Consider the following 58919-nt stretch of genomic DNA (forward strand, 5'->3'; position numbering starts at 1 on the left):
ATCTATCTATCTATCTAATGGAAATAACAATCTTCAGGCTGAACAGTTTCCTCAGTACTTCGTACTTCTGCCTGTGCACTTTAGATGATGTCAGCTGCTTTCAAAGTTGATGAGCTGCAGTTTCAGTGTTGACTATTCATTGAGTGTGATGGAGGCAAATCTGTCATTCCCAGCTGTATTGTTGTTTCTAATCTCTTGTGACAATTAAGTGGATCTTAGTGCTTCAAAACACGCCTTAAAAACAGTCACAGTGGCTCTCTGACAAAAGTGTCATTGAAAGCTGTGGGTGATGCGGCACACGCTGACATCATTTTGACATCAGTATGAGTTTTTTTTTCAGTTGCATGTGATGTTGGCAACTTACCTAAAGCTAATCTCTTCCATTCTATAAGCAGCAATGTAAGGGTCTTCTTAAAGCGTAGCTTCAGTACATCATACGAAGCTTTGCAAACAGTCCAAAATGTTACACTGACTATTTTCGGTGGGACACAGTTGAACACAAAGAGGTTGAATGAGGGCCCATGCATTAAAATGATCTGTCAAAGAATGGTCTTTCTTGAGATATGTGGGATGTTTTTTTTTTTTTATCTGAATATTTCAGTGAATCATGGAGGGATCAAAAAAAGTTTCACAGCGGCTGAGCTTTTTGTTGGGCTGTGTGCTATCTGGTCCATTTGTCAGATGGCGACATGAAAGAGAGCCATCAGAAGACGGTTACAATCGGAAAATTCTGTCTCCTCTTTCAGTTCCCCGCCAACGTATCCCCATGAGAGAGCGTTGATTTACACAATGAACCCATTATCATCTATTTACTTCAGTTTTCTGAAATCTGAGGGGGATATAAACCAGTGGTTGTCATACACACACAGACTTACAACGCAGTGACTGCTGCCTCATGATGTATGAGGGCTGTTGGCTGGCCTGGAGTTTTATCTCTTGCACCACGTGATTTATACCCCACTCCTGACCTCCAATGCATGTCTGTATATCCTTGAAAATAATAATAATAATAATAAAAAAGAAGAAATTCTTTGAATTAATCAAGCCACCAATCCTGAAATAACAGAGTCCGGGTTTTTTTGGCTACTGTCCCATCCTGTCTGCTTGATTCATCGTGAGCAATACCACCACTGCACACTTGTCCATTGCTGAGTCATCATGAAGAAGAGTGTAATTACAGGTGACAGGGCTACAGAAAACAACCTACCACTGAATTGATGCTGCTGAAATATGCAGAGTCATCTCTGTTGTGTCAGCACACCATCCCTTAAGGACAGACTAGCGTTAAAATTGCAGTAAGTGGTTCGCCCAAACAGCAGGTGTTGGAGCTACACAGGGACTACACAGTCTTTAACTAACCTCACAGATGAGACAAACCCACAGTAGTCATTCATTTAACTCTTAATCCCTCAGTTTGACACTCGTCTTTATTTCAGAAACAGGTAGACTGGAGACTTTAAAAATCCCTGTATATCTTCTATGTTATACCCCATGTGGTCTCTGCATGTGGATATTTGTGTTCATACCCCTAAGGATCTGTGTAATGCACTTGCTTTAAGCCATTGATTTAACAGCAGCGACTGTCAGGGACAGAACAATAAAAGTGATTGAAGAGTGCAGTTTACACACAAAGAGATTTGTGGTTAAGCAGAATGGATGATCACCCCGATCGGACTTGAAATCCTACGTGGAGCAGGAACAGCTGAACATCTGGATGTGTGTTTGTGAAGGCCGATGCAGGAAGGATTAAAATCAGCATGCAAAGCAGGCAGACAACCCCCCGCCCACTCACACACACAAACACACCACCACCACTGTTACTGATGTTATTACCAGCTATATCTGTTTTTATTATTATTTTTCATGCTTCCAGTTGCTCTGATGAGCAGCAGGGAGTTATATACACTGCACTGAATTTATGTTATTTTTATTCTATTAGAGTTTCAAAAAACAAACAAACAAGAAAACAAAAGTCTTGAGCTCTCATGTCAGAAGTTAACTTCCCCTCTGAAGTTAAAGGCTTCTGGTTGTGTGACTTTTTGAGGCTTTCCTGTATGAACTTCAAAGGTTTGACCACAGATTTTCAGTAAATGTTGGGTCGGTTGGGTGAACTGAACACAAGACAAAAACTTCAGTTTTTTCCTCTAGAAGAAACCGATTGTGAGTTTTTGACGTGTGCTTAGGACTATGATCCTGTTTTAAAAGCTGTCCTGTTTTCATATTCAGCTTATCATTATTATTATTTTTTCACATAGTGTGGCGTTTGCTTCTACATTTTTCTGGCATTAGTTGAATCAATTTTTATCCCATGCTGCTGGCTCCAAAACATGACCAACTTTCCTTGTGCTTAGCAGCTGACGCTGTGCTCTTTTCATTAAAATCTACATCCTACTCACAGCCAAAATTCAGTTTTATCTTCATCAGTTAACAGGATTTTTTCTTCTTCTTAAAATGCATAAGACTTTTTTTTTAGCCTGGATAACTCATCCATAAAGGTCTTATTGTGCAGACGTGGCTGCACAGTTGCCTTACTTGCCACCCTGATTCCTTGGTGTTCATACTTCAACATAACCTCAAAGGTTCATGCTATTTCTTGAGCTGAGGAAACATCTACCTGAAATCGTTTGTGTTTTGTGAGCATTTTGAGCGTCTAACAAACTGCTCAGGCTGCTAGGCAACATGTTGGAAGTTTATCAAGCTTTGGAAAGTGTTTGCTTTCCAAAACTTTGCTTTTCCAAGTTATGAAAATGTGCAAAGCAAAACAAAACGAGGCCTTATTATTGCCTTTTGGAGAATCCTAAATAAGGATACCCAAACTTTTGGACGGTCGATCCATCGCAGAACATATAACCCACGCAGACCACTTGCATGTGCAAACACTGCACCCCGTCCTGAATGAAAATCGCATTTTTTATCAGCTTATCCGCAGGGGAGCGCATCGTCGCCGCGCTGAGTGGTCACCTGTGTGGCCCGGAAAGCTTGAGCGTCGGGAGGAGTGCGGGGACTGCTGCGCCTCTGTGTGCTCTGCTGTGTCTCTTTAAGTACAGCAGGCAGTGCTGTTGGTCCGCGTGGGAGTGCAGGGCACACGGTGCGGCGGCACTGCCTCTTCGCCGCGTCAAACAGCCCTCTTCTAATCGGACGGGCGACAGAAACGACAAGTCGACGCACCGCATGCGTTCGCTGTTTGACCCAAACAGATGACTGGAGCCACCGGGGCGAAGACCGGACTGTTTCAGAGGGGCTCGTCCATTGGTGAGGCCATTAACATTACTCCCTCCTTCTCCTCGGACTGAGAGCTGGAAGCGCGTAGCGGTTCATCTGCACTACAGCAGATTATTGAGCAGCACAGAGAGACTGTACGGGCTAATGGGATTGACAAACTAACATTAGCGCTACAGGGCTTTTCTGAGAGTATGGTGCTCTTCATTTTTGGCCGAGTTATCGTGGATATGAATCATGTCTGAGCCCGAGGGGTGACCATCCTGAGCTGAGTTGCGTCCTGTGAACTGCAACAACACCAAAGCTTGTGTTGAGAGCCTTATTCTGACTCATGTTCAAGGTAAGCCCGAAGACCACACACACACACACACACACACACACAGAGGACACATATATATGTTTTTTCCCCTTTTCACTGCAGCAGCTCGAAATATGTCCTGCAAAAGCAGCGCTTGCTTGCTTGCTTAGTGTTGGTGTTGCAGGAGTCCTGATGTTCTCGCAGTGCAGCTGCTCTGGAATAGTGATTCAGACCAAAAACCACAGCTCAGAAATGGTTTTTGCAGAATTTGACTGTCACTTGTTGAAAAGACTGGCCATATGTTTTGCTTATACTGAACCGCCGGTACTAAAAATATCCATTTGAACTAGATTTTCGAAGCTATTCTGCTCTTAACATAGTTGCAGACTAACCCAGTGCGGAAGTGAATGTTTTATATTTTTAATGCAACGTATTCTGCTGTCTCCTCAGAGCAGTGGTCGCTAAAAATGCGTCAGTCTAACCAGGTGCCCGTCTGGTGGCCACAGTCAGAACCCCTTCAGCATTTGTGTGAAGATCCTGGCGTTTCATTAAAGCCCACCTGCTATTTTTTTTTTTGAAGAGCTGCAAACTGAGACTCTGAAAAGAGGCCTGTATTCATAGCCTTTTTTAAATTTGGTTTGGGAAACCATTTTAGTATTTTCAAGGATGTTTGTCTCTGTACCTGAGGTTATGTGGTTCTCTTAAAGTGCTTCTCTCAAGTGTTTTGCAGTGTACTGAATATTTTTTAGGTTTACCTCGGCTTGAAAAGATTTCCACTGTCTTTTATAAAGTGTACAAGTGAGATTTTGCATCAAGAAACAATAAAATAATACAGTGTAAATGTGTAATTTATATTTAATCATTCATCCTCAGCATTACCAGAATATTATGCACATTGAGCGACCTCCAGTAACCCTTCTTGTTTCTGATGACCTTGGTGTTCACTGTATTGAGAAACTGCTCATTGTGGAGCGTGGAGGTGGGAGAAGAAGAGCGTAGTGGCTGTTAAGATGGATCACAATGCTCAAAAATCAATTGATGAATGGGACTAATTGGTCATGCTGGTGTTTCAGCACTTGTCATGGCAATAAATAAAAAGCATAGAGCCTGATAGACCGCTTGTTATGGCACTCAGTTCATAGCTCCTGAATCTAGTCCAAGCTGAATTGATCAATAGTGTGAACATCACTGTAAAATATTACCTAACCGTTTTCGATTTCACTTTATTTGAGCGGAAACCACTGGAAATCTGCGTTTCTGCTGCATTTGAATATTGTTGTGGTTTCATTTGTGCCAGGCAGGAACCTGCTGATGCTCGTTTAAAAATAAAATCGCATAGATTTTATTGTTGCTAACATTAGCTGTGCTCTCCCACAAGCTCAGTCCTCCCTCAGGCAGAAGTGAACAGACGTCAGGGAAACATGCTGATGGCTGAAATTCATATTTGTACAGAAGTCAAATAGATTCTGCTGCCGATGCAGTGAATCATCAGGGTCAAAGTCACCGCATTTTGTATCTCCAGGATCCTCTTGGTGACCATGAAGATGAAATCCTGAAAGAAAAAATGTTTTCTTTTTAACTTGATGCTGAATGTGAATGATTTTCACACACAGGATTAACTGTGAGAAACCTGAATGTGCTTACATATGAAGTCCTTTGTGTAGTGACTGGGTGACTGGCGGCAGAGGGAGAAGGCTTTGAATTCCTCCAGCGCTTATTCCATGGATCGCATCCAGTGGACGCAAGCTTTGAAGATCGCCAGAGGAATCACAGTTTGCGTGGTTGTGAAAGCCATTACAGTGACGTGAGGGTGGTGCAGCACCACTAGACTGGATGGTGCGCTCCTTCCTGATATATTACCGTCAAGAAAGGATGTCAAGATCCTCATTACAGCGTCTACAAAAATAGCTTAGCATTAAATACTTGGCTGGTTTTCGACTGTTTATAGTGTCTGACGTTCAAACACACAGTAGTAGTTTCACAGTGAGTGGCATGGATGTGAATACCAAACACAACTAGCGCTGTCCCTTCATGTTTGTCAGTAACTGATTTTTTTCAGTTTCCTTGAAGAAAGAGTTGATTTTAGAAAGAGGATAATCTTTAAAACTGTGTTACGGCTGCACAGGCCGAAGGAGTGGGTCACCCTCGCCGTGTGCACATTTCAGCCAGATTTTCAGCTTATACCAGGATTATTCACAACGGCAGACTTCCTCTGTGAGACGTAGCCAGATAATGACAGCCTAGACAGGTGGTGAGGAAATACTGCGAGGCAGACATCAGACAAAGCTGGGAAACCCCGAAAGACTAATCTGTAAGTCAAGTGTGGGGGATTTTGTCCAAAGATATTAAATTTGCAGATGCACTTATCAGGCTCAAATAAACTGAGGAAGAAGAAGACAAGCAACCTCGATGTTAAAAAGGAAACATCTAGACGATATAGTCTACCACCTTCAAGTCGATCTGTTTTGTCTCTGTTCTGATGATCAGGTGAAAAAACCTTTCACAGTGCTCGCAGTCAGTTTGCAGTGAGTGAATATAATGTAAAAGCCAATTATATTTTTGAACTCAGAGACCTGCTGTTCAGGCTTTTCTCTCAGACAGACACAGGCACCCTACTGAGGACATGTTTAATCCAACCGAGGCTAATATGAGGCCTCTGTTTGTATCTGTCTGAGTCACAGTGCAAGGTTATGTGCTTGCATGTCGTCGATCTCCTTACATCCTGGCAGACCGAGTGTGTTTTTAAACAGAGGCAAAGACATTCAGTAGGTAATTATTGCATACTTTTTATATCTTAATCAAGTGCACGGTGCATAATTATTCGAGCGCAGCTAAATATCAGTTGCTCTTTCAGTGTCATACAAACCTTTCTTTGGTTTCTGGAACACGAACCATATTTCATTTTTTTGCATGTTACTCTTAAGTTATTGTGGAAATTTAAAGTTCAAAGTTGAAATGCGACCGCCAACCTCTCGTGCAATCCAAAAGCAACACCTGCCGTCAAATTGCATTCACCCCGCGCTTAACCGTGCAATCAGGTCCTTTAGTTTTCTGAACACAGGGTGTATTTTCTCAGCAGATAATTGTAATTAAACAGATTTTTCTGTTGGCTACATAGATTGGTACTCACCCAATGTGGAAAACATGCTCTTCTCTTCTAAAGCTTTGTCCTTGAACTGGAACTATCAAAACATTTACTGTTGTGTCAGGGTCTCGAGCTCCTTGTTTGTTCTCTGTGCCATCAGGCTGCCTCGCAGTTCTCTGATTGCTAACGTCTAGTCAGACGGCGTGATGTTGTAGGTGTTTGAGAGGGAGGGTAAATAGAGTGTAAATTGGGTAAAATGGAAAAAGATAAGGAGCAGACGATAAGGAGAAAAAGGTGACTTTAAAAGACACATTTTCTGTGGTCTACAGCTGACCTTGAGACTCTGCCTGTCGGCGGGATTAGTACATCACTACTGTAATTGTTCACCTTGAGTAGCAGACCTCCTTGTTCTTTCTTCAACTCGATCCCTGCTTCACAAGAAGCCTTTTGTTGGTGTTAAACTGCTGGGCTCTGTGTTTTATACCTGCTGCCCCAACAGAAGTCCAATCTGGCAACAGGAGAGGCTTTAAATGGGGGAAAAAAATGTAGTTTACTAACTCCGCTTTTAGGAACCGGAGACCAAGACTGTCTGACCGCATGCCTGCGTGCAAGTCTCTGGGTAATGTTCTTGACCTTAACCAAAAAGCTGCCTTTTATAGTCCTAAATGAGTTTTTCCACATAAAAGTTATTTATAGTCCGATTAAGGAAGCTGAGTAATGTGGGAGTTGCGATAACGAGACGTAATTTGTTTACAGTGTCGTTAAAGATATTGGCTACAAAGTATAATTTAATGACAGCAAAACACTGGGATTCTTTGATTAGTTTTATTAGGTCAATAAAGAAGATGTTCCTTCCATGTTCCAGCCCTGTGGTGCTCTCTCAGCATTGGGAACATAACTCCAAGCAGTGTTAGTCAGTCTGTAAAAACACATCCATCAACTTCCAGACTGCACCGTAAAGAATTAGACATGCTTTTGCTTTAAAGAGGATGTCAGAAGATTTTGATAAACCCTGTCCCAACAATACTGCAGCACAGCAGCAGGAGCTGTGATAAAGAATCTGAAGGAGTGGAGCCCCCTCCAGGTCTGTCAACTTGTGCAGTCAGTGTCAGCGCTGGCTTCAGATCTCCTTTCAGCATGCTGCTCCCTAATTGGGCCGTCACACTTGCTAGAGAAATTTGTCAGGTTGCTGTAAAATGAACTACTTGGGCAAATCAAAATGTGCATCATTTTGTTCCTCCCCAAACCACTCATCTGCCCGTGAAATAACAGGATACTCAGGTTTTTAAATGGATAAACTACTTTCACTCATTTCCTGTTGGGAGTGTGTCATTAAAGGGTAAATACTTGCACTTTTTTTTACCACAGTTGTTTGCTCAGTAATTGCATCTCCTGGGATTTCATCTGAAAGATGTGCATCGGTAACCAAGCTGCGCCTATTTATACACGGCACGCCTAAAGTAGGGGCTTATTATTCTTACACTCAGCCTTACATGTTGTTCCATTAATTTCCAGCAGCAAGCAGGATAAGCGGCTAAGTCTATCCCCTTATCGGCTACTTTTCTGAATCTGGCAGTGAGCAGAGCGCGCACACATGAACTCCTCCTCTGTGCTAATGTTCTCCATCTGTCAGTAATGCTGCTCAGGTTGGATGAGATGTTGGGAGCTATCACACGCAGTGACTGCACCACGCCTGGTCAAGCACGAGCCCATCGCCACGCCATGTCAACCCTCATCACCTCCCCTCTCTCGGTGATGGTGCAGATGTTTCCCAGGTTGCTCGGGGGTGGTAGGATGACTCAGCTCGAGTTTTCACTCGGTGCCTCACCGACTCCCAGTTCAGCCCCTCTCCTCAGTCAACTGGCAACTTAAACGCGATCTGGCTGCACTCAGACTCGGCTCAAAACACATTATTTTCAGTGTCAGGCTCTCGACTCTAGTGGTTCCCGGCCTCTTGAAGAAATTACTTTATGCAGTTATTCTGTGTTATTTCGTTAAGAAAACACTTGCCCTCGTGAATCCACACAAAACATCCTGGAATTGTTCAAGAAGCTCTCCTTTCATACTGTGACACTTCAGCTATTTATCCACAACTTTCAGCTGTTTATTTAGACTTCTCTGCTTGCATGCTAAGTAGTTTGCAGCATATGGGAATTCTGTTGTGTCATCTGAACAATTACTACTTAAATATGCTACAGATCAGGCTCTAATCAGTTCCTGCAGTCTCTTGTTTATTTGTTTTTGACCTAACACAGTATGAATGCATTATCACGTCTATTCTTTTAGAGATATCATCTCCACAACATTTCCCACATGCAGAGCAGTAAATGCAGAAACCATGAGAAGTAACCCAGCCTGGAAATGACTGCTCGAATGTTCAGCACTCTCCTGGATTAACTACAGGGCCTTTTAGAGGGGCTAATCGCTCTCTGTTTATTCCAGACCTTAAAGAATTCATAATCCAAAGTACTCCATGATAAATCTTCGCCTCTGTGTTTTTTGTGTTTGTTTTGTTTTTGCTGTGTTCACAGCTTAGTCCGCAGACTTCAGTGGGTTTATTTCTTCTAATGCACAGTCCCTTAGGGAGGTGGAGATAAAAACCAAAGCTCTTTGCACCACAAGAAGAAGAAGGAAGTGAGTAAATGTGTATTTGGGGCCCAGGTGAACGGAGAATTTAAATAAATGCAACTGCATGTTTGAAATGTGAGAATTTCCTTGGGAAAATTACTGAGCACCTCACTGTCGTCACGCAGTTGCTTCATAGACTTCCGTTTCTGTATCTCACATACTCAGTTGTAAACACAGGCAGCTCTCTTCTCTCTTCCTTTGCTTTAGAGATGTTGTTCCATGTTGCATCAGAGCAACAGTGAAGCACTACTCTATGTGCACATCATATTTTATTCATACAGGCTGCAGCACTGAGGCACGCTCCTTTCTGCGAGCCCAAAGCAAGCAGCTGTCAGAAATCCCCAGATACTGTAGCCATTTCTACGTCTACTGTAGCATAAGCCATTGGGAAAAACAAGAATCTCTAAGATATACTGGTCAGAGTGAAATTCATGAGACAGCGGGAGAAGATGGGTCTGACGAGCCCCTACCAACCTCATTTTAAATGAACCTGCTTCTGTTTCAACCCTCGAAGCAGAAGGGCTGTGTGCATGGGAGATACCAGCTTCTATCTTTTTTATTAGTCTCAAACAACACTTACATAACAATGCAATAGGAAACCACTGCCCTGAAATGCTCTGTCACTTTCAATAATACACAGTGCATCTTGTTATCAGAACAATAAAACCCTGCACCACTGCGTCAGCAGCATTTCTCAAACTTCCAAAGGTGCCATACAAGCGTCCTTTTATTTTTTCCTCTGTTTGTCCAGTATTATCATGCATAACTTGCTTACTTTGAATCTATTTATTTGAAACACATACATCTTTTATCATTATATTTTGGTTTTTTATGGGCGATCGTGGCTCAAGAGTTGGGAGTTCGCCTTGTAATCGGAAGGTTGCCGGTTCGAGCCCCAGCTTGGACAGCCTCGGTCGTTGTGTCCTTGGGCAAGACACTTCACCCGTTGCCTACTGGTGGTGGTCAGAGGGCCTGGTGGCGCCAGTGTCCGGCAGCCTCGCCTCTGTCAGTGCGCCCCAGGGTGGCTGTGGCTACAATGTAGCTTACCATCACCAGTGTGTGAATGTGTGCGTGAATGGGTGGATGACTGGATATGTAAAGCGCTTTGGGGTCCTTAGGGACTAGAAAAGCGCTATATAAATACAGGCCATTTACCATACCATTTACCATTTTATAAACATTTTTTTCCATATTTTTGTTTGAGGGATATGTGAAGATTCATAATTACAGTATCCACAGGAAGTGGTCTTCTTTTTATTTCCCAGGCCACTCCTTTCCGGCCAAACAGTGTTTGGCATTTTGTCAGTATGCAGCAAAACCAAGATATCTGCAGATTTAAGTCAGATGGATTCTTTTTCAGCTTTACTTAGTTTGGTTTCCATTGTGTTAGTTTCTGTTTCTGTTATTTAGAAACCAGGAGACCTGATTTTGACTTGGTTTGTTTTCACTTTTGCACTTTGTACTTATTTATTTTCTTCATGGTTTTCTAAAGACAAATCCCGTTATTGCATTACATATATTCTTTGGGTTAATGCTGAAGTAAGATGTGAAAACTCAAAGTGGGACAAAGCATCAACAACGCTTTTTCTTGCCAAAAATCAGTTTTGCAAGCATGCAAAACAAATTCCTGCATAATTTATTTTTGGTTCCTTGGAGTTATTTCTCGTGGCTTATACCAGATATGCACTGTAGAAGAATCACCGTATTTTGATTATCGTGAGCAGATTATTGTGAAAGCATTGTTTTGTGACTTACATTAACATTCTTAGCTGAAGCAAAGATTTATAATTGGAAATATAAAAATATGCGTGTTGGGGAGACAGCAGACTCTTAAATCCCTGCTGCCAATTTAGCAAAACGAATAAACCTCAACTCCTGTGAACCTGACCTCAACCTAAATCTTCACATAATTACCAAGTTGTCACCTTAAAATTTAAATAATTTATGTTATGGTAATTTTGTTGCACATCACAATAGTGTGGCACAACACTGCATTACCACACACAGACACAGACATGCACACACAAAGTTTAAGCTTTCTCTTTCTCTTCCTTTTCTTCAAAGGATTTGATTTTCAAAACAAAGCAGAATTTAGAGAAGGCAGATAGTCCTTGTCCTAAATTCTGTTCGATATTCTGCCAAATTACATTAAAGAAAAAGAAACTAATGAAAAGTTCTTAAGTAAAGGAAGTGCATATCTTAACATACTCCTACACAAAACCCACTTAGTTCCCCCCAGTCTTAAAATACGTGTGAATTTGACATGCACATTATCGCTGTGGTTATTATCAGTGTTCAGTCATGGGAATATTGAACTGACGGGACCAACAGCGAGGACATCAGAACATCAGCAACTTATCAACAACACCATCATTTGAATAAAAATAGAACGTAAAAGCAGCGAGGCCTCTAACAATCTTCATATCTAATTGGAAAAGATATGTTGACAGTAGGCCTCTGGTGCTGCTCGACCTTTTGCACGGAGATTTGCGCGATGCTGATGAGGCGCGCGGTTCACTACACATTTTGCGAGGCGTGCTTACAGAGCATCCTATTATATGTACGCGCTTCATGTTCCTCCAATGAATGCATCCAGACCACTGCCCTGCATAATTGTTCACACCGAACAGCTCATCAAAAACTGCTAAACAGCTTGTGTACAACAGCGCTCCACGACAGATGAGCAGACTGTTGTCATGCTATCCTTTCATTATCTTTTTTGTAAAGTAAAATAAAGTCAGTCGGTACGAGGCTGCTGTTATGTTCAGTGCAGATAAGTTGCTGTTTTGACACTCCACCAGTATGGGTGTCAGTTACTTGAGATTCTGCTGTGGGTTGTTTGTGTAGGTGGTAAATGCAATATAGACTTCTGCAATACTAGCGGCAGGAGAACATTTCTCCAGTGAAGTGAGAAAATAATTTTCAGTCATGATTCAAAACATATGCTTTGGCTGCATAAGCTTCTGCTCTGCTGGGGCGGCGGTCTGTGCAAACACTGTAAATTGAAAACATTGATGTTTTTTTCGTGGTTTATTTCAACATATATAACTACTCAACTGTCACTGCAATCTCATAAGGAACTTAGCTCAAGATGTTTGCTGTTTAACTTTTTAGAATTGCAAAACGGATCATTTCATCTGCTTTCTGGGAAAACGTATGCTTTTATGTAGTGGACTCCAGCTGAGTGCTTACAAAAGATTTTGAGGTACGTTTTGCATTTATTTGCTTCTCCTCCGCCATATATTTCCCAGAAAATGTCACACTTTTTACTTTACTAACTGGCACTTATTTAGGTTCAGATGTCATAGATAAAGTATATTATTAACAAATGCAATATAATGTATTTCTGCAGACACTGCAGATTAGCTTCTACATTAATCAGATGGAAGGGTGAAATGTAGCAAATAACAATGCAATAATATCACATTCATCATATATAATTTGTGTAATGATACTTGGAGAAATAGGAATGAGGGACGTTTTACATGCATTGAAATGTTAGGCAACAGACATGCTGGTGTAGTTTTTGCTCGCGCCGAAGAGAATGAGAATTTTCTTTAAATCTAAAAAGCACATAAAGTGACAGAATGAAGTGGAAAAATACCACATACCCGAGTCTTTTACAGAATCCTGTTGTTTGTTGAGCTTCATGCTGAGACAGCAGCTTGTAGTTTCAAGATTTTATATCTGCTGAAGTCATCCCAGCATGTGGTGCCATGGACAGGATCACCTTTTATAGTCCACACAGCTTGCTGAGTAACCTCTTTAATCATGTTGGGAGTGTTCCAGACATATGTAGTACTCAAACGTCAAAGTCTTAATTTATTTAAAAAAAAAATCTAATCAATAAATTTGAAATGATTTCTTTAGGTGACAACAGTTTCAGCTGCGTAGGGTTTAGACCACTGTGATTCCTCACAGGAACCAGAAAAGACTTCAGAATACAGGAAGTGAGATTTTGTTAATACCTATGGCGTAAAAACAAAAGTGTCTTCAGAGCGTTTGAAACCCACGTTAATGATTGTTTCGTTTAACGAGTATTTCCTGTCTGCTCTATTGTTCATTGTATTTGCGTAACAATAACAACAGTGTTCCTTTCATTTTCCCCTTGCTGTGGGAGGTGAGAGTGAAGAGCTGCAGAACAACAGTGCTGGAGGATCCAGCTCTTTGCTTAAAGACACTTCAGCAGAGTGGCTGCTCGTTGACATGGGAGCTTGAATGCGTGTCATACAGTGGAGGGTCTGTCTCCCCTCCTGCTGCACCACCAAGCACTCGACTGTTTTTCTGTTCTTACTCTGCCTAGCGGTCCAGAAGGAGCTGTGTGATACACAAGGACAGTTGTGTCAACATCTTCCTCAGGGAATAAGTTAAGCCGTACTCCATGAGTACGAGAGGATGCAGTTCGGATCATTACAAACGAAAGATGCTTCCTTTTGGTGTTTTTAGCACGAAAAGCGGTCAAACCTCTGATCTGCAGTAGTGATTCTGCTAAAAAAAAAAAAATAGAATTATGCATATTTGCACTTGTAAAGGGATAATTCAGCTTTTTTTCCTCATCTGTCAAATCTCTTTCATTTTTTTGTGGTCACTCGTGGGCAATAACATGTAAAAACATCTCCTGGCCAACCCAAGCCGGCACGGAAAACACGATGGCGAGCATATGCTTAGATGCACACGAGCTTAGATAACCACAAGCTTGCGTTGGCAGTTGTTTTATTCTGTCCGCTTGGTGAATGCAAATCCAATAGTCACTGTTCTTCCAGCTCTGTTTTTGGTAGTCCATTTATATGCTATAACTAATTGCTGCCAAAAACATGTGGGACTGAGGATCCAGAGCTCTCATCTCTTCTGAAACCCCGCATTTTATACACCCTCCACTCTTTCTGACCTCCTCCCAATGACTTATGTAGAGGTCTTTTTTTGCGAGATACAACTAAACTGCTAAGCCGATTCTAAGTAAGTCCCCTTTGTTGTTTCTACATTAAGTGGTCTTTAAATCAGAGATGAGCTCTAGCACTGCCGTTTCACTCAGCAAGAGGGAATAGCAGAAAACCGAATTGTGTTTGATCAACTGTCTTGGCAAAGACGGTGGATTATGTGCATCATGGACGAGTGCAGTGCTAACACTAACACAACATTTTATTTTGATAAATAAGTAACGAAGGCCTCTAAACCTTTTATGTTAGAACTCAGTGGACCACATAAACCCCACTTTGACCTTAAGTGGGCCGAACCAGTAAAACCCACATTTCTGTCAGTGTGTCACATGTTTAATTACATATTTAATCCCATTTAATATAAGACAAAGAAGAATAAAAAATAAAATAAAAAATGGTTATGTAGTAAATGCAGCACAAATAAATAAATTTGTAAAATTACAGAAAAAGTTCTGGCAGCTCATTGCCCAGAAAATCTCCTTTTTTCCCCTTTGTGGGCCCACTTTATTTCTATAATTTCTATGGTAGATAGTGAAAATAACAGGAACTTTCATGCTTTTTAATTGTAATTGTTTAGCAGGAAATGATGCCCTTCATCACATTTTCCAAAGGTTACCAGTGGGCCGGATTGGGGTCTTTGCCAGGCTTATTCTGGTCTCCTGGCCTTGTTTTTCACACTCCTGAGTGATGCTAGTGTTGTTGTCTGGCACTAAGCAGAGAATACAATTTAGCAGATTATTTATGCTCATTTCCCCTCAAAGTATAATTTTCCCAAACAAAAAAGAATTAAAGCTTTGAGCAGAGATGACGTGGTCCTCACTCTTTTATCCATATCGATGGCGCATTTCATGCTTTCAAGTGGAAGTCGGAATCTTGATTAAGGACATCAACAGTATAGCCATGTGTCCTGGAATCTAACTGGCTGTTGCGTAAACTTGTTACTTATCACTTCCTGTGCCCACTAGGCGGCATTACTGAGCATTCAGTAGTTACACTGTATGTCTTGCTGTATGTCATGTGTTGATCCCACAGTGGAAATCTAATGTGCAACAAATTTCATTCATGTAGGCCAGAGTATGTGCCGAGGGTGCTGAGATCCTTAAAATATTGAATCCTTATTTGTGATGCGCGTGCAAAACCCGTGAGTTTTCAAACATGTTTAGGCCCTCAAAAAAGTGATTTATTGTCATAAATAATAACAATAAATGGAGCAGATCCAATAAGTGGAGCAGAGCTTCAGCCATGCTAATATGTTTCCCACAAACAATGATGGTAACAGTGGGCACTAAATGAAGAGTACTCAAAAATCCAGCTCACAAATAGTAAACAGCTTCCCATAAATATTAATATGTTTGATAATGAGTGATACCAAATACAGATCAGGCAAATGCACGTTCATGAGTGCTGCAGCACTGCACTTTTCTAAAGTCTAAGCTCTTGCCTTGTTCTCTCTTAATAAATGACTACATTTTCTCTAGTGAATGAGTCTTGTGCTTTTAGATTAATTGTTGACTGTTGAAACTTTCCATTTTTCCACACGACTTTTCCCCTCCTTACCTCCAACACTCCTCCTCCTCCTCTTCTTCCTCCTCACCAACTAAACATTTACTGAAAACCCTCCGCAATCCCCTCCTTAAGCGTATTGAAGCAGAGAGCGCTGAGATTCACAGCAGAGCTGAGCTTTGAGAATTCACTTTTAATTAAAGCAGAGATCCTGTGTGCTTAGAGAAGGTGCGAGAAGAGAAGTGGGGCAAAAAAACAAAAAACCAAGCTCTTTTCCTTTTTTGAGAAAAAGCTGCAGATACCCTGTAAGGTCCTGAATGAGGAGCTTTGTTAAGGTTGGATAGTGGAAGACATCATTTGATCTCCCATTGACAGCGCCTTCCCGCTGCAGAATAATTACTTCTTTTATGAAGCCATTAAAGAGAACCAATTCAAGTGATTGTTTCTCAAATGCCCGTCTATGTGGCCAACTGGGATCTGGGTGCTGCAGCTAGCGAGGGTGAGTCAGAAAGTCACACAGCAGGCATCTGGGATGTTTATCTCTGTTAGGAGCTTGCTGACACATTAATACCAGAACTGTCATTCGGTTGGCATCAAAAACATTTCCAGCTGTTCTCTCCCGAAATAGAGTCAAACAACTTACTTTTTCTTATTTCATTATTTTCTCCATTCTTTTAAATATACAGAAAATTTTGTGCTAATCCGGATTTTGGCTTTTTGCTCGTTCCTAATTGAACTCTGCTGCTTCGTGTCCGCAGTCACAATAGAGCTATTATTCTATCACTTCCACTTTGCTTTCACTGTATAAGTTGCTTATCACTCTGCTCTGGTGGAAATGTTCATGATCATCAGTGACTCTATTAAAGCTCTGCAGCTTAATGCTACTGTGGGCTAGTCAAAGGAGAGGATTACATTATTTTTAGACCCTTTAATTTACCTCTTCTTTTTCTGAGTAAAAGTCACCACTGAGCTTAATGGACCTGGAGTTTTATCAGGATTACAATGATGCCTTTTCCCTGCCATCCTGGGCTTAATTTTTAAGCTTTTGGGGGGGTTGTTCTTAAAATGTTTTCCTCTCATTGGTGCATTCAGCTCTCTCCAATAACAAATGTAATGCTGTTCATAATTACCACTGGCTTTTGGGGGAGGTTAACTAACCGGGCCAGGTAACAACACGAAGGAATACAGCGACTGCTTGTTTCAACATTGGCAAAGAAAAAGAAATGTCACGTACATGTTGAAATATCAAGCAGACGCTCTTTTCCTGAATTGAATAATTAACTTCTCAGTGTTGTTTTGGGGAAGATGAATGATTGTTGTCGTAGTGTCTCTCCGTAAACTTATGCTGATAAACTAATAATTAAGCAGTTAGATGATTCATAGTGATGCAGTGGTCGGGACTGAGTTTTCTCCAGGGCAGGATGTGATTTGACAAAGGTCGTATTTTACAATTATTATCTCTGATGAGAAAAAAAAGATGTGAGTGTGTGTGTGTCGTGTTTGTTAGCAGGCTTACCGTTTCCTTTCTTTTCTTCAGTGCTAAGATTAGTGCCCCAAATGTTTACGTGCTTGCAGTTGTGGGTTTAAGATGTAGTGATATATATTCTGTACATTCAGGTGGCTAACTCTGATCCAAATCCACAATTTGGTTGGATTATGAATGGAAAAATGGTCAGGAGTTTCACTTTAAAAACTGCTGAAAATGGCACATTTTCACCAATTCTTTTAATACTAGTTAATACTAATGCATCGATTTTTTGCTGGGAATGTGCAGGACAATGTGCAGAAAATGCCTTCATACTTTTATATGTGTCAGAACACCAACAATACCTGTTGAATCAATAAAATTAATTTCACTATAGGACGTAAGCTTTAATGTTTCAGCGTTAGAATAAATATATTAACTCAAAATAAACTTATTTTACGCTTTCTGCAGCATTCCTGTCCTGCCTTCCTTCAACATGGTTGCTGTTATATTTTTTGTAGTCTTCGTAGATTCTTTTTACCATTTAGTAGGCGGCACTCATTTTGTGTGGAAGATGAGTCATATGAGGTGTGAAATACCCCTTTTTAAGCGAGCACACAGAAACAGTTGATAACCACAGATGTGACACTGGTTATTGCCAACTGGATTTTTTTTTTAAGCCAGCTAACCCTGAGAAAGCATGGCAGTGTTGAACTTCCGTCGTAATGTACCTCTCTGAATAAACAACATGCAGAAGCACAAGAGAAAGCACAAACCTCCCCCAAGGCAGCTCTCTGTCTGGGCAATATTTACATTTAAAGGACTTGCATTGTATTTTACATGTGTTCATTTTTTTATTTGTTCTCATTGAACTTACTTTAAGAGGTTTGTGGTGCAGTAAAAACAAGTGCACAGTGCAGGATTTTGTTAATTTGTCCTGTTCAAACCCATTTTCATGTACTTGAGATACTGAGTATAATTATTTTTTGTTTATGTGGCTATAGATATACATGTGTAGCCTTCATGTTTGGTAAAGGTTTTTGGTCACGTTTATCTTGTTTTCCAAAGATATTATACTTATTCAGGAACTTTGTACATGTATTCATATATATTATAACAAAATCACAAGAAAGTAACATGATATTTAACATCCTCATGTATGATTCCCTACATGCCTGTGTATTGTCAATACAAACAGTGGCAGTAAGAAACAAAGGCTATCTAAAAAGCTCTGCAGAGCATTATCATCAGTTTGATGTTTTAAATCCATCCATCCATCCTCTTCCGCTTTATCCGGGGCCGAGTCGTGGGCCCTGAAGTTGGAACACACCCTCCGGTCCCCCTTCTTAAAAATGGGGACCACCACCCTGGTCTGCCAGTCCACGTGTACTGCTCCTGATCTCCACGCAACATTGTAGAGGCGTGTCAGCCAGGACAGCCCTACAACGTCCAGAGCCTTCAGGAACTTGGGGCGGACCTCATCCACACCAGGGGCTCCCCGGTGCCTCTGTTTAACTGCCTCAGTGACCTCGCCCCCGGAAATTTGCTGGTCATCCCTCTCATTCCCAGCCTCTGCTTCCTCCTCGGAAGACGTGTCAGTGGGATTAAGGAAGTCCTCGAAGTATTCCTTCCACTGCTCGACAGTTTTCTCAGTCGAAGTGAGCAGCGCTCCGCCAGCACTATACACAGTGCAGGTAGAGCACCGCTTTCCTCTCCTGAGACGCCTGACGGTTTGCCAGAATCTCTTCGAGGCAGTCCAAAAGTCTTTTTCCATGGCCTCTCCGAACTCCTACCACACCCGAGTTTTTGCTTCTGCCCGAGCCGCATTCCACTTGGCCTGTCAGTACCTGTCAGCTCTTTCCGAAGTCCCACAGGCTAACCAAGCCCGATAAGCCCCCCTCACCTCTGGTGTCCACCATTTGGTTCGGGGTTACCACCACAACAGGCACCAACCATCTTGCAGCCGCAGCTCAATACAGCAGCGTCACACACCATTACTATGCGTTTAGGTGCACCGGGTCTGTCCAGCATCCTCCCCCGCCACCTGATCCAACTCACAACCAGGTGGTGATCAGTTGACAGCTCAGCCCCTCTCTTTACCCGAGTGTCCAGAACATATGGTCGCACGTCTGGTGATATGATTACAAAATCGATCATCGACCTGCGGCCTAGAGCGTCCTGGTGCCACGTGCACTTATGGACACTCTTATGTTCGAACAAGGTGTTTGTTATGGCCAAACTGTGATTTGCACAGAAGTCCAATAACAAAACACCGCTCAGGTTCAGATCAGGGAGGCCGTTCCTCCTAATTATGCCCCTCCAGGTCTTGCTGTCGTTACCCACGTGAGCATTGACGTCTCCCAGCAGGACAACAGAGTCTCCAGGTGGAGCACCTTCCAGCACCCCACCCAGGGACTCTAAGAAGGCTGGGTACTCTGAACTGCCACTCGGCGCATAAGCGCAGGTGACAGTCAGGACCCGTTCCCCGAACCTAAGGCCCAGGGAACAAACCCTCTTGTCCACCGGGAAGAACCCCAACGTACAGGCAGCAAGCCGAGGGGATATTAGAATACCCACCCCAGCCCGCCGCCTCTCACCAGGGGCAACTCCTGACTGAGACAGAGTCCAGCCCCTCTCCAGGAGACTGGTTCCAGAGCCCAAGCCATGCGTAGAGGTGAGCCCGACTATATCTAGCCGGTACCTCTCAACGTCACGCACTAACTCAGGCTCCTTCCCCACCAGAGAGGTGACATTCCATGTCACAATTGCCAGTCTTGGTAGCCGGGAATCAGTCCGCCAGGGCCTCCACTCCTGGCCGCCGCCCGGCACACAATGCACCCGAACCCCTACGGCACCTCCTGCGGGAGGATGGGCCCATGTCCCCTTTTCTGGCTGTGCCCGGCCGGGCCCCATGGACCAAGGCCCAAGACGCTCGCCCTCGGGCCTTGGGCCCAAGACGCTCGCCCTCGGGCCTTGGGCCTGGCTCCAGGGCGGGGCATAAGGGTCTTCTGAATCACTGTTTGTCTGGTCCCTCACCCAGGACCTATTTGCCATGGGAGACCCTACCAAGGGGCAAAAGCCCCCAGACAACATAGCCCCTGGGATCCCTGGGAAACACAAACCCCTCCACCACGATAAGGTAGCGCTTCACGGAGTTTTAAATCCTATATGGTGCTATTCCATATGTTGACAATATTTGTAAATATTTAACAAATAAATCATTGAGTTGACCTTGAACTTTGGTGGATGAAAGCCAAATATTTGTGGATTATTAATCTGCTATCATCATTTATTTACACACATGCTGATTATGTCAGCCTGAAATATGCTCTCAATAATAAAAATGGTAGTGCTGGTCCTCTTGTAAACTTTGTATCCTCTTAAAACTTGGCTAACATATGCGTCGTGTCATCATTATTTCTGTCACGTAAACCTCTGCTGAACCTTACGGTCTGTGTTTACATTCATACACTGATCGGCTGCACATCATGGAACTTCTATAACTCAGAGCTTCAGAGCTTTTATCACAATGTTTAAGTTACATGTTACAGCGTGTCCGAAGGTTTGTTGCTCAAACCTAAAATGAAGTTAAACAGATAATTCTGAAAAAGTCTAAACACACGAAATCTAACAGCTTACATTATTCGCTTTTAAGCACGCCATCATCCCAAGTCAGTTTTAACACACTTTTAATCACACGTACTCAAATTCTGTCATACTTTTATCAGATAGTTCACATTTTTAAAAATATCCAGACATACAGAGGTTCTAGACAGACGAGCCAATAATAAACAGCATGCATTACAAGGCAGCGCTGATAGTGGAGCATTATATTTAGAAACTTTATCACAGGATATGTTAAGTGATACTTTGAGGTGTCAGGAGCCTGCTGGATGTGATGGTTCCTAGTTATGTTGTTGGATTTGGGAGAAAGTTTAAAATTGAACCATTCGTAATAAAATGTTTGTGAGCAGAGTGCTTTACTTCATGGGATTTGTCGCCGTGCGGTGATTCTTGCATCTTTGCTGATGAGTTTCCTTGTGAGTGGCCACCACTAATGAAGTGTATTGGGCATTAAGCCAATCACTAATGTGAACACACAGTGAGATAAACACAGTTTTAATTAAAATGGCTTACAACAAGATGGGAAGCCAAAACTGTAGCACATACCACAGCAGCTTTTGCCAAACGCTAAAGGAAGAAAACTGCTTTGGCAGTATAATCCTGTTGTTACTCGACACAGTCATGTTCACACTCCAGTTTTCAGGGGTCATGCGCTCCTAAGAGTTGCCATCTGTGCTGAGCGAGCCACTTGAATCTCTTCTGCAGATCAGCAAAACTTTGGCAGTGGTTTATTTGAGCTTTCTCAGTTTTTACATGAGATGGATCTTTTTCTAGACTGCAGATGTCTTCCATAAAGTTTTCATTGAAAAACACCTAAAACCAATGTTGAAATAAACACATTTACACACTTTATGCTAAAGAGGAGCTCTCAATAACTCCTCTGCTTTGACATTTCATTCAGACCTGCAATAAGGCAACTTTGCAGCCGGATGAATGAGGAATCTGCGTGTAAAAACAAACATGCTTAGTAATGTCACCGGGGGAGGAATGCGATCTTTAGTTTGATGTGATTTGACAGTCATAGCTAATGTGCACTGGCAGGCCAAACACACCAGGAGAGCGGAAGGACGGGCCCCAGGGTGAGGGGAGGGTCAGGGCTGCTGCCGCTATCATTGTTAACCCCCTCTGCTGCTAAAGGAAAGAAGACATCCCACAGAACGGCTCTTTTACAGGATGGGACTCGAAGTTGTACAAACAGGGACAAAGAGGGCATTAGAAGAAACCTCAAATGATTTCCCCTCCCAGTAATGCTGGCACCAGAGTCCTGATAACCTTTTCTTCCTGCCACTGTTGATATTGCTAGTTTCCATCACAGCAGTGTGTGTTTCCCTCGTGTGCAAACGCATTGTTAATGACTGTCCTTGCTTTTTATTTCCCCCCACTGCGGACTAAACACAACCTCGCTTTACCAAACACTTGTTTTCCGGTATTTTTCCCATTTAAAAACTGTGGGAGGATATCATAGCTGATTCCGTACAGCTGATTTGCACTTCACGAACTGGTGAAAAGAACGAAAGCAAAGAAAATTGGCGACCTGGAAAGGATCTGCAGAGTCATGTAACATAACTGGATGTTTTTTCTGCCTCTGTCATGACTAAATATAACACGTCTAAAAACCAAATCTACTAAAGATCACATCTTGTTGGGTGTGAAATAACTTTTCTCTTGCTGTCCTGAATCAGAACCGTTATGCAAAATCAAGTATTGCATAACCACTCTAATAGAGCCTTTTTCCTGCTGGTGTCATCTCTGTCGCAGCATGGTTGTTTTTACGAGTCTTTAACTGCATAAAGTATTCTAACAATGTGGAGAGGCGGTTGCTCAGCTTATGGTCAGTTTAGCATGTGGGCGGTGTTTTGTTTATAGCTGTGAATGTGCATTTATTCAGTACATTTTACAGCAATAAAGTGTTTATGGACAATATTTGAATCTTTCATTGGGAACATGAAAATTGATGCTGAGCTGAGAGGATGAAAAGACTCTCAAACCCGATCTGTGCACTTCAGGTGATCAGCATCAACATTTAACAACCTGCAAACAAAGGCAGAGTAGAGCACAGATATTTTATTGCTGATTTCTTCCCATCGCTCCTTGTTTGAAGCCACCACTTGTCCGTGCTAGTTGACAGTTGTCTGTTTCTTGACTGTAGAGGTGAAACACTCATTCCTCTCCTTGCCCAACGAGTCCCATAGGAAGAATATTTATGGATTGACTTGTGGCGGCGTTTGCCTGCACCAAAAGCAAAGCTGGCCGTCCGCCTGCTTGCCAAAGATTAACTTTGACGTTTCCGTCCTGAAATCCTCTCTGATTAAATATTTGCTGGCTCATTTAATATGAATGTGAATTAATGGTCAGTCAGTGAGTTTGTGCCCACTCCACTGGAGTAATATCGGTGATCTGGCAAAAAAAAAAAGACCTCCACAGCTCCTCCTGTCTCTTTTCTGTCTGCATTTCCTTTTTCTTCGTGTGTCTGTTTTATTCAATTCTGTTCTCGTATTTTCTCCCAGAAGAAAGGATGCGATTAACCAGAGGTGTGGACTCGAGTCACATGACTTGGACTCGAGTCAGACTCGAGTCATTAATTTTATGACTTTAGACTTGACTTGAAAAAATGTTCTAAGACTTGTGACTTGACTTGGACTTTTACACCAATGACTTGGGACTTGAATTGGACTTGAACCGGTTTACTTGAAAAGACTTGATATTTTACCCCAAATATAAAATTTAGCATGCATATTATATAGAGATTGAAAATGTGACGTCATTCACGGGTAGAACCGCAAAGGATTCTGGGAACTCGTGGCAAGCGGTACTAGCGCACGCAGGCTTTCAATTAAAATCAGTTATACAGCGATAAAAAGAAACACAAAAATGTCAAGAAGCTGTTGTATTATTAACTGCAATAGCCGGTCGCATGACAGCCACGGGAAGCCGACGGGTAAAGAGATCGGTTGTTATCGGATTACGTCGTTGAAGAGAAATTGTTCATGTTTCCGAAGTAACAAAGACACGACGGATGGCCTGGATTGCAGCCATTCAAAGATCAAATATAACGTCCCAGAACACTCCAGCTCACATGTTAGTCTGCTCCAAGCATTTACACGAAGGTCAGTGTTTTGTAGTAGTTAATACGTCATTTTCATAACATAATTGGTGATATAGGTTACAAGCAAGTCTGGCGCTGAACAGAAATTGTGCTCCTTTATTTATTGTGCATAAATAGTGAATTGTCCTGACACAATATTGCGTTTCGCTTCTGTTATTATGGTACATTGACAAAAATATATACTTTTATTCACAGGATAAAACAGGTTTTTTGTATCACTAATTGCCCAGTACGATTACAGCATCCAATATTATTGTCACTGCTACATTTCTGTGATGGGTACCAGAAATTATTTCCACTACTAATTAATTACCGTTGAGCTCAAAGGTCCTATTAATAAACGGTTAACGAATGTGTATTTATGACAACAATTTGTGAGACTGGTAAACTTATGATACGTACGATGGTCTTTCGTTCTACACGGTGCATTTCAAGGTCCTGTACCCATCCGTCGGTAAACTGTACCTGGGCTTGTTGCAGTGACCTGAAGTTACTAAACTTCATGAGTGTGTGCACTCACTCCAAGAACCGTATGATTATAAATATGCATATAAATATGCTACGATGAGATAGCTGACTTCATCTAACTAGCAAATGTTGTCCAGGCTACGTTGGTGATACAGTTTTTTTTAATGTGTATGATATTTTTGTCATGCGATTTTAAAGCTGGTCCTACAACCACATCCAAGAATAACATGCAGCTTATCTCAGAACTGTCGGTGAAAATTATTCTTGGAGCTAGGTTTAATTGAGCTGCATTTTAAAGAGGTGCAATTTCACAATTTGTGTATATTTTCTAAGTTCACTATTTTGTCATGTGTTGAGAAAAACACAGATTTAAAAATTACATGGTCTAATATTTACATTTAGCATAACTGCAACATTATTTTTTCGTTTGTTTTTTTTAAAGACTCGAAAGGACTTGAAATTCAAAGTTTCAGACTTGTGACTTGACTCGGACTTTTACACCAGTGACTTGAGACTCGACTCTGACTTGCCTGACATTACTTGAGACTTGACTTGAGACTTGAGGATAAAGACTTGAGACTTACTTGAGACTTGCAAAACAATGACTTGGTCCCACCTCTGCGATTAACTAAGCTGCAAAGTACGGTGGGATCATACTTGGGGTCAGGGAGGTTAGCCAGTGTTATTTGGTCAGTCAGACCTTCACTTTTGTCTGAAATATCTCAGCAAATATTTATAATCTGACTCATTTTGTAAAGATTTTGCATCTAAATAGTGATCCTCTGACTTTTCCTGTGAAAAATTGAATATTTTACCATAAAAAAATCCACACAGACATATATTATATTAACATTAACTTGTGCTGGAACTGGCAGAGTTAGAGGCACAGTAAAGTGTGTACTTGCCTGTTTTTTAAACATGGGACTCATGTACCTGCAGCATGCATCCACACTTTTGTTACTGCAAATTAACCACAAGTAGAGCTCAGTTTCACTTTGGTAACTGGGGAGGGGGGACCATGAATTATTAACAGCAGTAATTATCCTTTGTGTGTGGTCCTGTCGTGTTCATGAGAGGGAGAGTGATTAGATGTCACACGTGTCCGTTTGCTCTCATAAATCCATTTACTATACGATTCAGTAGAGAACGCTGATTTTAAGCTGTGGCAAACGTAACAGCCCCACTCAAAACCCCCGTGGCCTTCAAGCAGCCTGATCTCAGGAAGGACCGGTGCAAATTATTAGACTTGTGTTTTTGTCTTCGGTGAGGTAGGGGTCGTAAGCATGATGTAATACGCAGTTTGATTTTCAACCGCATAACCCTGGCTTCGACATGATTCAGCGTCTCCTGGGCAAACAGTTTTTGGTTTGAAACAAACACCAGCTTGTTTAGCAGTCGCCGAGTCGTCCAGGAATATCTTTTCTCCATCGACCGGGAGCGAAACACTGACGCAGGAATGATAAATTATTGTGGCTACAATGTGGAGTTGGAGTGCAGGAGTCACTTTTCAACAGTGTTTATACAGCTGTTGAGGAATTATCTTACTGTGTAACTGCGTTATTGTGGAAAAGAGGTTGTTTCATGGGAATGAAAGGATGACATTTCAGGCACGTTTAAAGGAAGAGTTTATTATCGTACTTGTTTTCTTAGGGGATGGAAAAATTAACAGGCAGAAGCAGGCGTTTTTGTTTGTGTACAGATCAAACAATAAAGATGTTAATTAGGTTACAGACAAAGGAAATTAATGCATTTCCCCCAAATGTCAAACAGTTACTTAAATCTCTTGTGAATTTGTTTGTTCATACTCAGCGACTTGGCGCCATCAGAGATTTACTTCTAAGATGTTATTTTTCGGACATTTTTTGAAGCTCCATTGTTTGTTTTTGTGTCCTCGTAAAGCTGACGTGAACATGGCTGCAACATCTCAGAACGTCTCGTGTTTTTATCTGTGGAAGAGAGATCTGATCCTAAAAATGAACAAAATACACAATAATCAAGATGCGGAGAGACATCGGTAATGGAAGCCATCCTTACATCCAGGCAAAGTTTTGAGAGACGTCAAACAGGATGAGGGCCGTCTTTGTGTCAGGCTGAAGCACATGAATGTAATCTTTTTCTCCTTGAGGGTCCCAGAGTCCTCATAGACTACCGAGGGGAAAAGAAGAAGGGGAAGTGGGGGGGGACTGCGGTGCCATTTAGGTTTCAGGTGACAAGTCTTCTGCAGATTTGTCCTGAGGCAGACAGACAGAAAAGTCACATGGGTGAGTGTCCCCTCAAATGTTCTGGAAAATTCCCTGACCTTGAGGAGTGTTGCGTTACACCATCCGACTGTAGCCTCTGGGGCTCGTCCCAGAACAGAGACTCCTTTGAGAGAATCTGCAGAGAGTTTGGAAAGTCGGGATACAGCCATCCCGAAACACACACAACCAAAATGGAGCAATCAGTAAATCTTGAACAGAATCATGAAAGCATGTGTTTTATGGATGACCACCCTTAATCTTCCAGATTTTTAACCTCTGCATTCTTTAAAAGATGCTTTTTGCTCTTTTTCTGTCATCTACACAAATGTCTTTAATTCCCACAAACTCCCACAGACAATAGATCTTAAAGAAAATGCTGCGGGGTAGAGCTTTGTTTTATTTTTTCCTGTCCTTTCTGCTTAGCTTAATTTATTAAAGATAATAAAGCACTCTGAGGCTTGTAGAGTTAATTTTTTATGACTGTTTGGCGCAACGGTTAAAAACAGAGTCGTTTCCAAGATACGTAATTGCTTTGAATCCTGTTATTTAATTTTCTGTGCTTGTCTTTGTTCCATCTGGTATTTCTGTTTGCTGTGAGTTTGACAGAAGAATGAAGATCGCTTGCATTGCATAACAAAGTTGAACTGCATGGACCAACAGTATTGTAAAGGAAATGCTTCAGTGTTCGGCTTCTGTGTCTTTTCTCGGATTGATTTGTAGCTTTTCAAGACGTTTTAGATCTGCCTTCTTTATCCTTTTGTAACCTGCACATGTTTTTCTTCCACTCCACATGTGATGAAACTGACTCAGGTGTATGTTTATTCTCCCTGTGTGTGTGTGTGTGTGTGTGTGTGTGTGTGTGTGTGTGTGTGTGTGTGTGTGTGTGTGTGTGTGTGTGTGTCTTCACTGCAGATGGTGAGGCACGCCCTTTCTCTCCCGGATCATCTCAGTGAATAGCCGGCCGCACAGAGCTGAAAGGATCTCAGCTCAGCTGATAAATAAAACCCTCTTCCCTCCGCACAGTGTGGGAGAAAGTGCCACTGCGGTGCTGGTGTGGCATCTTTGTAGGCTGATAACTGAAGTGAAAGCAGCGTTTGAGCGATCATCTTTCACCTGGAGCCACTCACCTTTCAGGACGTGGCCCCAGAGCCGGCTGTCAGGGCAGGTCTGTCAGTGGGAGCAGAAAGAGATTCTCACAACCGGCAGAGCAGCACAGATGCAAGCAGCCTTCCTTACGAGACTGGAGATTTATCCACAAGGGAAAAGACATGTTATTTTTTGGGTGACCTTCATGCAGGTCTAAGACTTTTTCATTGACTTTTATCTTTGCTTTAGCTGGTGCCCAGTGGGGCTGTGTGTGGTGTTGACTCTTCATCTTTATGATTTTTCATCACTGGGCGAGTGTGTCTGAGTGGCTGGGAGAGCCAGCATGGCCAAGCCTCTGCTGAAGATACAGCGCTACTTCCGCAGGAAACCTGTGCGATTCTTCTCCCTCATCCTCCTCTACCTGACCGCCGGGAGCCTCGTCTTTTTGCACGCTGGCTTCGTCGGGGACAACGGTCCCGGAGCCCGAGGAGGCCGAGACTCTCTTATAGCTTCGGAGATGGGCAGCTGGGCTTCATCGGACACTCGGGGACTTGGCCTCATGAGTAGGGTGTTTAAGGAAAAACGGAGAAGTGGACGGAGGTTCGGTCCCCCTTGGATGAAGAAAACTAGACAGGAGGGCCTTGGGATGGTGGGCAGGGGGCGAGACTACACCAGCAACTGGAACCGCGCGCTGAAAGGACGCAATGCCAAAGACCTGGATGATGGAAGAGGTGGGTGAAAACCGCTGTTGCAGTTGTGCACTTTTTTTAGCTGGGGAGTTTTCCAAATAAACCATCTGAGCCACAACCTTTAGTTTCTTTTACATCTCAAAGCAAGTTAGCAAATGTCTCTTTTAAGCAGTTTTAAACAATATGGTTCAGTGGTTAGTCCTGTTCAGGGTGAACGCCGAGTCATGCATTATGTCAGCTGGGAGAGGCTCCATTTGTCATATATGGTACGCTGTTATCGCACTTTTCATTTAACTGCTTCATTTTTAACTCTTTTCAATATGTTGCATGAGAAAAATGCTAAATTGGCAACATAGCAGCAGCAGTGGTGCAAATGCTGAACTTTTTATTGCAGGCCCATTCATAATGGAAGCTCACTGGCATACTCACAAGCTGCTTTTGTCCCACTTTGTGCTAAAATGAAAGAGATCCCAAAAATTACAAACTGCTGCATCTTAATGACTCGACGCTACTAGCTGTAATTGGTCATGTGGGAGATCTCCTCAGAGTGGAGTGAGATGATAATTATAATTATGTCTTTTCTCCGGAATAAATCCTTTAAGGATCTCCCCGTCTCTGTGCTTCAGCTGTAGCTCCTTCACATGTTCTGCACATGCTCACATTTTGACTGATATGACAACAACCAGACGATTAGACGATTGTGGGATTAACCCCTTTATCTGGCTCATGTGCACAATCCCGTCTTAAAAGGTTTACATGTAAACTCAGTGCCAGCTTATTAAATCATAATGTGTTATGGAAACACTGGTGTAAGGCTGGGATGTGTCTACCTGCAGCTGACATCTCTGAGCTTGAACAGGACAAAGATCTTTTAAAATGAAACATGGACAAATTTGCTCCTGGCTCTGTTTTCTCTTCCTCCTCTCTGATTTTCGTATCGTGTCTATCACTTTCTTTGCTCTTGGATGAAGCACAAACATTTGAAAACGAAGTCAACAGTTCACATTTCTGCCATATGCATTTATTAAGTAAAAAACGACCCCTGTGTTGCTCCTATCTTTATGGCGAAACACAAGAGAAAACTATAAACTAGTTAAGTCCTTAAGAAAAAAGTAGTAACACCATTTTTTCCCCTCTTATGTTAACATGTAACATTTTACCCACAGTCGTTAGATAAGTGCAAGAAACTCAAAGAGCAACAGCGCCACGGAGGAAGAATACAAAACAGCATGAGTTCGAAACACTCGGGTGCCACTACTGAAAGCTAGAAACATTTTGCTCATCAATGGGAGTCCAGACACAGAAATATCACAATTTCACTGGTGAAATGTGAAGAGGCTTTACTCTCTCTGTGGCATGTTTTCAGCATCCGTGCCTCAATTACACTTCACAGCTCATCTCGTGTTACTACACTTTTGAACTCTTATTTAAATAAAAGGAATCTATATGGCAGTGAGAAGGTTTGTTAATGGGGAAAAAAGCACCTTTATGATGGAAATGCACGGTAGACTTGGAAATTAGAAGGTTAAGTCTCCTCAGAGTCGAGTGGAATTAAAGTTCAACTACCTGCTGTACAGGTAGGAACTTTTTTTACCTTTTATTTTGTATTTCAAAATATTATTCCGTTCGTGTTAAACCTGTAAAGCAGATTAATTGTCAGGTGACTTTTTGAGTGGTGCTTAAAAAAGAAATAATATTCCCGTATCGTTCAGCCAGCGAGAAATCCTCAGTCCGGCTGTGATAATCATCTGCTTCACGCACTGGCAGGGAGATAACTTCACTGGGAATGAGCACATGCTATCTGGCTGTTTCTATTTAATCATCTATAAAATCCTAAAATAGACACTTGAAAAAAAGCGTAAATAAACAGACAGATTTTGTTTAAACTACCTTTTAGTGATGTTGGTTCCTGTTTTTTTTTTCTCCAGAGAAGCTTTACAGCCAGGTGGGAGAGCTAAACTGCCATAAAGATGAAACATAAGTGTGAGGGACTGCTGCTCCATCTGTGCTATGTGTGCTATGACAACAGCAGAGTTCCCTCCTGATTTTTAACTCTGAGAAAGACTCCCAACATCTGTAAGCGTGAAGCGGGTCATAATCCCTGAGTCACAGCACAGTAACCTGCTGTGAATTCAAATTTAGACTATAAAACAATGCACAAGCGGTAATAACCTTTTTTTTTTAGCTCCCTCTGCATTCAGAGGGAGCAAAGCAAACATGTTTACAATGTACACTCAGCCACCCCACGCCTCCACCCCCACGCCGCCCTTTTCTGAAACTCTAACCTCACGGGATTGCAGCCGAACGTGATGATAGAGTAATTAATAACCTCAAAGCTATCTTTTGCGCTCGTGCATCCAGCGCCACTCATTAATATGTAGTGTTTAAGAGCCTTTTGTCTTCCAAAGGTGGCTGTGTTTGGGTTAAGAGTTTTTCTCCCCTTCTCTTTTTACTCCAAATGTACTAATTCACCTTGGCTCTAAATTTAATTTGAAGGGAATATTGCGATAAGATGCAGACCACGGCGCATAAGCACATTTTTGCTGTGTGGGCCAATTGCACAGATGTATGCTGCACAAATAGACAACAGGAGTAGGCTGGAGAAAGGATATACTCAGAGCACTATGGAAAATGTGATTCACCAGCTGCAATGAGGTCATTTCGGAAGATGCTAAAATGATTGAAAACAATAATTGTATCAGTTGCATCTGCCATTTCATCCTTTACCTTCGTGTAATGCGAAGCAGAAGTGTGCTATTCAAAACAAGAGATGCTGTTTCATCAAATCTGCATTTGCCTCCATCAAAAAGCAGATTATTTTCCAGCTCAACAATAGGTAGATTACCATCCGCTGCAGTGCACAACATGCTGCTCAAATGCAGGCCTGTAGACCAGCACAATTAAGATAATGCAGGGGACTCTATGCTTTTCCCCCATTTAGTTATTAACAGAGGTTTAAAGGGGTGATAGCAGAGCACAGATGGTGAGAGGTTTGCTGGTAGGGTCTGTGTAGCCCGGTTAAACACGAGAACGTTGTTCTAATGAGAGGCAAGAAGCTGTTAGAGGGTCATTGTATGCCTCTGCAGAGGTTCACTAGAGCCCAGCCCCCACACACTTCTGAAAAATGCAGAGAGATGACTGCCACTACAGTTACAGGCCACTAGAAGGGGATATCTGTCTTTATAAATAAATAAAGCTTCTGCCCCAGTTTGGACTCCCATGTGCGATGTCACCACAGCGTGACGCTGTGTGTGAGGACTCTAATGTGGATAAAATTCACCTCTGACACTTCTGACAAAGGGTTTTGATTGCTCTGTATGAGCTGTTACGTTAGAAATGTAATCTTATGTACATATAAGTTATGTTTTCTCTGCACACACGACCAACTGTGTTTTCTTTCCTTTTTCAGCAAAGTACATCGGCTGCTACATTGATGACACTCAGAAAAGAGCTCTGAGAGGAGTTTCCTTTTTTGACTACAAAAAAATGACTGTATTTCGTTGCCAGGACAACTGTGCAGAAAGGTATGACAGTAGCAAACAACAAAAAAAAATCATCCATTAGGCAAGTTAACCTTCTTTTTTTTGCTGTCTTTTGATTCCTACTGAGAAATAAAAAAAAAACCCTCCACTACAAAAGAGCTGAAGGGGAGATAAAAAAAAACCTGCAGGAGATCAAAAGGTACTTTCCCATCGTAACTGAGCTAAAAAAGCAAAAAATAAATAAATGAAAGAGAGAGAAAAGCTCACGAGGAAAGATGCACAGCAGACCAAGCAAGATGACCTCCAGGCCCATTTGTGGCTGCACACAGGCTCCCAATCGTATCACATTTTTATATCACATATAACAAATCCTTCACAGTTTTTGAGTTCCAGAGTTCATTCTTGACTCAACGTGACAGAATACATTTGCTTATGGTGTGAAAATGTTTGAAAATGCTCTTGGAATAGGCTAAAGTATGAGCCAGTGCTCCACCACAGACCACATGATATTTTAGGCATCCAAGTCCTCCCAACTTTGGATCTGCAGTTTCAAAAATACCCTTTTTCTATTTAATTGTGGTCATGGCACACAAACAACTTGCTGGAAGAACTTAACTGGGCTGCCCCTTCCTCGGCCTCCGTTCAGCTATGGCCACATTAATCTGTTACTGCGGCCCAGGGCAAAATGAGCTAACCGGACCATTAACCTCCCTGTTTGTGTACGTGAATAGTTTTCCTGTGCTTGAGTAGAACATTGAACACAACGTACAAAACGAAATGACACAAGCGACGTGATAAAGACTTTAAAACTAGATTTTGACCCGGCCTCTTCAGGCCTCTAAGATTATGCAGTGCTCAGCTTTTACTGTGTTTTAGTTCTGCATATTATAAAGAAATGTGATTGTTTTGTTGAAACACTGAACTGTGGTTTTGAGTCATGCTGGTGTTGGTTTATATTTAAAGCCCATTCATTAAAAAACAAACAAAACAAAAAGCCTCAGGCCGTTTATTAAATTACATTTGCATTTATATCATGTTTTATAAGGTAAAAAAACATCAGTCGGTTTGTTATAATGCAAGTATTCTTTCACTGATTGCCAAAAAAATTCTGTTTTGTTTTAAGGTTTTTTTGCACTGCCACAGTTTTCATGTAGTAAAAATACGCGCTCCAGTTTTCAAGCCATTCATCTCCCCCACTCCTCCTCCATTTGTTTCCCATTATCCTCTCATCCCGTCTCACTCTCCGCGATACCTCACCATCCTTCTCTCACCTCTTTTTTTTCCCTCCTCCCTCCCTGTGGAGTACCAGGGACGGCTCTATCGAATGCACTGAATTACACCCATGACTGATTCACAGAGCAGAGAATAGGAGCAGAGAGAGATGCCTGTTTTCAGCTCTTTCTCCTATTAGTTCTTGCCTCTTGCAGCCACGTTTGCTAGAGTAGCGGGTTAATAAAAGCAGACAAACAAATGTGGGGCAACACATCGTAGGGGGGGAAAGGGGTTTGGGTTTGATTGACAGCCTGGGGATTTCTCCTGTGTGAGGTATGCATATTCGATGTCTAATTGCACCTGAAAAGCCTTCTGGGAGTCAGATCCTTCATCAGGCAACAGTACGGAGAGGAGAAGCCCTGTGTGATAAATTCTAGTATACTGCACACATTTATAATTGGCTTTGCTTAAGACGCCTGCAAAGCACATAAGTTTTCTCGTTTTCACAGCGATGCATTATTCTTGAATAATATTTTCATGCACAAACCACATCAGTGGTTTGTTTCCATTGATTACAGCTCTCCCAGCTGCTCCAGAGGATGAACTGTTTTTGCCTGTGGAGGATTAAGGAACATAATGAAGGCTCAAAACGATCACTTAAACCCCTCTGTCTCCCTACGCTAACAATGCTAATCCTTTTTTTCCTCTTCCCTCCAGGGGATATATGTTTGCAGGCCTGGAGTTTGGCGCAGAGTGCTATTGTGGTCATAAGATCCAGGCGCCCAATGCTTCAGACAGCGAATGCAACATGGAGTGCAAAGGAGAGAAGAGCAACGTGTGCGGAGGGCCCAACAGACTGTCCATCTATAGGCTGGAGCTGAGTCAGGAGTCTGCGCGCCGCTGTAAGTCTGGCATCAGCATATCCAATAACACAACACGTCAAGTGTTTACTACTGCTGATATAAATACTCTATATCAACACTGACAGGTTCACAGTCTAAAATAAATGTGAAATGAATCCTTTAAATGGAACCTTCAAAAAGTTTAATTTCATTATAGATTTGCCATAAAAATTGAATTTGATATTTGAAAATAAAATATTAAACTTGGGTCCCTTTTCTAAGATGGATCTGATTAGATATGAGTGTCCTGAGAGTCTGTACTTAGGCACAAAGATGTAATTTTGATTCAGGAGTGTAACACCCGCGGCTACTTTGAGGGAAAAGATTTGTTTTATTGCCACAGTCGGGAGCAGGCTGCTCTGTTGTGTTTACCTCTTTCCCCGGGGAGCTGCTCTACCTACACAGCCCAGCCGCCTGTGGTCTTCATCCTAAACACCGACTGCCTGCCAGTGGAAAACTTCAGTCTTGGGAGAAAGAGCTGATTATCAGGAGTTGTAATGATCTTATAGTACAGAATATGCTTAATTTTTTTGATTCCCTGCTGGATCACTTACAAACTAATGAACAGTCTTTATTTCGTATGCTAGCTGAATTTTAATTGAGAGAGACAGAATATGAACCAAACATCCAGAAAAATCTTTCCTTTGTAACAAATTCAGCAGGGTGTCTAAAAATTATTTCTCCTGCTATACCTGTTATAAAACTGTGGCTTGCTTTGTTGCTTTGTTGTGGGAACTTTTTTCTTTATAATCTAAAAAAGTCCCAAACACATGGTGGGGTGACTCTACCCACCCTTTCCTTTTTGCATTCACTCTTCCTTTTTCTCTTTCTTGGCTCCTGCTTCTTGGAAATACTGTGAGATCAGAGAGAGTTACCATGCAGATATGTGGTGAATATTTTCATAGCTCAACTGCTCTCTCCAGAGGTGTGCACTACAAAGCAAGATTATTGGGTTAGGGTGGTATTTCAAGCTTAAAGTCAAGGTTCTCATTGTGACGAAGGTGGCTGTACCTTGGTACATTCAGCTTTATGCTGAACAGATAACCTGGTGCACAGCAGGTTATAATCACAACATGCTCCAAGTCCTGAAGGAAAACATTTTATAGATGCAACCTAATAAAAATGTTGGCACAGCTGAAGGAACCTGCTAAAAGACTGCAGTACAAAAATCACCATATATGGTCACAGTTCAGTAGATCATGCATAAAATGAATACTTTTATACTCGATCCTAGACCTGATTTTACTCTGCTGAAACCATGGCTGCTAAACAAAGATTAGGACTTTGACCAGTCTGTGATAAATCAGTTGAAATAATTGGACACACTCTAATGTAATTTCCACATTCCTGTTTTGGGGTATGGGCCACTGTAAAACCTGAATGCCCCCAGGCCTTCCTTTTGCTGTTTCATTGTTACAGCCCGTTCTTTTTCAATCTCTATCACCTGCTCTCCTCATAATGTCTCTGACTGAAGCAGGCGGCACTCAAATGATCAATTCTGAGCGGACGAAAAGTCTAATAATGCGTCCGAATCCTTCTTTTATGTGAGAAGCGGGAAGCCTGGATTAACAGAGACTGTTGATAGCAACCGTAGCGATATCCGTTATCTCTGACTGGGGGTTTGAGAAATTGTTGAGCCAGCTGACACAAAGAAAGTTTGGCTATGCTGAACCTGCTTCACAGTGCACCCCTCTGTTCCTCTGCTGTTTGTTTGTTATTATTCTCATTTCTGCTTTTAATCCTTCTATCTAACTGCTGCGCAAGCATTTCAGGTCGGCATTTTCACCTCTAACCCCGATCTCATGTCATGTGAGGGCTGCTCAGAACATCAAAGAGGAAATGGAGGAAATGTGATGTGTTAGCTGTTTTGCAAGCTTTGCCGAGTAAATCCCAGCTCTTAAAAGCTATAATAACTGAGCACAGATGCATCGTTGATGCACTCTTTGTTATTGAGACCTCATTTTCTGTGATAGCTGGATGGATTTATAGCTGCAGCATGTTAAAACACAGAAAGGTAACACAAACAGGATCCGTGGAGAGAACGTGGCATTAAAAATGCAACTTTAAGTCAGAGAACAAGGTCGAAAATAAATAAAACATTTAACACACACACACACACAGCACTAGAACTAATTTATAAAGGGGATATTCTCTTTTTTTTTTAAAGTCTGACACCACTGATCACTAATACTTCCTGTAAAGGAAAGGAGAGAGTGCTCAATAGTCTTGTTTACTGGTAGTGACACTATAAACTTTGAGAGGAAGGAATACCAAAGAGACGAAGCTCCATTTGCATATTTTACTTGGCTATGTCTGAGCAAGCAAGGTGTCTTCATCACACTGTCTGTCACAGTGAAAAGCAGCGCTTGTTTGGTTTCTCTCCTCTGTCATTAATTCTTAACAGTTTGTTGACAACAGAGACATTTTCGTAAGTACTCTATACTGGCGCTGCTGACAGGTTGACAGCCTGCAATAAATGTGAAATGGATGTTTAGATTTCCTTTAGCAGTGACTTAAATCTGGGTGTCACCCTTTAAAGTTGTGGTGCAGTGCGAGAAACATTTCCATCGTGAATAAAAACTAATTTATCTTTTCAGTTAGGTTCAGCAGGCTGGCAAAAAAAGGTCAATAACAAATTAAAATAAGGTTAAAAAAAAGACCTGCACATGAAGGAGAAGAGCAGCTTTTGTGATGTGTTGTCTTCACCAACATCAGACCACAGAGAGGATTGGAGGTTGCAAGTCATCCCAGGGACACGAGTGCTGCTGTTAGTTTAGGGTCTCTGTGTTCTTTCGTGTTGGTAAGTGACAGTCTGGCTTGTTTTGTCTGTTTCAGATGGCAGTGCCATTTTCAAAGGGTGTTTCCACCGGCCAGACAATGTCACACTGGCTCTCCCCTTCAGCGCGGTCATCCAGAACATGTCTGTGGATAAGTGTGTGGACATGTGCACAGAGAGGGTGAGTGGATGTTGGGGATTTGTACGCTGCACGAGTGTGTCTTCAGTGTATAATGGCTGTTGTGTTCCAGGAGAAATCGCTGGCTGTGCTCGCTGGAGATCGATGCTACTGCGGATTCCCAACGCCCCTCTTCTCCCTGCATGAGCTGGAGGACGAGGGTATGTGTCTCAATCGGTGCCAAGGGGAAGAGTTTGAAAGCTGTGGAAACGACAAGTACTTTGTCGTCTACCAGACACAGGTTCAAGGTAAATTTAAGTGTTTCCTGGCAGCGGCTGAAAAGCCACACATGTGTTGAAGTTGGTCACATTCTGTTGGTGGGAAGTCCAAGTCAGACTGAGGTTTAGCACATTCAATTTAAAGTATGATAACACATGTGGTATTCAAGTGCAAAGTGTCAGCATGAGCCGGAACTTTGTCTAACTTACATGTCGTGCAAAGTTTGCAAAATGATTTTGGCACTGACTGTTCAACCCTGAGCTGTAGATGATTCCACGTATGAGATGCATGAATCTGTGGTGGATTAAAGATGTGATCATGCAGTGAAGAAGATCATTTCAAAAATCACAGAATTTTAAAATCAACAGTTCTTCTCCTGCAGCTTTGCCACATCTGTTCTTAGCCCCTTCAACCAGACATGCATCTTACACTCTAATATTAAGTTAGTGCTGTTTTGGGCCTAGCATGGAATTCAACTCAACTCATATTTATGTATTTACTGGCTCCACAGTTGCTTACTTTCTATGTTGACTGCATTGCTGATTATAGCAGTCTGTGATGTGAAATAAAAAAAAGTTGTGGTTGTCTTCCTTATTAACTCACACATCTGGACTACTCACTGGCCTTCTAGCTTCTACTACTTGCATGTGCCTCTCATTTAGATAAGATGCCAACTTCTGTGTTGAGCTGCCCAGAATTCACAATGGTGATCATCACTTGTGATGAGAATGGGATCTATAGATCAGATCCAGATCTGTCAATTGGACGCAGCAGAATCCCAGCAGTGATAGGGATTAGGGAAAAACCCCTCGGAATCTAGATGCTGGTGATGGAGATGAAGATGGAGGCTTGGATGGAGCCTGACATGGGAGAGGGAAGGAAGCTGGTTGCATGAAGGCATCTGGAAAGGAAAATGAAAAATCTGCAGTGATATTTAAAGTACATGGAGTAGCGGCTGATTGACCTGAAGAAGGCAGGCAGAAGGACAATTGGACTTGTGATCTTGCAATGAGCTTGACAGTGTGGGAAAGGGGAACTGATGCAAAGCTTAGATAAGTTACCAAACATCCGAGAAGCAGACAGATGTTTGAATACAGATCTTTCTTATTAAACGTGTGTGTAAGCTTCATTTAGACAAGTTCATGTTTTTAAATTTTGTAGGCAAAGTCCTGAAACTTCACTCTTGAAGCTGCTACTCGTCTAAAATGACGTCTGATTGGTCGAAGTGCATCTTGAAAACAGAGCCCAGAGGAGGTGCAGGAGTGTAGTTCCCTCTTAGACCACTTGAATTACAACGTGCCAAAAGGTTATCGTGGATTTTTGTCAACTGACATGAAAAATATATCACCTGCGCTAGTATCAATTATTTAATTCCTCTGCTAAGCTAATTCTGGGCTGCAGGTACATTTTGAGTACCTCCACACTATCCAAAAGCTATCAGCCCGGTTTTTAGGAAACTTCATGGAGTAGTTGGGCTAAAGGAAGAGATAATTGACTTCAGAACCACATAAAGAGAAATGGATAAAGAGGTGGGATTCATTTGTATAGATGTCAGCTTTGCACTCTCACATTCAGGTACAGACGAGACCACCAAGACTAATTTGGAGGAGGTGGCTTTAGTTGTACTTCCAAAGGAACTCCATAGTGGTTTGTTTATGGTGGGAGCATGATCCATCTCAGAGGCTAAGAGTTGTGTGCTGACAATAAACACGCCCATTGCCAAGCACACTTTGCATTCAGGGAGAATGCAGTGTGCACAGTTTTTAGCAAACTGAAGTGAGGGAAACAGATATATAAATACAAATGTTAGGAGTAAATGTGTTGTCTGTGCTTCTTCTCCAGACACATGTGCTCAGTAAGCAGACTGATTGTTCTGGTGTGGTTTGCAGTGACGCACTTTGGTCCGCTTGGAGAGTTCCCTGTTTGACCAGAAACCAAAAATTGGGGAAAAGCTGCAATTTATGCAAACTCATTGACTAAAGAGCAGTGAACTAATGTTACGAGTCCTAGGACTAGTTGTACCAAAGTAACAAGTGGTTGGTTGGTTATAAACATGACTTATAAACCCTGTTATAAATTTCCACATGTTCCTTTGTTCTAGTGTCCAGCGTTGGCTATACTTACTTTATGTCAACAACAGACGTAACTCGTGCTCAGTTTCAAACTGTATAAACCAAATCAACACTGAGATTCATTCAGGAGGCTTCACTTTCAACCAGTTAATATTTCAGGTATCTCACAGCATAAATCACAGCCTCAGAGTTACTTTTAAATAACTATGATTGTTCTCATTTGAGCTCACAACATCAAATGAATTACAAACTAAAAAAACCTCCAGCGTCACACTTTAAACCTTAACCCAGTCACAGCGTTAACACTATCGGCACTGTGCCATATGCCAAGGGTTCAGCGCCGCAGTATTGAAAATAAATACACGCAATCACACACACAGATTATCGGTACATTATGAAGCTTAAAAAAGCGTTGTTTGTAACATAGCTCCTGCCTTTTTTTTTCTTAAGATGCCATGGCAACAGACTAAACTAAGATAAACAGCCGTGTCCCTAAAAAGACTCATTACACTAGTGCTAAAAGGTTGTGTGTGTGTGTGTGTGTGTGTGTGTGTGTGTGTGTGTGTGTGTGTGTGTGTGTGTGTGTGTGTGTGTGTGTGTGTGTGTGTGTGTGTGTGTGGTTTCCTGGTATACCAACCTGGAAAACACACAGGACTGAAGACATGAACCACTTATTCATATGGAGTGGGCAGGGTCCCTACCTTAGGAAACCCAGATGCAATACACCAAAGCACTTTGGCTCCAATTTAATTAGTTTCTTTCTGAATTTCTGTCATGAAGGAAAAATAATAACCTTCTGTTTGCACAACAGGTATAATTATCCCACTGTGGCTCCTTTTTTCCTAATACTGAGATATTTTGCTTGTTATGAGCTGGAAAAACTAAAAATAAATACAAAGCTTAAAACCACAACATGTGAACAATTTCGGGAATAAACAGAAATAAAAAAAAGTCTCAGCATTTTGTGTGCGCACAAACAGGATGCAAGTGTGAAAACACCCGAGTGTGTCCACGCAGTTTAAGCAGGAGCAGAGGGCACTAAGAAAAAAAATGGCTGTGATATTATTGTCTGGAGTTTGCAGACATGCACACGAACAGCAAAGGGATGGGTCACATATGAGGAAGTCACACTTCTGAGTGCTTCTGCCTGACACCCCCCCCCCCCCCCCCCCCCCCCCACACACACATGCACTAAATTCTTATTTTCGTGCCATTATGCACACTCGATGTTGCAAATCATCCGAACACTATTTATTCATTTTTATTTGTTTTTTTCCTTTTTTGTAAATTTGCAAATTTTTAAATAGTATATGCTCTAAAACGTTTACTTAAAACAATATCATCATGAATGTTCTTGGATTTGACTGTAAAATCTTGGGTTCCAGACACATGCATGCTTATCGCTGTATTTCTTGTTATTCCAAATATTGTTATGAAACTCAAAAATTCAGAATAGGTCTGTCTTCAGTCCAGGCGTTGTTGTGGGCTGTGTTTCCTTAACGCAGTGGACAGATGTGGCTTGGATCAGCAGAGTCACATTGCAGTAAACAGAAATGGAGGTTGCTGTGAACAAACAAAACAAAAATCAGCTGCTGTGGGAAATGAACTTCATGTGATCATTCTTGGCAAGCTGAACCCAGAAAAGGGAACCTGTCAGAGGTCTGAATGTGTTAGCTTTAAATCTGGTTTCAGTTGGAAAAAACGATTGTTTACCACACCACATGGTTTTGGCCCAATGCTACACCCTACTAGGGAAGACAGTAGTGCTGTGAACCTGAGATGTTGTTGTCTGGTTTGTGACCCCTTGCAGTCAGTTGCTTTGTTCACAGAGTGTCTGAGAGAGATTGCAGTTGGTCTGGATCATGAATATTTGGAGACAGGTTGCATCCTGTTGCAAGTTTTAAGGAGATTGTTTTTACACTTGCATGACTGAGACATAACTCAATAATTCAAACCCTAATTATTACAAATCGAACACAAATGTTGTATATCTAAAAGGTGTAATAGTTTGGATGGAAACAGACAGGTCAACTTGAGTTGTTGGGAGACTGTTTGAAGTTATTAGGTGATATTTTGTGGAGAAAAATATAATAAAACAAGCCCGCCTTGACATTTCTTCTTTCTATAATAATCATCCAAAGTTGAAACGTAATAATTCTGTGTCTGTTATTACAAAACTGTGTAAATACGCAGGAAGTGACTGATTTTCAGTATTAATTTTAAACTTTGAGGTTCATTTAATCGGCTGATCTTTGTCCACTGTCAGATAATCGGTGCATGGACCGGCACTTCCTTCCCACTCGTGCTAAGCAGCTGGTGGCCCTCGCCAGTTTCCCTGGAGCTGGTAACACCTGGGCTCGCCACCTTATAGAGCTCGCCACTGGCTTCTACACCGGCAGCTATTACTTTGATGGCTCCCTGTACAATAAAGGTATGCCTCGGCATGTTTTTGACACGATTCACAGGCGCTCAGCCATGAATGCACCACCGTGGATGCTATAAAGTCACTCTGGGCTGTTTCACAGGATTTAAAGGGGAGCGCGACCACTGGCGGAGTGGGAGGACAATGTGCATTAAGACACATGAGAGCGGCAGGAAAGAAATCGAAGCCTTCGACTCCAGCATCCTCATGATACGAAACCCCTACAAAGCCTTGATGGCAGAATTTAACCGGAAATATGGTGGACATATTGGATTTGCTTCCCAGGCCCACTGGAGAGGGAAAGGTAAGCTGCTGAAATCTCTGGATCAGTGAATATTATGTTGCACGGAAGTCTCTCCGTCATCGTACTATGAAGAAAATGAAAATAAAAGACTTCATTAAACTGAGGCACTGAGGGCATATTTCATTTTTTGTGCTGATAACATTGTGGTGAACAAAGTTTGAGTAAAGCTTCACAATAAGTAGAAACTGAAACACTGCAAAATGAGAGAAAAACAAAAGAACTGAGAAACTGTGATATAGAAGGGCAAAGGATTGAGGAAATGCAATCAAACTCTGGCCTTTTTTAGCAGTTTGACCTGCACCAGTGTGGCTGAGCGCAACATTTTGTCTTTTGAAAATCATTTACACCATTTAGCCACAGCATCAGCAGTCAGATAAATTAGAAGTGTTTATGACAAGTCTGATTCAGATCTTCATTCTAGGTTTAAAGTGGGAAATATATGTACCGGTATACATGATCTGAACACTTAGCAGCTTACTTTGTTTCCTTCTTTATGCTGTTAGCTGCAGATGTTATCAGTCAGAAAACGAATGCACAGTTTAAAAAGCTGGTGAAATGTCTTCCATCCAGGAAGTCACAGTTTAGTCATGTTTAATTCCTCTTTTGTCCACTTGATGCTTAAAATTATGGATTAAGTTCATTTTTCATTAATAACTATGTGTAAAATATAGAGATGTCTTTATATTTCAGGCAAATTTTGCTCTTCCTATTGCATTCTTCATGTCTTAGTAACCGTGGCAACCGCTTTTGTCTCGTCCCCGTATCGTCTGTCTGACTTTATGCGAGGTTTCATCGATTTTTTTCCCCAGAGGCTGGAGAGTTGCCGACCCAGCAGTTGTCTCTCTTTGTGGAAACTTCAGCACATTTGGCCTGCCATTTCCAATGAGTGTTTATTCCCTCTGTTGTTTGGAAAATGATGCGGTGACATCACTAAAGAGAAAGGCTTTCTGACAGCTGCCACTTCGAATAGACGGAGAGCGGGTCAGCGTGACATTGTGCGCAGGGCCCCACATGTACGATTTGATGCATTCACCTCCACAGAGGGAGACTGTGGGGCACAGATGATGTCACAGACACTAATGCCTTCCAGCGTGGCCCCATAATGTCAGCTCAGGGGCAAGTGCAACTTATTTTGGAGGTCATGCCATTTTAGAAAGCACAGTGAGTTATTTTCCACTGTTATCTCGTAGATTTAGAAGCTATACAGATGCCTTTTTTGGGGTAATCTGTCAAAAAGATACTGTCTGTGTCTTCACTCTGAAATGAGCAGAACAGGATTTTGGAGAAAAAGTTAAAATACTTTGATGTTTTTTATTGTAACTTCTGTATTTGCAGCTTCTTGGCATTTCTGCACTGCTGGTTGTGTTTTTGGGGGGAAATTTCTGATATTCTGTCCACTCTGGCACTAAAGTTGCCTCTATGATTGGTTTCTGAGACATTGCAAACTCAGCAGACTTTAAACTTTATCGACACCCTCTCCCAGCAGTAAAGATTTGTCCTTATGCAGCACAGCTCCTGCCAGCTCCCACTTTTTATGGGCCACTAGATGAAGCTGAAAGAAAAGGTTTTCTTACAGCAGCTCTGCAGTTTGAATGACAACCAAAAATGTCCGGACATTTCAGAAATTACTTAATGTGTCCTCCCTGCCTCTGGAGTTGAATGACATCAGTGCTAACACAGCTAACACAGCTCTCACTTCCTCTTAACTCTATGCCCACGCTGACACTTTGACTTTTTTGTACCGAAGTTCATTTTACCGAGAACTTACATTTTATTCGAACAGACAAAACGTACATGCACTTAGCAATATGAGCTCTTTGACAATTATGACTTAATAACCTTTGGTAACCGCTTCTTCGTCTAAGCTGAAATCTCAAAGTGCAAATTTTCTGGTGTTAATGGAGACGGCTCAGTTCTGTTATTTCTTTTTTATTATCTTTCTTTCACTTACACTTTTGGTTTACAGTTGTTTCATCATTGTCAAGCAAAAGCTCTTGAGCCACCCTTTCTGGTGTTTTTTGAAGTGCTCTTGAGCACTTTGAAGTGGCTTTCTGAAGGTCTTTCAAGGTTTTGCTTTGGAAATCGGCTGCCCCGTCACTTCTTTTTAATTGCAGTCTGCTATAGCAGTGCTTTTTTGTAAGTTGACCTATGAGTCATTCAAGCATAAAGGCAACAACTCAAAGGATGAACCAGTGTGTGTCAACACATAACAGACAAACTTAGCAAAGAACCAATTGTATCTTTAGGCACTTTGTACTAGCATGCTGACACAAAAATTCATACGTTATTCCCATTTCTTTATTTGAATCTATGAAAAATGCCAAACATAACACAGTTAATTAGGATAAAATAGTATTTTTGCAAGAGCAAAGAGCTATTAGCCAAAACTGGGCATATCGCAGCATGGTGTGCCGTGTGTCTTTTAAAAACAGAAAAATTAGGAAATTGAAGAAGTGGAGGTCAAAAGAAGAAGTGTCAGGCCTGAAAAAACTACAGCAGATAAACAATATCTGAAAGTCATTTTCTTAAAATACAGGAAAAAATCCAACAAAGACCTGACACAAGACGCCAGAGGTGATCCATCTGCTGTTCACAGGGTGGCTGTAGATGTTCTTCCTGCTATATTTCAGTCTGTACTGTAGAATGCCCTTTAACTTGTGCATTGGTACCCAAAACCCTCATTTATTTATGTTCTGTGGCCTCTTTGTCCTGCAGAGTGGCCCGAGTTTGTCAAGAACTATGCCCCTTGGTGGGCGTCCCACACGCTGGACTGGCTGCATTATGGGAGGAACGTCCACGTGGTCCACTTTGAGGATCTGAAGAGGGACCTGTTCACCAAGCTCAAAGGAATGGTCGAGTTTCTGGGTTTGAAGGTTTCTGAGGATCGCCTGCTCTGCGTCGAGGGCCAGAAGGACGGGAACTTCAAGCGGTCGGGGCTACGTAAGCTCGAGTACGACCCGTATACTCCTGAAATGCGTTCAAACATCAATGAACTGATCAGAACAGTAGATGCTGCTTTGAAGAAAAGAAACATGTCTGGGGTTCCAGAGGAATACATGCCAAGATGATAAATGTGAAGACCTCTGTTTTCCTTTTTATTTTGTTAGTTTTCCTTTTTATTCCTGCACATCTTGTAGAATTTCATGAGATAAATAGATTTTTTATCGTGTTAGATGTCTGTTAAGTCATGTAGATGGACACCTATTTCATTTTTTCAGTCATCTGTTTCTTTTTTAAACGAAACTAAATCAGCTTCATGCATTCATGGAGTAGACGTGACAGTTTTAGCAGGCAAGGTTTGTGTTTCTCTCATTTGCTGAATGAAAAGCACTCCTTATCCTGCTCTATGCACATGTGCTGTGTAGGCATGTGCACATGCCTTAACACAAAGAAGCTACAGTAGCTGTGACTACAGAGGGGCTCATCTGACTGTGCTGACAAAAGATACGATACAACACTGCAAAGTGTGTTCAGTGAGCTTATTTTGTGCAAAAGAAAAGTCAAAACATTAATTTTCCTGCTGCTATTACAGTTACAGAACTATTTTATATAAGAAGCTCACTGAAAGCTGTATCTCTTTGTTAGGGGGGAAAATGCAATATGCAGGGTATAACTACCTGATGGTGATGATACTGTGTGTTTCCAAGATTTTGTAAGGTGTTTAATTCACTGTATGTACGAGAAATCAGAAGGTTATTCAAGAAGCTGAGTTATCCCTTTCGAAGAGACTGACTCGAGGAGAGAAGAGGATTAATGTCTGCGGCATTTATTTATCTCCCGTGAGCAGCGCACACGTTGATTCATTTGGCTGTGAATATGTTTTCTTAACACTGGACTCGATGCAGAAATCCAAAAAGCACTTCGGTGTGCAACACCTTCCCCAAAGATCACTGCGGAATTAGGCATTACACTCATGTAATAGACTGGAGTTTACCTTATAAGTAGTGACTGTTGTAGAGGTTTATTTATGAGAGCTAATCATACTGAATGTGAAAACTGTCTTTTTTCTTTTTTTTCACTGCTTTGTTGTAAGAAAAGCTTTGAAACCGTTAAAGCTCGTAATCATTTTCCTATTCCTTGTTGAAAAAACAAAAAAACTCCAGCAAACTTTTGTGCAGCACGTCTTAAAACGGCGCTCGATCTCCTCTGCCGCTTAAACACAAACAAATACACAGATTGATAAATCCAAGGATAAAAAAACAACAACAGCACCAGTGATTGAGAGCCAGACAGCATTAACTGACTTCCATTTTCAGTATAATAAAACTATATTTTTATAGTGTATGCTGACACGTTCAAAATATTTGTATTGCAACAGGCAAACGGGAGAGGTTGTTTCTATTTTTAACACATGCTTTAAACTTTATTGGCTCTTTGCATTTATTGACAAGCCGGCACTTATTGAACAGGTGTCACATTTGAATGTATTTTCTATGGAATGAATGTAATGTAATATGGCCCAATAAATGAGTGAATCCAAGGAGTGACTCATGTCTGAATTTTTAGAAATCTGCTACGATCTGCAGTAGTCTTAAACATTTTTATTAATATATCGCATACCATATCACAATAGCGATCTGCCTGTGACTACAGGTAAGAGAAAAAGTGTTTTCCTGCTGTGACCCTTAGGCGCTCTGTAGTTTTATGGTTCAGTGTGCACAACAAGGCTTTCCTGTAAACCTCTGAGAGCGCAGCCAAGAGAAAAACAAGACTAAGCACTGACAAGCGTTCTGCTTCGTTACCTAAAGCTATAAATACTAATGTCGTGTGCTGCTAACATGCACGTGCTAATTTCTTTTAGCAGGTTAAATATCAAAACAGGTATATGAAAGACAAACATTGGAGACAGATTTGCCTTCAGAAGAGCTCAACAAGGGGCTGGAAACATTCTTTAAAGATTTCGGTCCATATTAGCATCACACTGCACATCCATGATGTGAATTTCCGGCTCCACCTTATCTCTATTGGTTTGAGAGCTGGTGACTGTGGAGGCCAGCACAGTAAACTCACTGTGATGCTAAAGAAACCTGTTCGAGATGGCTTGGGTTTTGCGGTGTGGTGTGTTATCCTGCTGGAAGTAGGATAGAAGATAAGTACACTGTGGTCATAAAGGGGACATGCTCAGTGACAACATTCAGGAAGGCTGTGGTGATCAAACAATGCTCAGTTCGTCCAAAGTGTGCCAGGAAAGTATCCCCCACACCATTACACCATCAGCAGCCTCAACTATTGATAAAGGATGGGATGCCAGTTTCTAAGGAAGAGCAGCTGGTTTGCACAATGTCGACATGCATAAATGCGCATTAATGAGCAGTTGAACAGACCTACCTAATGATGTGGCCAGTGAGGACGCAATAACATTCAAACTGTTTATAAATTAAAATAGTACAAAATGAATATAAAACAAGTGAAAACTCATTTAGCCCATTTAGAATGTGAAACCAGAAACACAGCTGAAGAAAGTTTGAACAGAGACATCTTTTTCTCTCTTTTTAGCAACACGCTGTACATGTTAGAGAACTGAGAAAACAACCTGCTGCAACATAGAAAGCAAACAGTTTCCCAATTCTTGCTTGATCCAGGAATGCACCTTGCAAACCAACCTTCTCTCTTTCTTTTTTTCTAGCAGGAAAGAGGGTTATGTAAAAATGTAGGTTATTCTTAGGAGGCTAAACACTGTCTTATTTTAAACTTTGCTGTAGTAAAAGTGTGTTGTTATGTATGTTTCTCCTGCAGAGTTGTGTCTTTTCACTCTGTGAGGATTCATTCTCCACCATGAATGTAGTTTGTAGCACTTCCAGGGCTTCATTTTTCATCCCTTTAGAGGTTGCCGTCTGTGTTTACCGTGTTCACCACCTTATAATAACATGACAGCACGTCTATTTCGGCCTCCTGTGATTCTGACCCTGTAATTTGGTGATTTAGTCCTTCTTCTGTTTAATGATCAGCTCCTGGGTCTTGTTGTGTTTCCTTTCTTTTAAAGATGATAGCAACCTAACCATCTCTTTCAGTTTAATTAGTAATAAAAACCTTTGATTTAACTATTTTTCATTTCTTTTTTTTCTCGAATGCTTTTTGTTACTTTTCCAGATCCCTTGGACCTTTTAGTGAAACTTAATTAGCAGTAATTATTGAGTCTGACTAGCAAAGTTTTGGACAAAATAAAAATCAAATAAAATGAAGAGTTTGAGTATTTTTAATTGAGTTTGAGAACTAACTCAATTATCTTTAAATATTTGTACAAAAAAAAAAATTAATGGCAGCTTCTAGAGGTCCAAGATGAAAATTCTTTATCTTTTGGCTGTGCCCTTTCTCCATCTCATCCGATCCCTACACTGCTCTACACCACTACATCCATGAATTTTCTCCATGGTCTTGCCCTTTTACTCCGGCCTCACAGCTCCATATTCAACATCCTTTGTCCTACGTATATATCCACTATCCCCCCTCATTTACCCAGGCTTGGGACCAGCACTAGGAGTACCCTGGCCTGTTGCCCTCGGTGGTTGGGTTGTCCAAGAGGAAAAGTGAGCGTAATGAAAAAGTCATGAGAATTTACCTGAGGCTTGTGGATATCTGTGCTGAAATTATTGGCAGTTTATTAGAAAAAGCCAAAATGTTGACCTCCTACTGGCTGGAGGAAAATTGAAGGGATTACCAAAGATATCAGGATTCATCCTCTGTGACCTCTGCCAGACGGATGTAAGCGAGATATTTCTTGTCTTGTCTTTCTCTTCCCAACCAAAAACCAAACAGCATTTATACTACAGCTGTCTAGTTTTGGGTGAAAGGCATCACGAAACGCATTATATATTTCTGAAATGCTGTAATATAATAGATTACTGTACAGTTACAACTATCAGATAGTCAACTACAGCTAGTTATCTGGATGATCTGTGATTAGAGAGAAAGAAAATCATCCATTGTGCCTTTTTCCTGCAAGCAAGTTCCAATGAGCTAATGTCAGTTGTGCTGGGAAGAAATAGACCACTCTGCATCTTTCCATGAGTGGAGATGTGAACTATACTTTTATTTGTACTGCACCAAAGAGAAATAACATGATGGTAAAGATCAAACCGTATCCAGGACAGAAACATCTATCCAGTGCCGCTGAAATGACCCTTTGAAGCATCTGCACAGACAGCATGCTAACACAAAGCTCGAAGGCAAGAACCCAGAGTGATGTTAAAGCCGAGTGTAAGCCAACCGCAGCCCGGCAGCTTGAGCCTGATCTTCATCATGTAACCAAAGCAGGGATGACATGCAGGCTTGTGATGTTGTAGCCTCTGTTGCTATTCTTGCATGTTTCACTGTGTGTTTTAGGTAGTGGCTGCTGTGGGAACTGGTGCAGTGAAGCTGCGTCCTCAGCACTGAAGCTAAATAAGAGCTGTATAAAGTGTACATTGGTTGTCCCAGGGAGATAGCTGAGGTTCCTGGACGTTACTGTACCCACCACACTCAGACCAGACACTGTCCAGTTATCCAGAAAGTTGAAAGAAGTTAGTGTGTTATGCTGGAGCTGACAGTCCCGTGGGAAGACCAGTTAGAGTACAGTAAGCTCAGGAAAGAAAGACGTGGACCTAGTTGCCAGCTGTCAGAGGCAGAGGTGGAAGGTGTGAGGTGAGAGGGGTGAAAGTCTTTGCAGGCCAGTCTCTACACTGAGTCATACTGCTGTTGGGGATATGGAGACTCCAAATGAGTAAAACTGTCAAATAATCTTGGAAGCAGCATAGAAGCTGGCTTTGGCTGAAGAAGGGTGATACATATCAGAGGATCCCTGGATACAAGCCGGGGCCTGGCATACCCCGGCTGGGTCATCTGGGAAAGGCTGTCTGTAACAGCCGATAGGCCAGGGTAGATCACTGAAGATATGTCTAGCATGCAGCAAAAAGTGTATGCTTGAACAACAAAAATCAAATAAATAAATAAATGATGCAGAACTCCAAAAGCATAATCATAATCAAAAAAGCGTACAAGCTAGACGCCAGAGAAGAAAGACGAATTAAACATCAATGATAAAACTGTATAGTGGCATATATTTTCTGTAAAAGTTGACACTAAAGACAACACTGCATCTGTGCCTCATTTTTTTTCACATCACCCACAAACATTTCCTGGAGAAACCAATGATGTTCCTACACCAAGCCACAGCTTGGTGTCAAGGTACATTTACACATACACTGTCTGACAGCGCCTTAGTCACTTTTATGAAAACCACATTTGCAAAATATCTTGATGATCAAAGCTTCATGAGATTTACAGGCAAGGCAAAGGCATCATATAGTCATTTAATAGTTAATAACAGGTTAATGACAGGCAGAGTGTGTGGTGGCTATCAATGATATACCGGTATCAAAAAAGTGTGTCCCTATTATGATTGGTTTGTAGCCTGAGGTTTGTATTAACTTGTAATTATGTTACCATGCATTTCAGGCCACAGAGTAACCAAAAAGTCACATAATCAGCAGTAATTGCACATGACAAATTGCTTAGTTTTTGAGTAATGACCCTAATACTTACTTATGGTTTTTGTCAGGTTTGCCAGCATTTCCTCCAGCATGATCTAGATCACATTTAAAGTCATAGTAGAATACTTACCAGTAACTATGTGTGTTGGTTTTAAAACAGGACTGATTGTGGTGACTGTAAACAGAAACCATCCAGTGGCTTCTGACACAGTTTGTAGAACTCCTGACTTTAAGCAAACTCTTTCATATTTATACGTGGGCAGGTTACAAACACAGTTCAGCTTTAAAGGTTAAATCTCTGACCAACATTTCATTGTTACTCATTGACAGGGTTTCAGGTAATCTGTGCTTTAAGGGTTTCCCCACAGCCCTACACTGTTTCAACATTTTAAAAAATTACTAAAACTCAATTCCTCTCATGCTTCCTGTTAAGTTGTGAATCTTCTTGCAGCGTGGGAAATAATTATTTGATCCTCTTCTGAATCTTCAGTCTCAGATATTTCATCTGAAGTAGTTTCATTTTTGCAGTGAGTCATACATAAAAGTCATAAACTGATTTGTGTGTCACTGAGTGAATGATGTATTTGGACCCCACACTGACTCATTACTTGGTGGAGAAACCCTTGTCAACAACCACAGCAGTAAAACGCTTCTTGTAGTTGTTCACTAGATTCTCACACACTCGAAGCTTCAGCTCCCACCACAGATTTTCAAAAACATTAAGGTCTGAAGACTGGCTAGACCACTCCATCACCTTAATGTGCTTCTTCTTTAGCCATTCCTTTGTGGACTTGTTGGTATGCTTTGGGTTATTGTCCTGCTGAAGGACCCATCCATGACCCCTCTTCAGTGTGTCCTGTAGCTTGACTGTGGGAACATGCCTACAGGGGGATTGCGGATGCTGGAAGATTGGGGTGTAGTGTGTTACCAAAAGTGTTCTTGGTGACTGTGGTCCCAGCTGCTTTCAGGTCATTTTAAGCTCCTCCTGTGTAGTTTTGGGCTCCATCCTGAGGGCCACTGATTGTCATTTTATGTTTCTTCCATTTCAGAATAATGGTAACTTCTTGCCGAGCTTCTTCCTGGTGGTCTCGTAGAGCATTCCAGTCTGTGTGCAGGTCAACAATCTGGTCCCCGATCTGCTTTGACAGCTCTTTGGTCTTGTCCACGGTGGTGGACAGATTCGAATGAAAGACTGAATCTGTATACAGGTGTGCTTTACACACATAACAAGTTGAGTCAGGAGTATCTGAAATTGATCGACTGTAATGTGGCACACAGCCCATCTATAGGAGCCAGAATTCTGATTGTATTGTAGGGGATAAAATACCGATTTCACTCAGTGACATGCAAATCAGTTTATAACTTCATGTTTCGTATTGTGTTGAAATTCTGTCTCTCTTGATTAAAATACAACTACCATAGAAATTAGAGACTGTTCCTTTCTGTTAAAGTGTGTATGCAAGTGTTTTGAGCGTATATCTTTTTAAGCATAACTTTCACCCCACCGTACTCAAACATAGCCTCAAACATGCTGTGAAAAAGAGGCTTCTCTGTTCTTGTGCAGTGACCGGTATGATACCATTGCACCATATACAATATATGCAAGTAAAATATTGATGAAATAACTGGCATTTCACAGTAAACCACATATATTTCACATTTAACTCACAGTATAAAAGTTTTCCTGAAGCCTCAGTGGGCAGAACTCCAGAAAAACAATTGAACTTCAGATCAGAAATAGTTGAGAGTCTCTAACTCTCTAACCAACATTTCATTGTGACTCAATGCCAGTGTTTTGAGAAATCTACTTGTGTCTTGTCACAGCCCTACACTGCTTCAGCAGAATGTCACTGAGGTATAGGAACTCATCCGGCCCACGATTTACCAAAAATTCACTGGTTTTTGTAATGTGTGAAGTACAAAAGGAAGGTGATAAGGTTTTCTCACTGCTTGGCTGTACAAACTAAGACAATTAAACTCCACTGAGAAGTCAGTGAGACTCACAAACAGCCATATCAAGGACGATTTAATCTACTTCACCACCAAATAAAAATGTTTTAGTTCCAGAGTATTTTTATTATTATTAATATTGTTTCATGGCCAATAATAATTAAGGTGTGGAAAACAATGAGTATACAAAAGTGCACAGACATTTCTCGGAGAAGCCTATGATAATCTGACACGACAAAAGTCACCTTGACCTTCAGCCCAGTTTGGGTGAGACCTGTTAGGTGATCATTGTGTGAGTTTGACTAAATTCTCGCTAATGGTGTAGGAGGAGTGATTCTTGTGAAGTTTGAACAAGTGGACGATGGATTCCTTGGCATGCATGAGCTCATCGGTCCTTCAGCCAGATGGTGAATAAAAATCCCCAGACTCTTAAATTCCTGTTGTGATATCTCTTAGGTTAAAAATGTTAAGAGTGTTTAGACTCAAAATTAGGCTCAAACACAGTGTGCAAATATGTCATGTGGTTCTACTGGTGTGCAGAGGCGGAGGTGATACCGTTGGATCAGATACAGGTGCAAATAAAATGTTAGTGACATAACTGGAATTGTCAGTGAAATGCGGATGCACAACAGACATTAAAATTCTTTTAGTTTATTAAAGCTGTGAAAAGAAAGGATTTTGGCCTCACATGTTACTCAAACCTCGCTCCCCCACAACAACATTTTCTGACAAAATTAACACATTTTACTAACGATGGCTTCGTTCCTTTCTTGCCCTTTTTTATTCTTGATATTTCTTGCTTCACATTTTCCCAAAAAATGAAAACTGGCCTTGAGAGAGAAGTCTATCTTTTCCTTGGCAAACAGCTTGATGTACAATAAACTGGAAGGCTGCTACAGATTTTTCATCACCAGAAACGCATTGCTTAGCACAGTTTTAACTGATGTTAGTGTTGTCTGTGCATTTTTTTTTACAGTTTCCCAAATGCATATCTCATTGCAGATAAGAAATGAGTACATTTTCAGTAAGTGATTGTTTGTTTGAAAAGCACAGCCTCCAAATACAAATTAAGCCTCAACTTTTGAGAAATTTGAGATTGAATCAGAGAACTAACTTTAATGGATCTTGTTTAATCTCAGAAACAAAGAAAAGCAGCAACAAAAGTCAAACTTTTACAACTACAACTACATTCATAGCACTCATACATGACATAACATAAATTGTTGCACAGTATCTGTGAATACAGAGTGTGTGATTGGCTGAGCTTCACCCTGTCTTACTCTGTATTGTGGTCAGTTACACTTATTGAAGTGTTGCAGCATGAAACTATAATGCGTTGTTATATTATAATTAGAGTGAGTGCTCTTGACCATCCTTTATTTAACTTTTAATTAAGATATCAAGAAAGCAAGTCAAAACTTGTGTCTGTTCCAACAACAGACACAAGTTGTTTCCTTCTTGTTTTAGTGTTTTACCAGTCAAATCAGGCTTTCTATAACCATCCAATCATGCAGGAGTGCCGCAAGAATCAGAAAGTGATCTGCAAATGCATGCACCACTTTGTGTTCCTTGATGCATGAAAGTATATCATACGATTGTTTTTAATTTATTTTATTTTAGTAAACACTTAATATACAGGTAATGCTTTGAGTCTAATGTATAATACATGGTCATTTTTACAGCTGGAATATACATATTTCATTCACAGTAAAGACATATTTTACATTGATTGCACATTTTTAAACATTATTTTTGTTGTCCAGTGAACCAACTGACTGAAACAGTTTGGGGTGATTTTTGCACATCTAGATGTGTGTAGAGGCTCGTCCATCCATGGAGCTGGACCTGGACAGGTAACGGCTGGTGGTACGACCTTCATCTCCCATTGCATTCTCCATCTTTGAAAGCAGAGAGCTCTTAAACTTACGCCTGAAGTCGTTGCCCATGAAAACGTACAACACAGGATTGAGGAAGCTGTTTGCTGCTGCCAAAGCAGTGCCTGCTTTGAGTCCGATCTTCAAAATGGTGAGGTTGTGGTTGTGGGGGTTCAGCTCAAGCAGGATGAACACGTGGTACGGAAGCCAGCAGATGAAGAACCCAACAATCAGAGCAGTCATCACCTTGAATGGTTTGGTGTTTTTGGCCATCCTGTTGGTTCGAAGCTTGAGGATGATGATAGAGTAGCAGATGGTAATGATGATGAAAGGGATAACAAAGCCAGCGATGAAACGGCTCACTGCGACAAACTTGTGACCGTGTTGGTGTGTGTAACTGTTCAAGCAAATCATCCGACCTAGGTGTTCCTTAACATCCCGAAAAATCATAGAGGGAATGCTAACTGCGATGGCGAGCAACCACGCCATGACAACAGCAACTAATGCCTTTCTAATAGTGCGCTGGTTCTGAGCCCAAACTGGAAACATGACTGAAACACAGCGGTCGACACTGATGAGGACAAGGACAAAGATGCTGCTGAACATGTTGAGGAACATAACTGACGGGATAAACTTGCACAAAAAACTGCCAAAAATCCAATCCTCAGTCACCGTGTAGGCAATGGTGAATGGGATGAGGGAGCAGAACATAAAGTCAGAGAACGCAAGGCTCAGGTACCATATGGTGTTGACTGTTTTCTTCATCTTGAAGCCAGAAATCCAGATGACCAAAGCATTCCCACAGGTGCCCAGCAGGAAAATGATCACATTAATTATGACTAAAGTCACACAGGAGCCTTCACATTTTGGCTTGTGCTGAAAAACTGGCTCTTCATGTGTAGTGATATTGGAGGAATCATTATAAGTGTAGGACGTATTTTCAGAATAGTCATAGTCCCAATTTTCTATATAATCCATTTCTTCTAAGGGTGAAAATATGTTTGGAATTTCTGTGAAAACAAACAAACAAACATTTAATTTAAACAAATGTTTCCCATTTTAATTTTAATCTGAATAAACATCTTTGTGTATAACTGCATATAATTAAACAACAACAACAACATACCTGCAGCAACAACTGTTCTCTGCTGGTGATGATCGTGTCCAGTGCACAGTACCAACTGAGCTGAGATAATGCTTGCAGAGGTATAAGAAACAGCATGCAACCAAAGTCAGCTGACAGGGTGGTTTCTTAACACTTCCATCTCCTAATTTCACTACTGCATTTTGTGGTCTTGCACTTTAATAGCTCTGAGTCATTTGATTGTTTTTTGTGGATGTTTTTCTTCTTCTTTCCTTTTCTTTTCTTTTCTTTTTTCAACCTAAACAATTTTTTACTTTTTTATATATCAAATTACTGATGACTGATCGTAGCCCTAGAAACCGCAGCATTAGGCTGTTATTAGCTATTACTTATTATTATTACCCATATGATCAGTGGGCAAGGTTAAATATTAATATCCTACTTCAGCAAAGGTTATTATTCTCTTCTTCTGGCACGTAAATAACAAAAGTATTGAATTTGCCACACATGTGCTGCCCAGTGTGAGTTTTGTGACTTGGCTTTGATGGTTCTGTCTCTGACAGCTGCACGCTTTTGGCCAGATGTGGAAGGGAAGCAAGCCAGAGCACATTGTTTATTTAAGCTTTGGTCAACATGATTTTAATTTGATATTGCAACGCCAACCTCTGATGCAGATGATTCAACTAATGCGCACAAAGTGCAGCAGCTGTTGTAAACACACGTCTGTTATCATTTTAATGACTGAATTAGCTCTCAATGGTTGTCCTGCTGCATGGAGCCATAATCACGGAGGCAGACACAGCCGTTCCTTAACGTTCTGGGTTTCTCCTGACCGCGAGGAAACAGCTGCAAGAAGAAGAAACACAGATGGCAAAGTTGCTCAGTGTAGAAATGCTGTGATGAGTGAGGAGGACGGCAGTGCGCTCAGGCGTGACTCCTTTTTGCATCTCAAACTTCCACTTTTCTACAAGATAATTCACTGATTGGGTCCATCAGGCAGAGAGGTGATCCAACGAGAAATGTGAAGGTGTTTTAAACTTTCTAACAAATTGAGGAAACCAATTTGTTTGTAGCTCACATTTTTTTTAACATGAGTTCTTATTTTGCATGACCAAAGCCAGACACTGAAACAAGCTTTTAGAGGTTACATATTTGGCTCATAGTGTTATGTAAGCTGTTATATTTATTGATTACTTGTTGTGAATTTAGCACTCACATTATGAAACACACTCATGGTTTATTTACAGTACTTTTATCTAAAAACAACACACAAACACAGGCCGCCCCTCTTACTTTGCCGTCATGAGATAATATGGTAGATAGCAACAAGTAACAAACTTCGTTTCGGAAATATTATGTGCGGATTGCTTAGCTGACCTCATGATGCATTTCAGCAAAACTACTTTAACTCAGAACGACTCTGCTGGATGGATGTGTTAGTGAAGGTAAGGTTAAAAATAACCACGCACGTATAAACAGTAAAACACACAGTAACCACATTTTTCTTTGCTGCACCGTGCATGTGAGAAAACACAACTTCCTGCCTCATGAAGAAGATGTGTTACGCTTTCATAAAGGACAGGAGATCATTGTTCATACTTTCACTAAGCATGCAGATATTTAACTGTTTGGATTTTAAAGGGTCACTTTGATAAGGGTGATAGCACTTAAAGCATTAAAGGAATATCATAAAAACATATGTTAAAAATTGTCAATAAAGATAATACTGCAGGTTCTGTAGAGTTTGGTACCATTAGTTCTGCTTTACACAGAAAGGGGAGAGAGAGAGGTTGTTGTTGTTTTTCTCGAGGGTGTCAAAGCTAAAAATGATGCAGTGCACTGGGTTCAGAACTATGGCACAGTAAAAATGAGGAGGTTGTCCTTCACCAACCTATGCTCATAAAGCATCCTTAGCTGTAGCAAGGCACTGCGATATACATGGCCTTGGTTTGCAAGGTCTCCAGTGGAAGAGTTCACAGATTAGAAATAAGCCATACACAGCAATAATCTACAAACCGGATTCCAAAAAAGTTGGGACACCAAACAAATTGTGAATAAAAACTGAATGCAATGATGTGGAGATGCCAAATGTCAATATTTTATTCAGAATAGACCATAGATGACAGATCAAAAGTTCAATCTGAGAAAATGTATCATTTGAAAGGAAAAATATCTTGATTCAAAATTTCAGTGTCAACAAATTTGAGTAAAAACTAAATTTGAGCATAACGAAGAGCTGGAAGACCAATTAACACTAATTAGGTTAATTGGCAACATGATTGGGAATAAAAAGAGCTTCTCAGAGTGGCAGTGTCTCTCAGAAGCCAAGATGGGTAGAGGATCACCAATTCCCACAATGTTGCTCAGAAAGATAGTGGAGCAATATCAGAAAGGTGTTACCCAGCGAAAAATTGCAAAGACTTCGCAGTTATCATCATCAACTGTGCATAACATCATCCGAAGATTCGGGAGAATGGAAGACTGTTCTGTGGTCAGACGAGTCATGATTCGAAGTTCTTGTGTGGGACGCCATGTCATCTGGACCAAAGAGGACAAGGGCAACCCAAGTTGTTATCAACGCTCAGTTCAGAAGCCTGCATCTCTGATGGTATGGGGTTGCATGAGTGCGTGTGGCATGGGCAGCTTGCATGTCTGGAAAGGCACCATCAATGCAGAAAAATATATTCAGGTTCTAGAACAACATATGCTCCCATCCAGACGTCATCTCTTCCAGGGAAGACCCTGCATTTTTCAACAAGATTATGCCAGACCACATTCTGCATCAATCACAACATCATGGCTGCGTAGGAGAAGGATCCGGGTACTGAAATGGCCAGTCTGCAGTCCAGATCTTTCACCTATAGAGAACATTTGGCGCATCTTAAAGAGGAAGGTGTGACAAAGAAGGCCCAAGACGATTGAACAGTTAGAGGCCTGTATTAGACAAGAATGGGAGAGCATTCCTATTTCTAAACTTGAGAAACTGGTCTCCTCGGTCCCCAGACGTCTGTTGAGTGTTGTAAGAAGAAGGGGGGATGCCACACAGTGGTGAAAATGGCCTTGTCCCAACTTTTTGGGGATTTGTTGACACCATGACATTTTGAATCCCCATATTTTCCCCTTAAAATGATAACTTTTCTCAGTTTAAACTTTTGTTCTGTGATTTATGTTCTATTCTGAATAAAATATTGACATTTGCCATCTCCACATCATTGCATTTAGTTTTTATTCACAATTTGTTTAGTGTCCCAACTTTTTTGGAATGCGGTTTGTATATTACTTTCATTATTAACGTCTCAGCTGCCTAAACGTAGTCTGGTGCAGGTTATGCCTTGGTATTTGGAATCAATTTTACAGCTGTAAAACTATAAATATGGATTTTTTTGTTCAATTTCAGTTTTTTAAATTTTTTTTTTTTAATATTAAATATTACTGAACTGTGTTTTAACACTGTTTCTCTCTTGTTTTTACTTTTCGAGCATTCTTTGTGAATCAAATATTCTAAAAAACATCTACAAAATAACATCTTTAATATTAATTCATATACTGTACAACATACTGTAACATTTTACTATCTCCCCACTGAGATGCTGTTGTTTTACACTGATGAGTTAAAATGGTAAAAAAA

The 58919-nt window shown here is 41.3% G+C and overlaps 2 protein-coding genes and 1 long non-coding RNA gene across 5 annotated transcripts; 1 reads left to right on the top strand and 2 right to left on the bottom strand.

Moving 5' to 3' along the window:
- Positions 1–3089: 3089 nt before the first annotated feature.
- Positions 3090–46395, top strand: wscd2 (WSC domain containing 2). 2 transcript variants are annotated; one of them, XM_082553649.1, is made up of 9 exons: positions 3090–3559; positions 27486–28390; positions 31758–31872; positions 33760–33944; positions 36780–36901; positions 36972–37146; positions 41456–41620; positions 41715–41915; positions 44631–46395. In XM_082553649.1, exons 2-9 carry the CDS (start codon positions 28003–28005, stop codon positions 44981–44983), a joined length of 1704 nt encoding a protein of 567 aa, XP_082409775.1. In that variant the 5' UTR covers positions 3090–3559; positions 27486–28002; the 3' UTR covers positions 44984–46395. The 2 variants fall into 2 exon arrangements, with proteins under 2 accessions (XP_082409775.1, XP_082409776.1); XM_082553650.1 differs by lacking the exon at positions 3090–3559 and adding an exon at positions 12303–12435.
- On the bottom strand, positions 4547–14471 carry LOC309718426. Of its 2 annotated transcripts, none has more exons than XR_014279975.1 (3): positions 12842–14471; positions 5162–5413; positions 4547–5069 (listed from the first exon to the last, which is right to left on the bottom strand). It is a non-coding gene; the product is annotated as an uncharacterized lncRNA (long non-coding RNA). The 2 variants fall into 2 exon arrangements; XR_014279976.1 differs by lacking the exon at positions 12842–14471 and adding an exon at positions 6648–6758.
- Positions 46396–52968: 6573 nt separating the features above from the next.
- Positions 52969–55392, bottom strand: cmklr1 (chemokine-like receptor 1). Its single transcript, XM_082553985.1, has 2 exons — positions 55334–55392; positions 52969–55217 (listed from the first exon to the last, which is right to left on the bottom strand). Exon 2 carries the CDS (start codon positions 55183–55185, stop codon positions 54139–54141), a length of 1047 nt encoding a protein of 348 aa, XP_082410111.1. The 5' UTR covers positions 55186–55217; positions 55334–55392; the 3' UTR covers positions 52969–54138.
- Between the last annotated feature and the right edge of the window lie 3527 nt (positions 55393–58919).

The sequence above is a fragment of the Aulonocara stuartgranti genome (genome assembly GCF_965226115.1).
Source record: "Aulonocara stuartgranti genome assembly, chromosome: 12".
Taxonomy (NCBI): Eukaryota; Metazoa; Chordata; class Actinopteri; order Cichliformes; family Cichlidae; genus Aulonocara; species Aulonocara stuartgranti.

Bases quoted from the DNA above. Each gene is read 5' to 3' on its own strand.
- wscd2 (XM_082553649.1), top strand. From the start codon at position 28,003: ATGGCCAAGCCTCTGCTGAAGATACAGCGCTACTTCCGCAGGAAACCT. The intron at 36,902-36,971 runs GTGAGTGGATGT...GTTGTGTTCCAG, and splicing joins TGGACATGTGCACAGAGAGG to GAGAAATCGCTGGCTGTGCT. The intron at 41,621-41,714 runs GTATGCCTCGGC...GCTGTTTCACAG, and splicing joins TGGCTCCCTGTACAATAAAG to GATTTAAAGGGGAGCGCGAC.
- cmklr1 (XM_082553985.1), bottom strand. From the start codon at position 55,185: ATGGATTATATAGAAAATTGGGACTATGACTATTCTGAAAATACGTCC.